The sequence below is a fragment of the Eucyclogobius newberryi genome, unplaced genomic scaffold (assembly GCF_026437365.1).
Source record: "Eucyclogobius newberryi isolate DKJ021-1_F unplaced genomic scaffold, fEucNew1.0.hap1 SCAF_12, whole genome shotgun sequence".
In the NCBI taxonomy this organism is placed as follows: Eukaryota; Metazoa; Chordata; class Actinopteri; order Gobiiformes; family Gobiidae; genus Eucyclogobius; species Eucyclogobius newberryi.
This window is the reverse complement of record NW_027315746.1, coordinates 771,252-842,800: the sequence shown is the minus strand read 5'-3', so window position 1 is coordinate 842,800 and position 71,549 is coordinate 771,252. Positions and strand designations below refer to the sequence as shown.

Below are 71,549 nucleotides of genomic sequence, written 5' to 3'. Positions count from 1 at the left end.
TGTTCTCCTCGTGTTCTCCTTGTGTTCTCCTCATGTTCTCCTCATGTCCTCCTCGTGTCCTCCTCATGTCCTCCTCATGTTCTCCTCATGTCCTCCTCATGTTCTCCTCGTGTTTTCCTCATGTTCTCCTCATGTCCTCCTCGTGTTCTCCTCATGTTCTCCTCATGTTCTCCTCGTGTTCTCCTCGTGTTCTCCTCATGTTCCTCTCATGTCCTCCTCGTGTCCTCCTCATGTCCTCCTCATGTTCTCCTCATGTCCTCCTCCTGTTCTCCTCATGTCCTCCTCATGTTCTCCTCATGTCCTCTTCATGTTCTCCCCATGTCCTCCTCATGTCCTCCTCGTGTTCTCCTCATGTCCTCCTCATCTCCTCATCATGTTCTCCTCATGTCCTCCTCGTGTTCTCCTCGTGTTCTCCTCATGTTCTCCTCATCTCCTCCACATGTTCTCCTCATGTCCTCCTCATGTTCTCCTCATGTCCTCCTCATCTCCTCCTCATGTCCTCCTCGTGTGCTTCTCATGTCCTCCATGTTCTCCTCATGTCCTCCTCGTGTCCTCCTAATGTCCTCCTCATGTTTTCCTCATGTCCTCCTCATGTCCTCCTCATGTTCTCCTAATCTCCTCCTCATGTTCTCCTCATGTCCTCCTCGTGTTCTCCTCGTGTTCTCCTCGTGTTCTCCTCATGTTCTCCTCATGTTTTCCTCATGTCCTCCTCATCTCCTCCTCATGCTCTCCTCATGTTCTCCTTGTGTTCTCCTTGTTGTCTCCTCATGTTCTCCTCGTGTTCTCCTCATGTTCTCCTCATGTTCTCCTCATGTTCTCCTCATGTTCACCTCATCTCCTCCTGGTGTTTTCTCCTCATGTTCTCCTAGTGTTCTCCTCGTGTCCTCCTCATGTTCCCCTCTTGTCCTCCTCATGTCCTCCTCATGTTATCCTGGTGTTTTCTCCTAATGTTCTCCTCATGTTCTCCTCATGTTCTCCTCATGTCCTCCTCGTGTTCTCCTCGTGTTCTCCTCATGTTCTCCTCATCTCCTCCACATGTTCTCCTCATGTCCTCCTCATGTTCTCCTCATGTCCTCCTCATCTCCTCCTCATGTCCTCCTCGTGTGCTTCTCATGTCCTCCATGTTCTCCTCATGTCCTCCTCGTGTCCTCCTAATGTCCTCCTCATGTTTTCCTCATGTCCTCCTCATGTCCTCCTCATGTTCTCCTCATCTCCTCCTCATGTTCTCCTCATGTCCTCCTCGTGTTCTCCTCGTGTTCTCCTCGTGTTCTCCTCATGTTCTCCTCATGTTTTCCTCATGTCCTCCTCATCTCCTCCTCATGCTCTCCTCATGTTCTCCTTGTGTTCTCCTTGTTGTCTCCTCATGTTCTCCTCGTGTTCTCCTCATGTTCTCCTCATGTTCTCCTCATGTTCTCCTCATGTTCACCTCATCTCCTCCTGGTGTTTTCTCCTCATGTTCTCCTAGTGTTCTCCTCGTGTCCTCCTCATGTTCCCCTCTTGTCCTCCTCATGTCCTCCTCATGTTATCCTGGTGTTTTCTCCTAATGTTCTCCTCATGTTCTCCTCATGTTCTCCTCATGTTCTCCTCATGTCCTCCTCGTGTTCTCCTCGTGTTCTCCTCATTTTCTCCTCATGTTTTCCTCATGTCCTCCTCATCTTCTCCTCCTGCTCTCCTCATGTTCTCCTCATGTTCTCCTTGTGCTCTCCTTGTTTTCTCCTCATGTTCTCCTTGTGCTCTCCTTTTTTTCTCCTCATGTTCTCCTCATGTTCTCCTCATGTCCTCCTCATGTTCTCCACATGTCCTCCTCATGTTCTCCTCATGTTCTCCTCATGTCCTCCTCGTGTCCTCCTCATGTCCTCCTCATGTTCTCCTCATGTCCTCTTCATCTTCTCCTCATGTTCTCCTCATGTCCTCCTCGTGTCCTCCTCATGTCCTCCTCATGTTCTCCTCATGTCCTCCTCATGTTCTCCTCGTGTTCTCCTCATGTCCTCCTCATGTTCTCCTCATGTCCTACTCGTGTTCTCCTCATGTCCTCCTCATGTTCTCCTCGTGTCCTCCTCGTGTTCTCCTCATGTTCTCCTCATCTCCTCCACATGTTCTCCTCATGTCCTCCTCGTGTCCTCCTCATGTTCTCCTCATGTTCTCCTCATGTCCTCCTCATGTCCTCCTCGTGTCCTCCTCATGTCCTCCTCGTGTCCTCCTCATGTCCTCCTCATCTCCTCCTCATGTTCTCCTCATGTCCTCCTCATGTCCTCCTCATGTTCTCCTCATGTCCTCCTCATGTCCTCCTCGTGTCCTCCTCATGTTCTCCTCATGTTCTCCGCATGTTTTCCTCATGTCCTCCACATGTTCTCCTCATGTCCTCCTCATGTTCTCCCCATGTCCTCCTCGTGTTCTCCTCATGTCCTCCTCATGTTCTCCTCATGTCCTCCTCATCTCCTCCTCATGTTCTCCTCATGTCCTCCTCGTGTCCTACTCGTGTCCTCCTCATGTCCTCCTCATCTCCTCCTCAAGGTCTCCTCATGTCCTCCTCGTGTCTTCCTCATGTCCTCCTCATGTCCTCCTCATCTCCTCATGTCCTCCTCATCTCCTCATGTCCTCCTCATGTTCTCCTCATGTCCTCCTCGTGTCCTCCTCATGTCCTCCTCATGTTCTCCTCATGTCCTCCTCATGTTCTCCTCATGTCCTCCTCATCTCCTCCTCATGTTCTCCTCATGTCCTCCTCGTGTCCTTCTCATGTCCTCCATGTGCTCCTCATGTCCTCCTCGTGTCCTCCTAATGTCCTCCTCATGTTTTCCTCATGTCCTCCTCATGTCCTCCTCATGTTCTCCTCATCTCCTCCTCATGTTCTCCTCTTGTCCTCCTCGTGTTCTCCTCGTGTTCTCCTCGTGTTCTCCTCATGTTTTCCTCATGTTCTCCTCATCTCCTCATCATGCTCTCCTCATGTTCTCCTTGTGTCCTCCTCATGTCCTCCTCATGTTCTCCTCATGTCCTCCTCATGTCCTCCTCATGTTCTCCTCATGTCCTCCTCATGTTCTCCTCATGTCCTCCTCGTGTTCTCCTCATGTCCTCCTCATGTTCTCCTCATGTCCTCCTCGTGTTCTCCTCATGTTCTCCTCATCTCCTCCACATGTTCTCCTCGTGTTCTCCTCATGTTCTCCTCATGTTTTCCTCATGTCCTCCTCATCTCCTCCTCATGTTCTCCTCATGTTCTCCTCATCTCCTCCCCATCTCCTCCTCATGTTCTCCTCATGTTCTCCTCGTGTTCTCATGTTCTCCTCATGTTCTCCTCATCTCCTCCACATGTTCTCCTCATGTTCTCCTCGTGTTCTCCTCGTGTTCTCCTCATGTTCTCCTCATATCCTCCTCGTGTCCTCTTCATGTCCTCCTCATGTTCTCCTCATGTTCTCCTCATGTCCTCCTCATGTTCTCCTCATGTCCTCCTCGTGTTCTCCTCATGTCCTCCTCATGTTCTCCTCATGTCCTCCTCATGTTCTCCTCATGTCCTCCTCCTGTTCTCCTAATATCCTCCTCGTGTTCTCCTCATGTCCTCCTCATCTCCTCCTCATGTTCTCCTCATGTTCTCCTCGTATTCTCCTCGTGTTCTCCTCATGTTCTCCTCATGTCCTCCTTGTGTCCTCCTCATGTCCTCCTCATGTTCTCCTCATGTCCTCCTCATGTTCTCCTCATGTCCTCCTCGTGTCCTCTTCATGTCCTCCTCATGTTCTCCTCATGTCCTCCTCGTGTTCTCCTCATGTCCTCCTCATCTCCTCATCATGTTCTCCTCATGTCCTCCTCGTGTCCTCCTAATGTCCTCCTCATGTTTTCCTCTTGTCCTCCTCATGTTCTCCTCGTGTTCTCCTCATGTCCTCCTCATGTTCTCCTTGTGTTCTCCTTGTTTTCTCCTCATGTTCTCCTAGTGTTCTCCTCGTGTCCTCCTCATGTTCCCCTCTTGTCCTCCTCATGTCCTCCTCATGTTATCCTGGTGTTTTCTCCTAATGTTCTCCTCATGTTCTCCTCATGTCCTCCTCATGTTCTCCTCATGTCCTCCTCGTGTTCTCCTCGTGTTCTCCTCATGTTCTCCTCATCTCCTCCACATGTTCTCCTCATGTTCTCCTCATGTCATCCTCATGTTCTCCTCGGGTTCTCCTCGGGTTCTCCTCATGTTCTCCTCATGTCCTCCTCGTGTCCTCCTCATGTCCTCCTCATGTTCTCCTCATGTCCTCCTCATGTTCTCCTCATGTCCTCCTCATGTTCTCCTCATGTCCTCTTCATGTTTCCCCATGTCCTCCTCATGTTCTCCTCATGTCCTCCTCGTGTCCTCCTCATGTCCTCCTCATGTTCTCCTCATGTCCTCCTCATGTTCTCCTCATGTCCTCCTCATCTCCTCGTCATGTTCTCCTCATGTCCTCCTCGTGTCCTTCTCATGTCCTCCATGTTCTCCTCATGTCCTCCTCGTGTCCTCCTAATGTCCTCCTCATGTTTTCCTCATGTCCTCCTCATGTCCTCCTCATGTTCTCCTCATCTCCTCCTCATGTTCTCCTCATGTCCTCCTCGTGTTCTCCTCGTGTTCTCCTCGTGTTCTCCTCATGTTCTCCTCATGTTCTCCTCATGTTCTCCTCATGTTCTCCTCATGTTCACCTCATCTCCTCCTGGTGTTTTCTCCTCATGTTCTCCTCGTGTTCTCCTCGTGTCCTCCTCATGTTCCCCTCTTGTCCTCCTCATGTCCTCCTCATGTTATCCTGGTGTTTTCTCACCATGTTCTCCTCATGTTCTCCTCATGTCCTCCTCATCTCCTCCTCGTGTTCTCCTCATGTCCTCCTCATGTTCTCCTCATGTCCTCCTCATCTCCTCCTCATGTTCTCCTCATGTTCTCCTCATGTCCTCCTCATGTTCTCCACATGTCCTCCTCATGTTCTCCTCATGTTCTCCTCATGTCCTCCTCGTGTCCTCCTCATGTCCTCCTCATGTTCTCCTCATGTCCTCTTCATCTTCTCCTCATGTTCTCCTCATGTCCTCCTCGTGTCCTCCTCATGTCCTCCTCATGTTCTCCTCATGTCCTCCTCATGTCCTCCTCGTGTCCTCCTCATGTTCTCCTCATGTCCTCCGCATGTTCTCCTCATGTCCTCCACATGTTCTCCTCATGTCCTCCTCATGTTCTCCCCATGTCCTCCTCATGTTCTCCTCATGTCCTCCTCATCTCCTCCTCATGTTCTCCTCATGTTCTCCTCATGTCCTCCTCATGTTCTCCACATGTCCTCCTCATGTTCTCCTCATGTTCTCCTCATGTCCTCCTCGTGTCCTCCTCATGTCCTCCTCATGTTCTCCTCATGTCCTCTTCATCTTCTCCTCATGTTCTCCTCATGTCCTCCTCGTGTCCTCCTCATGTCCTCCTCATGTTCTCCTCATGTCCTCCTCATGTCCTCCTCATGTCCTCCTCATGTTCTCCTCATGTCCTCTTCATCTTCTCCTCATGTCCTCCTCGTGTCCTACTCGTGTCCTCCTCATGTCCTCCTCATCTCCTCCTCAAGGTCTCCTCATGTCCTCCTCGTGTCCTCCTCATGTCCTCCTCATGTCCTCCTCATCTCCTCATGTCCTCCTCATCTCCTCATGTCCTCCTCATGTTCTCCTCATGTCCTCCTCGTGTCCTCCTCATGTCCTCCTCATGTTCTCCTCATGTCCTCCTCATGTTCTCCTCATGTCCTCCTCATCTCCTCCTCATGTTCTCCTCATGTCCTCCTCGTGTCCTTCTCATGTCCTCCATGTTCTCCTCATGTCCTCCTCGTGTCCTCCTAATGTCCTCCTCATGTTTTCCTCATGTCCTTCTCATGTCCTCCTCATGTTCTCCTCATCTCCTCCTCATGTTCTCCTCTTGTCCTCCTCGTGTTCTCCTCGTGTTCTCCTCGTGTTCTCCTCATGTTTTCCTCATGTTCTCCTCATCTCCTCCTCATGCTCTGAAATGTTCTCCTTGTGTCCTCCTCATGTCCTCCTCATGTTCTCCTCATGTCCTCCTCATGTCCTCCTCATGTTCTCCTCATGTCCTCCTCATGTTCTCCTCATGTCCTCCTCGTGTTCTCCTCATGTCCTCCTCATGTTCTCCTCATGTCCTCCTCGTGTTCTCCTCATGTTCTCCTCATCTCCTCCACATGTTCTCCTCGTGTTCTCCTCATGTTCTCCTCATGTTTTCCTCATGTCCTCCTCATCTCCTCCTCATGTTCTCCTCATGTTCTCCTCATGTTCTCCTCATGTTCTCCTCATCTCCTCCTCATCTCCTCCTCATGTTCTCCTCATGTCCTCCTCGTGTCCTCCTCATGTCCGCCTCATGTTCTCCTCATGTCCTCCTCATGTTCTCCTCATGTCCTCCTCATGTTTTCCTCATGTCCTCCTCATGTTCTCCTAATATCCTCCTCGTGTTCTCCTCATGTTCTCCTCATCTCCTCCACATGTTCTCATGTTCTCCTCGTGTTCTCCTCGTGTTCTCCTCATGTTCTCCTCATATCCTCCTCGTGTCCTCTTCATGTCCTCCTCATGTTCTCCTCATGTCCTCCTCATGTTCTCCTCATGTCCTCCTCATGTTCTCCTCATGTTCTCCTCATGTCCTCCTCGTGTTCTCCTCATGTCCTCCTCATGTTCTCCTCATGTCCTCCTCATGTTCTCCTCATGTCCTCCTCCTGTTCTCCTAATATCCTCCTTGTGTTCTCCTCATGTCCTCCTCATCTCCTCCTCATGTTCTCCTCATGTTCTCCTCGTGTTCTCCTCGTGTTCTCCTCATGTTCTCCTCATGTCCTCCTTGTGTCCTCCTCATGTCCTCCTCATGTTCTCCTCATGTCCTCCTCATGTTCTCCTCATGTCCTCCTCATGTTCTCCTCATGTCCTCCTCATGTTCTCCTCATGTCCTCCTCGTGTCCTCTTCATGTCCTCCTCATGTTCTCCTCATGTCCTCCTCATGTTCTCCTCATGTCCTCCTCATCTCCTCCTCATGTTCTCCTCATGTCCTCCTCGTGTCCTCCTCATGTCCTCCATGTTCTCCTCATGTCCTCCTCGTGTCCTCCTAATGTCCTCCTCATGTTTTCCTCTTGTCCTCCTCATGTCCTCCTCATGTTCTCCTTGTGTTCTCCTTGTTTTCTCCTCATGTTCTCCTCGTGTTCTCCTCATGTTCTCCTCATGTTCTCCTCATGTTCACCTCATCTTCTCCTGGTGTTTTCTCATGTTCTCCTCATGTTTTCCTCATGTCCTCCTCATCTCCTCCTCATGCTCTCCTCATGTTCTCCTTGTGTTCTCCTTGTTTTCTCCTCTTGTTCTCCTCGTGTTCTCCTCATGTTCTCCTCATGTTCTCCTCATGTTCTCCTTATGTTCACCTCATCTTCTCCTGGTGTTTTCTCCTCATGTTCCCCTCTTGTCCTCCTCATGTCCTCCTCATGTTCTCCTCATGTCCTCCTCATGTTCTCCTCATGTCCTCCTCGTGTTCTCCTCATGTTCTCCTCATCTCCTCCACATGTTCTCCTCATGTTCTCCTCGTGTTCTCCTTGTGTTCTCCTCATGTTCTCCTCATGTCCTCCTCGTGTCCTCCTCATGTCCTCCTCATGTTCTCCTCATGTCCTCCTCATGTTCTCCTCGTGTTTTCCTCATGTTCTCCTCATGTCCTCCTCGTGTTCTCCTCATGTTCTCCTCATGTTCTCCTCGTGTTCTCCTCGTGTTCTCCTCATGTTCCTCTCATGTCCTCCTCGTGTCCTCCTCTTGTCCTCCTCATGTTCTCCTCATGTCCTCCTCATGTTCTCCTCATGTCCTCTTCATGTTCTCCCCATGTCCTCCTCATGTCCTCCTCGTGTTTTCCTCATGTCCTCCTCATCTCCTCATCATGTTCTCCTCATGTCCTCCTCGTGTTCTCCTCGTGTTCTCCTCATGTTCTCCTCATCTCCTCCACATGTTCTCCTCATGTCCTCCTCATGTTCTCCTCATGTCCTCCTCATCTCCTCCTCATGTCCTCCTCGTGTGCTTCTCATGTCCTCCATGTTCTCCTCATGTCCTCCTCGTGTCCTCCTAATGTCCTCCTCATGTTTTCCTCATGTCCTCCTCATGTCCTCCTCATGTTCTTCTAATCTCCTCCTCATGTTCTCCTCATGTCCTCCTCGTGTTCTCCTCGTGTTCTCCTCGTGTTCTCCTCATGTTCTCCTCATGTTTTCCTCATGTCCTCCTCATCTCCTCCTCATGCTCTCCTCATGTTCTCCTTGTGTTCTCCTTGTTGTCTCCTCATGTTCTCCTCGTGTTCTCCTCATGTTCTCCTCATGTTCTCCTCATGTTCTCCTCATGTTCACCTCATCTCCTCCTGGTGTTTTCTCCTCATGTTCTCCTAGTGTTCTCCTCGTGTCCTCCTCATGTTCCCCTCTTGTCCTCCTCATGTCCTCCTCATGTTATCCTGGTGTTTTCTCCTAATGTTCTCCTCATGTTCTCCTCATGTTCTCCTCATGTCCTCCTCGTGTTCTCCTCGTGTTCTCCTCATGTTCTCCTCATCTCCTCCACATGTTCTCCTCATGTCCTCCTCATGTTCTCCTCATGTCCTCCTCATCTCCTCCTCATGTCCTCCTCGTGTGCTTCTCATGTCCTCCATGTTCTCCTCATGTCCTCCTCGTGTCCTCCTAATGTCCTCCTCATGTTTTCCTCATGTCCTCCTCATGTCCTCCTCATGTTCTCCTCATCTCCTCCTCATGTTCTCCTCATGTCCTCCTCGTGTTCTCCTCGTGTTCTCCTCGTGTTCTCCTCATGTTCTCCTCATGTTTTCCTCATGTCCTCCTCATCTCCTCCTCATGCTCTCCTCATGTTCTCCTTGTGTTCTCCTTGTTGTCTCCTCATGTTCTCCTCGTGTTCTCCTCATGTTCTCCTCATGTTCTCCTCATGTTCTCCTCATGTTCACCTCATCTCCTCCTGGTGTTTTCTCCTCATGTTCTCCTAGTGTTCTCCTCGTGTCCTCCTCATGTTCCCCTCTTGTCCTCCTCATGTCCTCCTCATGTTATCCTGGTGTTTTCTCCTAATGTTCTCCTCATGTTCTCCTCATGTTCTCCTCATGTTCTCCTCATGTCCTCCTCGTGTTCTCCTCGTGTTCTCCTCATGTTCTCCTCATGTTTTCCTCATGTCCTCCTCATCTTCTCCTCCTGCTCTCCTCATGTTCTCCTCATGTTCTCCTTGTGCTCTCCTTGTTTTCTCCTCATGTTCTCCTTGTGCTCTCCTTTTTTTCTCCTCATGTTCTCCACATGTTCTCCTCATGTCCTCCTCATGTTCTCCACATGTCCTCCTCATGTTCTCCTCATGTTCTCCTCATGTCCTCCTCGTGTCCTCCTCATGTCCTCCTCATGTTCTCCTCATGTCCTCTTCATCTTCTCCTCATGTTCTCCTCATGTCCTCCTCGTGTCCTCCTCATGTCCTCCTCATGTTCTCCTCATGTCCTCCTCATGTTCTCCTCGTGTTCTCCTCATGTCCTCCTCATGTTCTCCTCATGTCCTACTCGTGTTCTCCTCATGTCCTCCTCATGTTCTCCTCGTGTCCTCCTCGTGTTCTCCTCATGTTCTCCTCATCTCCTCCACATGTTCTCCTCATGTCCTCCTCGTGTCCTCCTCATGTTCTCCTCATGTTCTCCTCATGTCCTCCTCATGTCCTCCTCGTGTCCTCCTCATGTCCTCCTCGTGTCCTCCTCATGTCCTCCTCATCTCCTCCTCATGTTCTCCTCATGTCCTCCTCATCTCCTCCTCATGTTCTCCTCATGTCCTCCTCATGTCCTCCTCATGTTCTCCTCATGTCCTCCTCATGTCCTCCTCGTGTCCTCCTCATGTTCTCCTCATGTCCTCCGCATGTTCTCCTCATGTCCTCCACATGTTCTCCTCATGTCCTCCTCATGTTCTCCCCATGTCCTCCTCGTGTTCTCCTCATGTCCTCCTCATGTTCTCCTCATGTCCTCCTCATCTCCTCCTCATGTTCTCCTCATGTCCTCCTCGTGTCCTACTCGTGTCCCCCTCATGTCCTCCTCATCTCCTCCTCAAGGTCTCCTCATGTCCTCCTCGTGTCTTCCTCATGTCCTCCTCATGTCCTCCTCATCTCCTCATGTCCTCCTCATCTCCTCATGTCCTCCTCATGTTCTCCTCATGTCCTCCTCGTGTCCTCCTCATGTCCTCCTCATGTTCTCCTCATGTTCTCCTCATGTCCTCCTCATCTCCTCCTCATGTTCTCCTCATGTCCTCCTCGTGTCCTTCTCATGTCCTCCATGTTCTCCTCATGTCCTCCTCGTGTCCTCCTAATGTCCTCCTCATGTTTTCCTCATGTCCTCCTCATGTCCTCCTCATGTTCTCCTCATCTCCTCCTCATGTTCTCCTCTTGTCCTCCTCGTGTTCTCCTCGTGTTCTCCTCGTGTTCTCCTCATGTTTTCCTCATGTTCTCCTCATCTCCTCATCATGCTCTCCTCATGTTCTCCTTGTGTCCTCCTCATGTCCTCCTCATGTTCTCCTCATGTCCTCCTCATGTCCTCCTCATGTTCTCCTCATGTCCTCCTCATGTTCTCCTCATGTCCTCCTCGTGTTCTCCTCATGTCCTCCTCATGTTCTCCTCATGTCCTCCTCGTGTTCTCCTCATGTCCTCCTCATGTTCTCCTCATCTCCTCCACATGTTCTCCTCATGTCCTCCTCGTGTTCTCCTCATGTTCTCCTCATGTTTTCCTCATGTCCTCCTCATCTCCTCCTCATGTTCTCCTCATGTCCTCCTCACGTCCTCCTCATGTCCTCCTCGTGTCCTCCTCATGTCCTCCTCATGTCCTCTTCGTGTCCTCCTCATGTCCTCCTCATCTCCTCCTCATGTTCTCCTCATATCCTCCTCATCTCCTCCTCATGTTCTCCTCATGTCCTCCTCATGTCCTCCTCATATTCTCCTCATGTTCTCCTCATGTCCTCCTCGTGTCCTCCTCGTGTCCTCCTCATGTTCTCATCATGTCCTCCGCATGTTCTCCTCATGTCCTCCTCATGTTCTCCCCATGTCCTCCTCGTGTTCTCCTCATGTCCTCCTCGTGTCCTCCTCATGTCCTCCTCATGTTCTCCTCATGTCCTCCTCATGTTCTCCTCATGTCCTCCTCGTGTTCTCCTCATGTCCTCCTCATGTTCTCCTCATGTCCTCCTCGTGTTCTCCTCATGTCCTCCTCATGTTCTCCTCATGTTCTCCTCATGTTCTCCTCATGTCCTCCTCGTGTTCTCCTCATGTTCTCCTCATCTCCTCCACATGTTCTCCTCGTGTTCTCCTCATGTTCTCCTCATGTTTTCCTCATGTCCTCCTCATCTCCTCCTCATGTTCTCCTCATGTTCTCCTCATGTTCTCCTCATCTCCTCCTCATCTCCTCCTCATGTTCTCCTCATGTCCTCCTCGTGTCCTCCTCATGTCCGCCTCATGTTCTCCTCATGTCCTCCTCATGTTCTCCTCATGTCCTCCTCATGTTTTCCTCATGTCCTCCTCATGTTCTCCTAATATCCTCCTCGTGTTCTCCTCATGTTCTCCTCATCTCCTCCACATGTTCTCATGTTCTCCTCGTGTTCTCCTCGTGTTCTCCTCATGTTCTCCTCATATCCTCCTCGTGTCCTCTTCATGTCCTCCTCATGTTCTCCTCATGTCCTCCTCATGTTCTCCTCATGTCCTCCTCATGTTCTCCTCATGTTCTCCTCATGTCCTCCTCGTGTTCTCCTCATGTCCTCCTCATGTTCTCCTCATGTCCTCCTCATGTTCTCCTCATGTCCTCCTCCTGTTCTCCTAATATCCTCCTTGTGTTCTCCTCATGTCCTCCTCATCTCCTCCTCATGTTCTCCTCATGTTCTCCTCGTGTTCTCCTCGTGTTCTCCTCATGTTCTCCTCATGTCCTCCTTGTGTCCTCCTCATGTCCTCCTCATGTTCTCCTCATGTCCTCCTCATGTTCTCCTCATGTCCTCCTCATATTCTCCTCATGTCCTCCTCATGTTCTCCTCATGTCCTCCTCGTGTCCTCTTCATGTCCTCCTCATGTTCTCCTCATGTCCTCCTCATGTTCTCCTCATGTCCTCCTCATCTCCTCCTCATGTTCTCCTCATGTCCTCCTCGTGTCCTCCTCATGTCCTCCATGTTCTCCTCATGTCCTCCTCGTGTCCTCCTAATGTCCTCCTCATGTTTTCCTCTTGTCCTCCTCATGTCCTCCTCATGTTCTCCTTGTGTTCTCCTTGTTTTCTCCTCATGTTCTCCTCGTGTTCTCCTCATGTTCTCCTCATGTTCTCCTCATGTTCACCTCATCTTCTCCTGGTGTTTTCTCCTCATGTTCTCCTCGTGTTCTCCTCGTGTCCTCCTCATGTTCCCCTCTTGTCCTCCTCATGTCCTCCTCATGTTATCCTGGTGTTTTCTCCTAATGTTCTCCTCATGTTCTCCTCATATCCTCCTCGTGTTCTCCTCGTGTTCTTCTCATGTTCTCCTCATGTTTTCCTCATGTCCTCCTCATCTCCTCCTCATGCTCTCCTCATGTTCTCCTTGTGTTCTCCTTGTTTTCTCCTCTTGTTCTCCTCGTGTTCTCCTCATGTTCTCCTCATGTTCTCCTCATGTTCTCCTTATATTCACCTCATCTTCTCCTGGTGTTTTCTCCTCATGTTCTCCTTGTGTTCTCCTTGTTTTCTCCTCATGTTCTCCTAGTGTTCTCCTCGTGTCCTCCTCATGTTCCCCTCTTGTCCTCCTCATGTCCTCCTCATGTTATCCTGGCTTTTTCTCCTAATGTTCTCCTCATGTTCTCCTCATGTCCTCCTCATGTTCTCCTCATGTCCTCCTCGTGTTCTCCTCATGTTCTCCTCATCTCCTCCACATGTTCTCCTCATGTTCTCCTCGTGTTCTCCTTGTGTTCTCCTCATGTTCTCCTCATATCCTCCTCGTGTCCTCCTCATGTCCTCCTCATGTTCTCCTCATGTCCTCCTCATGTTCTCCTCGTGTTTTCCTCATGTTCTCCTCATGTCCTCCTCGTGTTCTCCTCATGTTCTCCTCATGTTCTCCTCGTGTTCTCCTCGTGTTCTCCTCATGTTCCTCTCATGTCCTCCTCGTGTCCTCCTCATGTCCTCCTCATGTTCTCCTCATGTCCTCCTCATGTTCTCCTCATGTCCTCTTCATGTTCTCCCCATGTCCTCCTCATGTCCTCCTCGTGTTCTCCTCATGTCCTCCTCATCTCCTCATCATGTTCTCCTCATGTCCTCCTCGTGTTCTCCTCGTGTTCTCCTCATGTTCTCCTCATCTCCTCCACATGTTCTCCTCATGTCCTCCTCATGTTCTCCTCATGTCCTCCTCATCTCCTCCTCATGTCCTCCTCGTGTGCTTCTCATGTCCTCCATGTTCTCCTCATGTCCTCCTCGTGTCCTCCTAATGTCCTCCTCATGTTTTCCTCATGTCCTCCTCATGTCCTCCTCATGTTCTCCTAATCTCCTCCTCATGTTCTCCTCATGTCCTCCTCGTGTTCTCCTCGTGTTCTCCTCGTGTTCTTCTCATGTTCTCCTCATGTTTTCCTCATGTCCTCCTCATCTCCTCCTCATGCTCTCCTCATGTTCTCCTTGTGTTCTCCTTGTTTTCTCCTCTTGTTCTCCTCGTGTTCTCCTCATGTTCTCCTCATGTTCTCCTCATGTTCTCCTTATATTCACCTCATCTTCTCCTGGTGTTTTCTCCTCATGTTCTCCTTGTGTTCTCCTTGTTTTCTCCTCATGTTCTCCTAGTGTTCTCCTCGTGTCCTCCTCATGTTCCCCTCTTGTCCTCCTCATGTCCTCCTCATGTTATCCTGGCTTTTTCTCCTAATGTTCTCCTCATGTTCTCCTCATGTCCTCCTCATGTTCTCCTCATGTCCTCCTCGTGTTCTCCTCATGTTCTCCTCATCTCCTCCACATGTTCTCCTCATGTTCTCCTCGTGTTCTCCTTGTGTTCTCCTCATGTTCTCCTCATATCCTCCTCGTGTCCTCCTCATGTCCTCCTCATGTTCTCCTCATGTCCTCCTCATGTTCTCCTCGTGTTTTCCTCATGTTCTCCTCATGTCCTCCTCGTGTTCTCCTCATGTTCTCCTCATGTTCTCCTCGTGTTCTCCTCGTGTTCTCCTCATGTTCCTCTCATGTCCTCCTCGTGTCCTCCTCATGTCCTCCTCATGTTCTCCTCATGTCCTCCTCATGTTCTCCTCATGTCCTCTTCATGTTCTCCCCATGTCCTCCTCATGTCCTCCTCGTGTTCTCCTCATGTCCTCCTCATCTCCTCATCATGTTCTCCTCATGTCCTCCTCGTGTTCTCCTCGTGTTCTCCTCATGTTCTCCTCATCTCCTCCACATGTTCTCCTCATGTCCTCCTCATGTTCTCCTCATGTCCTCCTCATCTCCTCCTCATGTCCTCCTCGTGTGCTTCTCATGTCCTCCATGTTCTCCTCATGTCCTCCTCGTGTCCTCCTAATGTCCTCCTCATGTTTTCCTCATGTCCTCCTCATGTCCTCCTCATGTTCTCCTAATCTCCTCCTCATGTTCTCCTCATGTCCTCCTCGTGTTCTCCTCGTGTTCTCCTCGTGTTCTCCTCATGTTCTCCTCATGTTTTCCTCATGTCCTCCTCATCTCCTCCTCATGCTCTCCTCATGTTCTCCTTGTGTTCTCCTTGTTGTCTCCTCATGTTCTCCTCGTGTTCTCCTCATGTTCTCCTCATGTTCTCCTCATGTCCTCCTCGTGTTCTCCTCGTGTTCTCCTCATGTTCTCCTCATCTCCTCCACATGTTCTCCTCATGTCCTCCTCATGTTCTCCTCATGTCCTCCTCATCTCCTCCTCATGTCCTCCTCGTGTGCTTCTCATGTCCTCCATGTTCTCCTCATGTCCTCCTCGTGTCCTCCTAATGTCCTCCTCATGTTTTCCTCATGTCCTCCTCATGTCCTCCTCATGTTCTCCTCATCTCCTCCTCATGTTCTCCTCATGTCCTCCTCGTGTTCTCCTCGTGTTCTCCTTGTGTTCTCCTCATGTTCTCCTCATGTTTTCCTCATGTCCTCCTCATCTCCTCCTCATGCTCTCCTCATGTTCTCCTTGTGTTCTCCTTGTTGTCTCCTCATGTTCTCCTCGTGTTCTCCTCATGTTCTCCTCATGTTCTCCTCATGTTCTCCTCATGTTCACCTCATCTCCTCCTGGTGTTTTCTCCTCATGTTCTCCTAGTGTTCTCCTCGTGTCCTCCTCATGTTCCCCTCTTGTCCTCCTCATGTCCTCCTCATGTTATCCTGGTGTTTTCTCCTAATGTTCTCCTCATGTTCTCCTCATGTTCTCCTCATGTTCTCCTCGTGTCCTCCTCGTGTTCTCCTCGTGTTCTCCTCATGTTCTCCTCATGTTTTCCTCATGTCCTCCTCATCTTCTCCTCCTGCTCTCCTCATGTTCTCCTCATGTTCTCCTTGTGCTCTCCTTGTTTTCTCCTCATGTTCTCCTTGTGCTCTCCTTTTTTTCTCCTCATGTTCTCCACATGTTCTCCTCATGTCCTCCTCATGTTCTCCACATGTCCTCCTCATGTTCTCCTCATGTTCTCCTCATGTCCTCCTCGTGTCCTCCTCATGTCCTCCTCATGTTCTCCTCATGTCCTCTTCATCTTCTCCTCATGTTCTCCTCATGTCCTCCTCGTGTCCTCCTCATGTCCTCCTCATGTTCTCCTCATGTCCTCCTCATGTTCTCCTCGTGTTCTCCTCATGTCCTCCTCATGTTCTCCTCATGTCCTACTCGTGTTCTCCTCATGTCCTCCTCATGTTCTCCTCGTGTCCTCCTCGTGTTCTCCTCATGTTCTCCTCATCTCCTCCACATGTTCTCCTCATGTCCTCCTCGTGTCCTCCTCATGTTCTCCTCATGTTCTCCTCATGTCCTCCTCATGTCCTCCTCGTGTCCTCCTCATGTCCTCCTCGTGTCCTCCTCATGTCCTCCTCATCTCCTCCTCATGTTCTCCTCATGTCCTCCTCATCTCCTCCTCATGTTCTCCTCATGTCCTCCTCATGTCCTCCTCATGTTCTCCTCATGTCCTCCTCATGTCCTCCTCGTGTCCTCCTCATGTTCTCCTCATGTCCTCCGCATGTTCTCCTCATGTCCTCCACATGTTCTCCTCATGTCCTCCTCATGTTCTCCCCATGTCCTCCTCGTGTTCTCCTCATGTCCTCCTCATGTTCTCCTCATGTCCTCCTCATCTCCTCCTCATGTTCTCCTCATGTCCTCCTCGTGTCCTACTCGTGTCCTCCTCATGTCCTCCTCATCTCCTCCTCAAGGTCTCCTCATGTCCTCCTCGTGTCTTCCTCATGTCCTCCTCATGTCCTCCTCATCTCCTCATGTCCTCCTCATCTCCTCATGTCCTCCTCATGTTCTCCTCATGTCCTCCTCGTGTCCTCCTCATGTCCTCCTCATGTTCTCCTCATATCCTCCTCATGTTCTCCTCATGTCCTCCTCATCTCCTCCTCATGTTCTCCTCATGTCCTCCTCGTGTCCTTCTCATGTCCTCCATGTTCTCCTCATGTCCTCCTCGTGTCCTCCTAATGTCCTCCTCATGTTTTCCTCATGTCCTCCTCATGTCCTCCTCATGTTCTCCTCATCTCCTCCTCATGTTCTCCTCTTGTCCTCCTCGTGTTCTCCTCGTGTTCTCCTCGTGTTCTCCTCATGTTTTCCTCATGTTCTCCTCATCTCCTCATCATGCTCTCCTCATGTTCTCCTTGTGTCCTCCTCATGTCCTCCTCATGTTCTCCTCATGTCCTCCTCATGTCCTCCTCATGTTCTCCTCATGTCCTCCTCATGTTCTCCTCATGTCCTCCTCGTGTTCTCCTCATGTCCTCCTCATGTTCTCCTCATGTCCTCCTCGTGTTCTCCTCATGTCCTCCTCATGTTCTCCTCATCTCCTCCACATGTTCTCCTCATGTCCTCCTCGTGTTCTCCTCATGTTCTCCTCATGTTTTCCTCATGTCCTCCTCATCTCCTCCTCATGTTCTCCTCATGTCCTCCTCACGTCCTCCTCATGTCCTCCTCGTGTCCTCCTCATGTCCTCCTCATGTCCTCTTCGTGTCCTCCTCATGTCCTCCTCATCTCCTCCTCATGTTCTCCTCATATCCTCCTCATCTCCTCCTCATGTTCTCCTCATGTCCTCCTCATGTCCTCCTCATATTCTCCTCATGTTCTCCTCATGTCCTCCTCGTGTCCTCCTCGTGTCCTCCTCATGTTCTCATCATGTCCTCCGCATGTTCTCCTCATGTCCTCCTCATGTTCTCCCCATGTCCTCCTCGTGTTCTCCTCATGTCCTCCTCGTGTCCTCCTCATGTCCTCCTCATGTTCTCCTCATGTCCTCCTCATGTTCTCCTCATGTCCTCCTCGTGTTCTCCTCATGTCCTCCTCATGTTCTCCTCATGTCCTCCTCGTGTTCTCCTCATGTCCTCCTCATGTTCTCCTCATGTTCTCCTCATGTCCTCCTCATGTCCTCCTCATGTTCTCCTCTTGTTCTCAGAGTTCTCGTGCCTGGAACCCTTGGGGATGGCGTCTGGAGACATCGGTTCTGATCGGATCGTGGCCTCGTCCAAATACAATCAGAACTGGTCTCCAGAAAGATCCAGACTGAACTACAGCGAGAACGGATGGACTCCTTCTGAGGACACTGTCCGAGAGTGGATCCAGGTGAGAGACCAAGACCAGGACCAGGACCAGGACCAGAACCAGAACCAGAACCAGGACCAGGACCAGGGCTAGAGCCAGAACTCTATTAGAACATGTTTTTACTCTATTAGAACATGTTATTACTCTATTAGAACATGTTTTTACTCTATTAGAACATGTTATTACTCTATTAGAACATGTTATTACTCTATTAGAACATGTTTTTACTCTATTAGAACATGTTTTTACTCTATTAGAACATGTTATTACTCTATTAGAACATGTTTTTACTCTATTAGAACATGTTATTACTCTATTAGAACATGTTATTACTCTATTACAACATGTTTTACTCTATTAGAACATGTTATTACTCTATTAGAACATGTTATTACTCTATTAGAACATGTTTTTACTCTATTAGAACATGTTATTACTCTATTAGAACATGTTTTTACTCTATTAGAACATGTTATTACTCTATTAGAACATGTTATTACTCTATTACAACATGTTTTACTCTATTAGAACATGTTTTTACTCTATTAGAACATGTTATTACTCTATTAGAACATGTTATTACTCTATTAGAACATGTTTTTACTCTATTAGAACATGTTATTACTCTATTAGAACATGTTTTTACTCTATTAGAACATGTTATTACTCTATTAGAACATGTTTTTACTCTATTAGAACATGTTATTACTCTATTAGAACATGTTTTTACTCTATTAGAACATGTTATTACTCTATTAGAACATGTTTTTACTCTATTAGAACATGTTATTACTCTATTAGAACATGTTATTACTCTATTAGAACATGTTTTTACTCTATTAGAACATGTCATTACTCTATTAGAACATGTTTTTACTCTATTAGAACATGTTATTACTCTATTAGAACATGTTTTTACTCTATTAGAACATGTTTTTACTCTATTAGAACATGTTTTTACTCTATTAGAACATGTTATTACTCTATTAGAACATGTTTTTACTCTATTAGAACATGTTATTACTCTATTAGAACATGTTTTTACTCTATTAGAACATATTTTTACTCTATTAGAACATGTTTTTACTCTATTAGAACATGTTTTTACTCTATTAGAACATGTTTTTACTCTATTAGAACATGTTATTACTCTATTAGAACATGTTTTTACTCTATTAGAACATGTTTTTACTCTTTGAGAACATGTTTTTACTCTATTAGAACATGTTTTTACTCTATTAGAACATGTTATTACTCTATTAGAACATGTTTTTACTCTATTAGAACATGTTATTACTCTATTAGAACATGTTTTTACTCTATTAGAACATATTTTTACTCTATTAGAACATGTTTTTACTCTATTAGAACATGTTATTACTCTATTAGAACATGTTTTTACTCTATTAGAACATGTTTTTACTCTATTAGAACATGTTTTTACTCTATTAGAACATGTTTTTACTCTATTAGAACATGTTTTTACTCTATTAGAACATGTTATTACTCTATTAGAACATGTTTTTACTCTATTAGAACATGTTATTACTCTATTAGAACATGTTATTTTCAGGGCATCAGGCGTATAAACCTGGCAATTCAAATCAGGGACAAAATGAAGGGAAAAGAACATTCCGGAGTTTTCTTCGGTTTTGCTCGTTTGGTGTTTTTGTCGTGAGCTCCTCCCATTTCATTGTCTCAACACAAACCCTTAAACCGACGCCCACAAAAGACAGGAAGTGGACAGGAAGTGGACAGGAAGTGGCTCTCACGGAGGTCATGTTCTATTGTTGGTCTGTGGAGAGTTTGAAGTGCTGCGACGCCCCCAAGAGACGGGAACAGGAACAACAGGGTCATGTGACGCGTCCAGTTAATAATGCAACAGTATTTTATTCTGTTTTCTCACTTTTGTGTCGTTTCGTCCTGAAGTTTTCTGTGTTATCATAAAACAGATCTTTGTCAGACATTTTGATTCAATTTGACACTTTTCTGTTTAAATCACAGTCCTGGTTTAGTCCTGGTTTAGTCCTGGTTTAGTCCTGGTTTAGTCCTGGTTTAGTCCTGGTTTAGACCTGGTTTAGGCCTGGTTTAGTCCTGGTTTAGTCCTGGTTTAGGCCTGGTTTAGACCTGGTTTAGTCCTGGTTTAGACCTGGTTTAGTCCTGGTTTAGTCCTGGTTTAGTCCTGGTTTAGGCCTGGTTTAGTCCTGGTTTAGACCTGGTTTAGTCCTGGTTTAGACCTGGTTTAGTCCTGCTTTAGTCCTGGTTTAGTCCTGGTTTAGACCTGGTTTAGTCCTGGTTTAGGCCTGGTTTAGTCCTGGTTTAGTCCTGGTTTAGTCCTGGTTTAGTCCTGGTTTAGACCTGGTTTAGTCCTGGTTTAGACCTGGTTTAGTCCTGCTTTAGTCCTGGTTTAGTCCTGGTTTAGACCTGGTTCAGTCCTGGTTTAGGCCTGGTTTAGTCCTGGTTTAGTCCTGGTTTAGACCTGGTTTAGACCTGGTTTAGACCTGGTTTAGTCCTGGTTTAGTCCTGCTTCAGTCCTGGTTTAGTCCTGGTTTAGACCTGGTTTAGTCCTGGTTTAGTCCTGGTTTAGACCTGGTTTAGTCCTGGTTTAGACCTGGTTTAGTCCTGCTTTAGTCCTGGTTTAGTCCTGGTTTAGACCTGGTTTAGTCCTGGTTTAGTCCTGGTTTAGTCCTGGTTTAGTCCTGGTTTAGGCCTGGTTTAGTCCTGGTTTAGACCTGGTTTAGTCCTGGTTTAGACCTGGTTTAGTCCTGGTTTAGACCTGCTTTAGTCCTGCTTTAGTCCTGGTTTAGTCCTGGTTTAGTCCTGGTTTAGTCCTGGTTTAGACCTGGTTTAGACCTGGTTTAGTCCTGGTTTAGTCCTGGTTTAGTCCTGCTTTAGTCCTGGTTTAGTCCTGGTTTAGACCTGGTTTAGTCCTGGTTTAGTCCTGGTTTAGTCCTGGTTTAGTCCTGGTTTAGGCCTGGTTTAGTCCTGGTTTAGTCCTGGTTTAGGCCTGGTTTAGACCTGGTTTAGACCTGGTTTAGGCCTGGTTTAGACCTGGTTTAGACCTGGTTTAGGCCTGGTTTAGTCCAGGTCTAAACCAGGTCTAAAGTGTTTTTTAAGGGTGAAAAGAGACTGATGTTCTGCTGGGACACAGAGGGTCAAAGGTCGCTCTGACCCTCTTCCTGACCCTCAGGTTGACCTGGGCTTCCTGCGCTTCGTCTCGGCCGTCGGGACTCAAGGCGCCGTCTCCAAGGAAACCAAGAAACATTACTACGTCAAATCCTACAAAGTGGACCTCAGCTCCAACGGAGAGGACTGGGTCACGGTGAAGGACGGGCCCAAGCAGAAGGTCAGAGACACTGAGAACGTCCAACGTGTCCTACTGTCCTACACTTTACACCAGACCCCGACAGAGCCACTGCACCAGGGTCTCAACCGAGGAGGTCGATCTGAGAGACGGCGGCAGTGAAAGACCAGTGTGTGTTCGAGTGGACCTCGCCCTTTGTCCAAGACCCTGATGGGACCCTGGTGAGACCCTGGTGGGACCATGGTAAGACCCCGGTGAGACCCTGGTGGGACCCTGCTGAGACCCTGATGGGACCATGGTGAGACCCTGATGGGACCCTGGTGGGACCGTGATGGGACCATGGTGAGACCCTGATGGGACCCTGGTGAGACCCTGATGGGACCCTGGTGGGACCGTGATGGGACCATGGTGAGACCCTGATGGGACCCTGGTGAGACCATGGTGAGACCCTGGTGCTGGTGAGACCCTGGTGGAACCATGGTGAGACCCTGGTGCTGGTGAGACCCTGGTGGAACCATGGTAAGACCCTGATGGGACCCTGATGGGACCATGGTGAGACCCTGGTGGGACCCTGGGACTCTTATACTGAGAGTCATGTGGTGCCTGAGGTTCCTGTACAGTTCTTACTGCAGATGACAGACGCTTGAGTCATGAGGAGGAAGTGAAGAATCCCTGGCTCAAATCGGTGCTCACGACATGGAAGGAGCTGATCAGAACAAGCTAAACACGTCTTAAGTTGATTCTTTTTTGGTCTTTTTCCAGTTGTTTGAAGGAAACTCAAACCCGACGGACGAAGTGCGAGCGTTTCTGCCCAAAGCTGCTCTGACGCGCTTCATCCGGATCCGCCCCATGTCCTGGGAACAAGGAATCTGTCTGCGCTTCGAGCTGTACGGCTGCAGGGCCTCAGGTGAGAGCGCTGTACGGCTGCAGGGCCTCAGGTGAGAGAGCTGTACGGCTGCAGGGCCTCAGGTGAGAGAGCTGTACGGCTGCAGGGCCTCAGGTGAGAGAGCTGTACGGCTGCAGGGCCTCAGGTGAGAGAGCTGTACGGCTGCAGGGCCTCAGGTGAGAGAGCTGTACGGCTGCAGGGCCTCAGGTGAGAGCGCTGTACGGCTGCAGGGCCTCAGGTGAGAGAGCTGTACGGCTGCAGGGCCTCAGGTGAGAGAGCTGTACGGCTGCAGGGCCTCAGGTGAGAGAGCTGTACGGCTGCAGGGCCTCAGGTGAGAGAGCTGTACGGCTGCAGGGCCTTAGATGAGAGAGCTGTACGGCTGCAGGGCCTCAGGTGAGAGAGCTGTACGGCTGCAGGGCCTCAGGTGAGAGAGCTGTACGGCTGCAGGGCCTCAGGTGAGAGAGCTGTACGGCTGCAGGGCCTCAGGTGAGAGCGCTGTACGGCTGCAGGGCCTCAGGTGAGAGAGCTGTACGGCTGCAGGGCCTCAGGTGAGAGAGCTGTACGGCTGCAGGGCCTCAGGTGAGAGAGCTGTACGGCTGCAGGGCCTCAGGTGAGAGAGCTGTACGGCTGCAGGGCCTCAGGTGAGAGAGCTGTACGGCTGCAGGGCCTCAGGTGAGAGCGCTGTACGGCTGCAGGGCCTCAGGTGAGAGAGCTGTACGGCTGCAGGGCCTCAGGTGAGAGAGCTGTACGGCTGCAGGGCCTCAGGTGAGAGAGCTGTACGGCTGCAGGGCCTCAGGTGAGAGAGCTGTACGGCTGCAGGGCCTTAGATGAGAGAGCTGTACGGCTGCAGGGCCTCAGGTGAGAGAGCTGTACGGCTGCAGGGCCTCAGGTGAGAGAGCTGTACGGCTGCAGGGCCTCAGGTGAGAGAGCTGTACGGCTGCAGGGCCTCAGGTGAGAGAGCTGTACGGCTGCAGGGCCTCAGGTGAGAGAGCTGTACGGCTGCAGGGCCTCAGGTGAGAGAGCTGTACGGCTGCAGGGCCTCAGGTGAGAGAGCTGTACGGCTGCAGGGCCTCAGGTGAGAGCGCTGTACGGCTGCAGGGCCTCAGGTGAGAGCGCTGTACGGCTGCAGGGCCTCAGGTGAGAGAGCTGTACGGCTGCAGGGCCTCAGGTGAGAGAGCTGTACGGCTGCAGGGCCTCAGGTGAGAGAGCTGTACGGCTGCAGGGCCTCAGGAGAGAGAGCTGTACGGCTGCAGGGCCTTAGATGAGAGAGCTCTACGGCTGCAGGGCCTTAGATGAGAGAGCTGTACGGCTGCAGGGCCTCAGGTGAGAGAGCTGTACGGCTGCAGGGCCTCAGGTGAGAGAGCTGTAAGGCTGCAGGGCCTCAGGTGAGAGAGCTGTACGGCTGCAGGGCCTCAGGTGAGAGAGCTTTATGGCTGCAGGGCCTCAGGTGAGAGAGCTGTACGACTGCAGGGCCTCAGGTTAGAGCTGTACGGCTGCAGGGCCTCAGGTGAGAGAGTTGTATGGCTGCAGGGCCTCAGGTTAGAGCTGTACGGCTGCAGGGCCTCAGGTGAGAGAGCTGTACGGCTGCAGGGCCTCAGGTGAGAGCGCTGTACGGCTGCAGGGCCTCAGGTGAGAGCGCTGTACGGCTGCAGGGCCTCAGGTGAGAGAGCTGTACGGCTGCAGGGCCTCAGGTGAGAGAGCTGTACGGCTGCAGGGCCTCAGGTGAGAGAGCTGTACGGCTGCAGGGCCTCAGGTGAGAGAGCTGTACGGCTGCAGGGCCTCAGGTGAGAGAGCTGTACGGCTGCAGGGCCTCAGGTGAGAGCGCTGTACGGCTGCAGGGCCTCAGGTGAGAGCGCTGTACGGCTGCAGGGCCTCAGGTGAGAGCGCTGTACGGCTGCAGGGCCTCAGGTGAGAGAGCTGTACGGCTGCAGGGCCTCAGGTGAGAGAGCTGTACGGCTGCAGGGCCTCAGGTGAGAGAGCTGTACGGCTGCAGGGCCTCAGGTGAGAGAGCTGTACGGCTGCAGGGCCTTAGGTGAGAGAGCTGTACGGCTGCAGGGCCTCAGGTGAGAGAGCTGTACGGCTGCAGGGCCTCAGGTGAGAGAGCTGTAAGGCTGCAGGGCCTCAGGTGAGAGAGCTGTACGGCTGCAGGGCCTCAGGTGAGAGAGCTTTATGGCTGCAGGGCCTCAGGTGAGAGAGCTGTACGACTGCAGGGCCTCAGGTTAGAGCTGTACGGCTGCAGGGCCTCAGGTGAGAGAGTTGTATGGCTGCAGGGCCTCAGGTGAGAGAGCTGTACGGCTGCAGGGCCTCAGGTGAGAGAGCTGTACGGCTGCAGGGCCTCAGGTGAGAGCGCTGTACGGCTGCAGGGCCTCAGGTGAGAGCGCTGTACGGCTGCAGGGCCTCAGGTGAGAGAGCTGTACGGCTGCAGGGCCTCAGGTGAGAGAGCTGTACGGCTGCAGGGCCTCAGGTGAGAGAGCTGTATGGCTGCAGGGCCTCAGGTGAGAGAGCTGTTCGGCTGCAGGGCCTCAGGTGAGAGAGCTGTACGGCTGCAGGGCCTCAGGTGAGAGAGCTGTTCGGCTGCAGGGCCTCAGGTGAGAGCGCTGTACGGCTGCAGGGCCTCAGGTGAGAGCGCTGTACGGCTGCAGGGCCTCAGGTGAGAGAGCTGTACGGCTGCGGGGCCTCAGGTGAGAGAGCTGTATGGCTGCAGGGCAAGATTTCCTTGGTTGTGGGTTAGATTCCGCTCTCTGGCTCACAGATTACCCGTGCTCGCTGATGCTGGGGATGGTCTCTGGTCAGATCACAGACGCTCAGATCTCAGCCTCGTCCTTTGCTGATCGTGGTTGGGTGGCGGAGAACGCTCGGCTGCTGACGGGACGCTCAGGATGGACGGGACAGCAGACCAAACAGCCCTTCAGGAACGAGTGGATTCAGGTGAGGCTTCGCGGCGAGCTTCGCGGCGTGCTAGTAGAATTTTAGCAACAGAGCTCCCCCTGCAGCTCACTTGTGGAAAGACACTGTCCCAAAAACTTTAAATTCACTTTGATTTGTCTTTATATTAAATTAAGACAATATAATCACAAAATATTTAACGTTGCCAAATATAAAAAAGAGCGAGGGTTTCTCAGGAGAGTCGTCTTCGCGTCCATGTCGTGATTAAGCCTGGTTTACCGCTCAGAGACAGCAGGGGGCAACAACAGACACCCCGAAAGCACATATGTGACCCTCACAGGGATTAAAGAGTTTTATCATTATTATTAGGCCCGAGCGCCAAAAGCTGGCGAGAGGACTATTAGGCTCGTAAGGCCGTGCGAAGCACGGCTGCGAAAGTGCGCACATAGTGCGCACGAAATCGAGCGCGAAGCGCTCGTCCACTTCCAAACACTCACTAACGCACTCCTCCACTCATGCACGCCCCGTGCATACTAATTAGTTGTAGGAAAATGGAACATTACCGTTGTAAATGGGCGAAGCCCGTGCAAAAGTGCGCACTCGTCATATAAAGCACTCATTTGCGCTAAGTAGCTCACGAATACGTTCGATCTCTTGCATGTTCCGTTCATATAAACATGTGATGCAAAAATGTAACATTATTACTGTATAGAGGGCCAAAAACACAAAGTGGGCGGAGCCCACTCAAAATTAAGGAAAGTACCCGTCAGTGACCAGGGACCCACACCATGAGGTAGGAAAGCGCGAGCGCTTTCCGAAAATGTATAGTTTATGATATTTGGAAAATGGGAAACATTGTTTTCGCATCGGAATATTATTCTTTCTTTCTTCTTCTTCTTCTCGGGACCAACCCCCCTATTTTTCACCCAGTGAACATTGACGAAAAGTCCGCCCAACCAAATGTCGGCCATATTGCTTCAAAAATGGCTAAGCATGACTCGGGAGTTTTTCCAAACGTGGTACTTTTACGAACTCCTCCCAGGGCGTTGGCTCTAAAAAGCTGAAATTTGGTGAAAATGGTTCTGAGGAGTGGGACATCAAAAGTTATTAAATTACATTGACCCTGTCACGGTCTCTGTGCGGCGAAGCCACAAACTTTAGCAAGAATTTCAGAAATCTCCCAAATGTAACATTTCTGCCGTTTGCGCAGATAAAGTCCGAATTGCGTCAAATTAGAATCAGTTGTTAAACTCTTTGCCCTAAACCTACTTGAAGTGAAATAAATTAATTTGGCGCCACAGCGCCCCCTACAGATTTTATATGGAGGTTAAATGTTTAGTTTTGCGAAGTTATATGAAATTTGACACAAAACTCAATTTTAGCCCCATCAAAAAAGTCAATGAGACTCATGTCATAATTGTTATGGCGTTGCCGTAGCGATGACTGAAACCTCCCATGTTATTCCAATGGGGAAATCACCAGAACATGTTTACACTTTAGACTTTCACAAACTCCTCCCCCTCAGGGCGTTGGCCCTATTAACCTGAAATTTGGTGAGACTCATCTTCAGGACCATCAAAAGTTATCCACATTTTTATTCTAAGAGTCACGATGTCTGTGCGGCAAAGCTGCACATTTTGCCAAGAATTCAAAATAAAATGTCTTTTTAATGTAAAACAAAGGGGAGAAGATGTGACAGCGTCACAGATTCAGCAGTAGGCGTAATAAAAGGACCGTTGGGGCGCGTTAGCCACGCCCCCTCCTCTTGCGGCGTGGCGGCGGTGTGGCGAGGGCCGATCATTGCCATAATTATTATTATTATGTCAAATGTAACTTAGTTTTCTCCTTATTTAATATGAAAGCAATAATGTTTGTTTGTTTGTTTGTTTGTGTGTTTGTTTGTTTGTCTGTGTGTGTTTGTTTGTTTCTTTCTTTGTGTGTTTGTGTGTTTGTTTGTTTGTTTATGTGTTTGTGTGTTTTTGTTTATTTATTTGTTTGTGTGTTTGTTTGTTTATATGTTTATTTGTGTGTTTATTTATTTATTTGTGTGTTTGTTTATTTGTGTGTTTGTTTGTTTATTTGTGTCTTTGTTTATTTATTTGTGTGTTTGTTTGTTTATTTGTGTCTTTGTTTATTTATTTGTGTGTTTATTTGTTTATTTATTTGTTTGTTTGTTTGTTTGTTTGTTTGTTTGTTTGTTTGTTTGTTTGTAGGTGGACCTGCAGCAGGAGAAGTTGGTCAGTGGAGTTCTGGTTCAAGGAGGAAAACACAGAGACAGAAACGTTTTCATGAAACGTTTCAGAGTCGGCCACAGTTTGGACGGAAACGTGTGGAGCGTGATCAAAGAGGACAACTCCACCAAGCCAAAGGTACTGCAAATACTCCAAATACTCCAAATACTGCAAATACTACAAATACTACAAATACTGCAAATACTACAAATACTACAAATACTGCAAATACTACAAATACTACAAATACTGCAAATACTACAAATACTACAAATACTACAAATACTACAAATACTCCATATACTGCAAATACTACAAATACTACAAATACTGCAAATACTACAAATACTGCAAAAACTACAAATACTGCAAATACTACAAATACTACAAATACTGCAAATACTACAAATACTAAAAATACTGCGAATACTGCAAATACTCCAAATACTGCAAATACTACAAATACTGAAAATACTGCAAATACTACAAATACTACAAATACTGCAAATACTGCAAATACTACAAATACTACAAATACTGCAAATACTACAAATACTGCAAAAACTACAAATACTAAAATACTGCAAATACTACAAATACTACAAATACTGCAAATACTACAAATACTACAAATACTACAAATACTACAAATACTCCATATACTGCAAATACTACAAATACTACAAATACTGCAAATACTACAAATACTGCAAAAACTACAAATACTACAAATACTGCAAATACTACAAATACTACAAATACTGCAAATACTACAAATACTAAAAATACTGCGAATACTGCAAATACTGCAAATACTCCAAATACTGCAAATACTACAAATACTGAAAATACTGCAAATACTACAAATACTACAAATACTGCAAATACTGCAAATACTACAAATACTACAAATACTGCAAATACTGCAAATACTGCAAATACTACAAATACTGCAAATACTACAAATACTACAAATACTGCAAATACTACAAATACTACAAATACTGCAAATACTGCAAATACTACAAATACTGCAAATACTACAAATACTACAAATACTGCAAATACTGCAAATACTGCAAATACTACAAATACTCCAAATACTGCAAATACTACAAATACTACAAATACGGCAAATACTCCAAATACTACAAATACTGCAAATACTACAAATACTACAAATACTGCAAATACTACAAATACTGCAAATACTACAAATACTCCAAATACTGCAAATACTGCAAATTCTACAAATACTGCAAAAACTACAAATACTACAAATACTGCAAATACTACAAATACTACAAATACTGCAAATACTACAAATACTCCAAATACTACAAATACTACAAATACTGCAAATACTACAAATACTGCAAATACTACAAATACTACAAATACTGCAAATACTACAAATACTACAAATACTGCAAATACTACAAATACTACAAATACTACAAATACTGCAAATACTGCAAATACTGCAAATACTACAAATACTGCAAATACTACAAATACTACAAATACTGCAAATACTACAAATACTACAAATACTGCAAATACTGCAAATACTGCAAATACTACAAATACTGCAAATACTGCAAATACTACAAATACTCCAAATACTGCAAATACTACAAATACTACAAATACTGCGAATACTACAAATACTGCAAATACTCCAAATACTACAAATACTGCAAATACTACAAATACTGCAAATACTGCAAATACTGCAAATACTACAAATACTCCAAATACTGCAAATACTGCAAATACTACAAATACTGCAAAAACTACAAATACTACAAATACTGCAAATACTACAAATACTACAAATACTGCAAATACTACAAATACTACAAATACTACAAATACTCCATATACTGCAAATACTACAAATACTACAAATACTGCAAATACTGCAAATACTACAAATACTCCAAATACTGCAAATACTGCAAATACTACAAATACTGCAAAAACTACAAATACTACAAATACTGCAAATACTACAAATACTACAAATACTGCAAATACTACAAATACTACAAATACTACAAATACTACAAATACTCCATATACTGCAAATACTACAAATACTACAAATACTGCAAATACTACAAATACTGCAAAAACTACAAATACTACAAATACTGCAAATACTCCAAATACTCCAAATACTGCAAATACTACAAATACTACAAATACTGCAAATACTGCAAATACTGCAAATACTACAAATACTGCAAATACTACAAATACTACAAATACTGCAAATACTGCAAATACTGCAAATACTACAAATACTGCAAATACTACAAATACTACAAATACTGCAAATACTGCAAATACTGCAAATACTACAAATACTCCAAATACTACAAATACTGCAAATACTGCAAATACTCCAAATACTACAAATACTGCAAATACTACAAATACTACAAATACTGCAAATACTACAAATACTACAAATACTGCAAATACTACAAATACTCCAAATACTGCAAATACTGCAAATTCTACAAATACTGCAAAAACTACAAATACTACAAATACTGCAAATACTACAAATACTACAAATACTGCAAATACTGCAAATACTACAAATACTACAAATACTGCAAATACTACATATACTGCAAATACTGCAAATACTCCAAATACTCCAAATACTGCAAATACTACAAATACTACAAATACTGCAAATACTACAAATACTACAAATACTGCAAATACTACAAATACTACAAATACTACAAATACTGCAAATACTACAAATACTACAAATACTGCAAATACTGCAAATACTACAAATACTACAAATACTACAAATACTACAAATACTGCAAATACTACAAATACTACAAATACTACAAATACTGCAAATACTGCAAATACTACAAATACTGCAAATACTACAAATACTACAAATACTACAAATACTAAAAATACTCCAAATACTGCAAATACTACAAATACTGCAAATACTGCAAATACTACAAATACTACAAATACTGTAAATACTGCAAATACTGCAAATACTACAAATACTCCAAATACTGCAAATACTACAAATACTGCAAATACTACAAATAATACAAATACTACAAATACTGCAAATACTAAAAATACTGCAAATACTACAAATACTACAAATACTGCAAATACTACAAATACTAAAAATACTCCAAATACTCCAAATACTACAAATACTGCAAATACTACAAATACTACAAATACTGCAAATACTCCAAATACTGCAAATACTACAAATACTACAAATACTACAAATACTGCAAATACTACAAATACTACAAATACTAAAAATACTAAAAATACTGCAAATACTACAAATACTACAAATACTGCAAATACTACAAATACTACAAATACAAATACTACAAATACTCCAAATACTGCAGATACTACAAATACTACAAATACTGCAAATACTACAAATACTACAAATACTACATATACTGCAAATACTACAAATACTACAAATACTGCAAATACTACAAATACTGCAAATACTCCAAATACTCCAAATACTGCAAATACTGCAAATACTACAAATACTACAAATACTGCAAATACTACAAATACTGCAAATACTGCAAATACTACAAATACTACAAATACTGCAAATACTGCAAATACTGCAAATACTACAAATACTGAAAATACTGCAAATACTACAAATACTACAAATACTGCAAATACTGCAAATACTGCAAATACTGCAAATACTACAAATACTGCAAATACTACAAATACTACAAATACTGCAAATACTACAAATACTACAAATACTGCAAATACTGCAAATACTGCAAATACTACAAATACTGCAAATACTACAAATACTACAAATACTACAAATACTGCAAATACTGCAAATACTACAAATACTCCAAATACTGCAAATACTACAAATACTGCAAATACTACAAATACTGCAAATACTCCAAATACTACAAATACTGCAAATACTACAAATACTACAAATACTGCAAATACTACAAATACTACAGATACTGCAAATACTACAAATACTCCAAATACTGCAAATACTGCAAATACTACAAATACTGCAAAAACTACAAATACTACAAATACTGCAAATACTACAAATACTACAAATACTGCAAATACTACAAATACTACTAATACTACAAATACTAAAAATACTGCAAATACTGCAAATACTACAAATACAACAAATACTGCAAATACTACAAATACTACAAATATTACAAATACTGCAAATACTGCAAATACTACAAATACTCCAAATACTGCAAATACTACAAATACTACAAATACTACAAATACTGCAAATACTACAAATACTACAAATACTACAAATACTGCAAATACTAAAAATACTGCAAATACTACAAATACTACAAATACTGCAAATACTACAAATACTACAAATACAAATACTACAAATACTCCAAATACTGCAGATACTACAAATACTACAAATACTACAAATACTGCAAATACTACAAATACTACAAATACTACAAATACTACAAATACTACAAATACTGCAAATACTACAAATACTACAAATACTACAAATACTAAAAATACTAAAAATACTCCAAATACTGCAAATACTACAAATACTGCGAATACTACAAATACTACAAATACTGCAAATACTGCAAATACTACAAATACTCCAAATACTGCAAATACTACAAATACTACAAATACTACAAATACTGCAAATACTACAAATACTACAAATACTGCAAATACTAAAAATACTGCAAATACTACAAATACTACAAATACTGCAAATACTACAAATACTACAAATACTACAAATACTCCAAATACTGCAGATACTACAAATACTACAAATACTGCAAATACTACAAATACTACAAATACTACAAATACTGCAAATACTACAAATACTACAAATACTGCAAATACTACAAATACTCCAAATACTCCAAATACTGCAAATACTACAAATACTACAAATACTGCAAATACTGCAAATACTACAAATACTGCAAATACTGCAAATACTACAAATAATACAAATACTGCAAATACTGCAAATACTGCAAATACTCCAAATACTGCAAATACTACAAATACTACAAATACTGCAAATACTGCAAATACTACAAATACTGCAAATACTGCAAATACTACAAATACTGCAAATACTGCAAATACTCCAAATACTGCAAATACTACAAATACTGAAAATACTGAAAATACTGCAAATACTACAAATACTGCAAATACTACAAATACTGCAAATACTGCAAATACTGCAAATACTCCAAATACTGCAAATACTACAAATACTGAAAATACTGCAAATACTACAAATACTACAAATACTGCAAATACTACAAATACTACAAATACTGCAAATACTGCAAATACTACAAATACTACAAATACTACAATTACTACAAATACTACAAATTCTATAGATACTGAAAATACTACAGATACTACCACAATATACAAATACTGTTCATGGGAAAGAGAAAGACTCAAATGTGTTATTACAGATGTATAAATGTGTTATTACAGGTGTATAAATGTGTTATTACAGCTGTATAAATGATGTATAAATGTGTAATTACAGATGTTTCAATGTGTTATTACAGATGTATAAATGTGTTATTACAGATGTTTAAATGTGTTATTAGATGTATAAATGTGTAATTACAGACGTTTAAATGTGTTATTACAGATGTATAAATGTGTTATTACAGATGTTTAAATGTGTTATTAGATGTATAAATGTGTAATTATAGACGTTTAAATGTGTTATTACAGATGTATAAATGTGTTATTACAGATGTTTAAATGTGTTATTACAGATGTATAAATGTGTAATTACAGACGTTTAAATGTGTTATTACAGATGTATAAATGTGTTATTACAGATGTTTAAATGTGTTATTACAGATCTATAAATGTGTAATTACAGATGTATAAATGTGTAATTACAGATCTTTCTGGGGAACTCCAACCACGACACTCCAGAGCTCCGCCCCCTGGGTCCAGTCCAGACCCGGTTCATCCGGATTTATCCTGAGAAGTCCACGACGGAAGGAGTCGGACTGAGACTGGAGATCATGGGCTGCGAACTCGACGGTAACGTCACATGACCCCAGGTTTAGTCCAGGTTTAGTCCAGGTTTAGTCCTGGTTTAGTCCAGGTTTAGTCCTGGTTTATTCCAGGTTTAGTCCTGGTTTAGTCCTGGTTTAGTCCTGGTTTAGTCCAGGTTTAGTCCTGGTTTAGTCCTGGTTTAGTCCTGGTTTAGTCCAGGTTTAGTCCAGGTTTAGTCCTGGTTTAGTCCAGGTTTAGTCCTGGTTTAGACCTGGTTTAGTCCAGGTTTAGTCCTGGTTTAGTCCAGGTTTAGTCCTGGTTTAGTCCTGGTTTAGTCCAGGTTTAGTCCAGGTTTAGTCCTGGTTTAGTCCAGGTTTAGTCCTGGTTTAGTCCTGGTTTAGTCCAGGTTTAGTCCTGGTTTAGTCCTGGTTTAGTCCTGGTTTAGACCTGGTTTAGTCCTGGTTTAGTCCAGGTTTAGTCCTGGTTTAGTCCTGGTTTAGTCCAGGTTTAGTCCTGGTTTAGTCCAGGTTTAGTCCTGATTTAGTCCAGGTTTAGTCCTGGTTTAGTCCTGGTTTAGTCCAGGTTTAGTCCTGGTTTAGTCCTGGTTTAGCCCTGGTTTAGACCTGGTTTAGTCCTGGTTTAGTCCAGGTTTAGTCCTGGTTTAGTCCTGGTTTAGTCATGGTTTAGTCCAGGTTTAGTCCAGGTTTAGTCCTGGTTTAGTCCAGGTTTAGTCCTGGTTTAGTCCTGGTTTAGTCCAGGTTTAGTCCTGGTTTAGTCCTGGTTTAGTCCTGGTTTAGACCTGGTTTAGTCCAGGTTTAGTCCTGGTTTAGTCCAGGTTTAGTCCTGGTTTATTCCAGGTTTAGTCCTGGTTTAGTCCTGGTTTAGTCCTGGTTTAGTCCAGGTTTAGTCCTGGTTTAGTCCTGGTTTAGTCCTGGTTTAGTCCAGGTTTAGTCCAGGTTTAGTCCTGGTTTAGTCCAGGTTTAGTCCTGGTTTAGACCTGGTTTAGTCCAGGTTTAGTCCTGGTTTAGTCCAGGTTTAGTCCTGGTTTAGTCCTGGTTTAGTCCAGGTTTAGTCCAGGTTTAGTCCTGGTTTAGTCCAGGTTTAGTCCTGGTTTAGTCCTGGTTTAGTCCAGGTTTAGTCCTGGTTTAGTCCTGGTTTAGTCCAGGTTTAGTCCTGGTTTAGTCCTGGTTTAGTCCAGGTTTAGTCCTGGTTTAGTCCAGGTTTAGTCCTGGTTTAGTCCTGGTTTAGTCCAGGTTTAGTCCTGGTTTAGTCCAGGTTTAGTCCTGGTTTAGTCCTGGTTTAGTCCAGGTTTAGTCCTGGTTTAGTCCTGGTTTAGTCCTGGTTTAGACCTGGTTTAGTCCTGGTTTAGTCAAGGTTTAGTCCTGGTTTAGTCCAGGTTTAGTCCTGGTTTAGTCCAGGTTTAGTCCTGGTTTAGTCCTGGTTTAGTCCTGGTTTAGACCTGGTTTAGTCCTGGTTTAGTCCTGGTTTAGTCCTGGTTTAGTCCTGGTTTAGTCCTGGTTTAGACCTGGTTTAGTCCTGGTTTAGTCAAGGTTTAGTCCTGGTTTAGTCCAGGTTTAGTCCTGGTTTAGTCCAGGTTTAGTCCTGGTTTAGTCCTGGTTTAGTCCAGGTTTAGTCCTGGTTTAGTCCTGGTTTAGTCCAGGTTTAGTCCTGGTTTAGTCCAGGTTTAGTCCTGGTTTAGTCCTGGTTTAGTCCAGGTTTAGTCCTGGTTTAGTCCTGGTTTAGTCCTGGTTTAGACCTGGTTTAGTCCTGGTTTAGTCCAGGTTTAGTCCTGGTTTAGTCCTGGTTTAGTCCTGGTTTAGTCCAGGTTTAGTCCTGGTTTAGTCATGGTTTAGTCCAGGTTTAGTCCAGGTTTAGTCCTGGTTTAGTCCAGGTTTAGTCCTGGTTTAGTCCTGGTTTAGTCCAGGTTTAGTCCTGGTTTAGTCCTGGTTTAGTCCTGGTTTAGACCTGGTTTAGTCCAGGTTTAGTCCTGGTTTAGTCCAGGTTTAGTCCTGGTTTAGTCCTGGTTTAGTCCAGGTTTAGTCCAGGTTTAGTCCTGGTTTAGTCCTGGTTTAGTCCTGGTTTAGACCTGGTTTAGTCCTGGTTTAGTCCAGGTTTAGTCCTGGTTTAGTCCAGGTTTAGTCCTGGTTTAGTCCTGGTTTAGTCCAGGTTTAGTCCTGGTTTAGTCCTGGTTTAGTCCTGGTTTAGTCCTGGTTTAGCCCTGGTTTAGCCCTGGTTTAGTCCTGGTTTAGTCCTGGTTTAGACCTGGTTTAGACCTGGTTTAGTCCTGGTTTAGTCCTGGTTTAGACCTGGTTTAGACCTGGTTTAGTCCTGGTTTAGTCCTGGTTTAGACCTGGTTTAGACCTGGTTTAGTCCTGGTTTAGTCCTGGTTTAGACCTGGTTTAGTCCTGGTTTAGTCCTGGTTTAGACCTGGTTTAGTCCTGGTTTAGTCCTGGTTTAGTCCTGGTTTAGACCTGGTTTAGTCCTGGTTTAGTCCTGGTTTAGACCTGGTTTAGTCCTGGTTTAGTCCTGGTTTAGTCCTGGTTTAGTCCTGGTTTAGACCTGGTTTAGTCCTGGTTTAGTCCTGGTTTAGTCCTGGTTTAATCTTGGATTCTTTGTGCTTGTCTTTCTTTTTTTTCAGAAGTGACACCCACAGCGACCTCCCTCTCCCCAGACGTCTCCTCCTTGGCTCTGACCACTCTCGGGGCCACGCCCACATCAGCTCTGATCTCTGTGGGCCCCAGTGAGACCCCGCCCTGCCCGGACTGTGGCCCCGAGACCGAGGCAGGGACCGAGGCCGGGGCCACAGAAGAACCGGACTATGACTCAGGTAAAAACACACTCAGACGTGTTGACCTTTGACCTCTGCTCTGACCTTTGACCTCTGCTCTGACCTTTGACCTCTGTTGCAGACGCAGGGTCCTATCTCCCTGACGTCTTCCTCTCAGGTGAGGATCTCCTCTTCCTCCTCTTCCTCCTCCTCTTCCTCTCCTCTTCCTCTTCTTCCTCTTCCGCCTCCTCCTCATCCTCCTCTTCCTCCTCTTCCTCCCCCTCTTCCTCCCCTTCCTCCTCTTCCTCATCCTCCTCATCCCCCTCTTCCTCCTCTTCCTTTCCTCTTCCTCCTCTTCCTCTCCTCTTCCTCCTCTTCCTCCTCTTCTTCTTCCTCCTCTTCCTCTTCCTCACCTTCCTCCTCCTTTTCCTCCTCTTCTTCTTCCTCCTCTTCCACTTCCTCTCCCTGTTCATCCTCTTCCTTTCCTCTTCCTTTCCTCTTCCTCCTCTTACTCTCCTCTTCCTCCTCTTCCTCCTCTTCTTCTTCCTCCTCTTCCTCTTCCTCCTCTTCTTCCTCCTCTTCCTCCTCCTCCTCCCCCTCTCTCTCCCCCTCCTCTTCCTCCTCTTCCTCTTCTCTTCCTCTTCCTCCTCTTCCTCTGCTCTTCCTCCTCTTCCTCTCCTCTTCCTCTACTTCTCCTCTTCCTCTACTTCTCCTCTTCCTCTCCTCTTCCTCGTCTTCCTCTTCTTCTTCCTCCTCCTCCTCCTCTTCCTCCTCTTCTTCCTCCTCCTCCCCCTCTTCCTCCTCCTCGTCTTCCTCCTCTTCCTCTCCTCCTCCTCCTCTTCCTCCTCCTCCCCCTCTTCCTCCTCCTCCTCTTCCTCCTCTTTCTCTCCCTCCTCTTCCTCTCCTCTTCCTCCTCTTCCTCCTCTTCCTCCTCCTCCCCCTCTTCCTCCTCTTCCTCCTCTTTCTCTCCCTCCTCTTCCTCTCCTCTTCCTCCTCTTCCTCTCCTCTTCATCCTCTTCCTCTCCTCTTCCTCCTCTTCCTCCTCTTCCTCCTCCTCCCCCTCTTCCTCCTCTTCCTCCTCTTTCTCTCCCTCCTCTTCCTCTCCTCTTCCTCCTCTTCCTCTCATCTTCCTCTTCCTCCTCTTCCTCTCACCTTCCTCCTCTTCTTCCTCCTCCTCTTCCTCCTCTTCCTCTGCTCATCCTCCTCTTCCTCTCCTCTTCCTCCTCTTTCTCCTCTTCCTCCTCTTCCTCTCCTCTTCCTCCTCTTCCTCCTCTTTCTCCTCTTCCTCCTCCTCCTCTTCCTCCTCTTCCTCTTCCACCTCTTCCTCCTCTTCCTCTCCTCTTCCTCCTCCTCCTCCTCTTCCTCCTCTTTCTCTCCCTCCTCTTCCTCTCCTCTTCCTCTTCTTCCTCTCATCTTCTTCTTCCTCCTCTTCCACTTCCTCTCCCTGTTCATCCTCTTCCTCTCCTCTTCATCCACTTCCTCTCCTCTTTCTCCTCTTCCTCCTCTTCCTCCTCCTCCCCCTCTTCCTCTTCCTCCTCTTCCTCCTGCTCCTCCTCTTCCTCCACCTCCCCCTCTTCTTCCTCCTCCTCCTCCTCCCTCTCCTCTTCCTCCTCTTCCTCTCCTCTTCATCCTCTTCCTCTCCTCTTCCTCCACCTCCCACTCTTCTTCCTCCTCTTCCTCCTCTTCTTCCTCTTCTTCCCCCTCTTCCTCCTCCTCCTCTTCCTCCTCTCCCTCCTCTTCCTCTGCTCATCCTCCTCTTCCTCTCCTCTTCCTCCTCTTTCTCCTCTTCCTCCTCTTCCTCTCCTCTTCCTCCTCTTTCTCCTCTTCCTCCTCTTCCTCCTCTTCCTCTTCCACCTCTTCCTCCTCTTCCTCTCCTCTTCCTCCTCCTCTTCCTCCTCTTTCTCTCCCTCCTCTTCCTCTCCTCTTCCTCTTCTTCCTCTCATCTTCTTCTTCCTCCTCTTCCACTTCCTCTCCCTGTTCATCCTCTTCCTCTCCTCTTCATCCACTTCCTCTCCTCTTTCTCCTCTTCCTCCTCTTCCTCCTCCCCCTCTTCCTCTCCTCTTCCTCCTCTTCCTCCTGCTCCTCCTCTTCCTCCACCTCCCCCTCTTCTTCCTCCTCCTCCTCCCTCTCCTCTTCCTCCTCTTCCTCTCCTCTTCATCCTCTTCCTCTCCTCTTCCTCCACATCCCACTCTTCTTCCTCCTCCTCTTCTTCCTCTTCTTCCCCCTCTTCCTCCTCCTCCTCTTCCTCCTCTTCCTCCTCTTCCTCCTCTTCCTCTGCTCATCCTCCTCTTCCTCTCCTCTTCCTCCTCTTTCTCCTCTTCCTCCTCTTCCTCTCCTCTTCCTCCTCTTTCTCCTCTTCCTCCTCCTCCTCTTCCTCCTCTTCCTCTTCCACCTCTTCCTCCTCTTCCTCTCCTCTTCCTCCTCCTCTTCCTCCTCTTTCTCTCCCTTCTCTTCCTCTCCTCTTCCTCTTCTTCCTCTCATCTTCTTCTTCCTCCTCTTCCACTTCCTCTCCCTGTTCATCCTCTTCCTCTCCTCTTCATCCACTTCCTCTCCTCTTTCTCCTCTTCCTCCTCTTCCTCCTCCCCCTCTTCCTCTCCTCTTCCTCCTCTTCCTCCTGCTCCTCCTCTTCCTCCACCTCCCCCTCTTCTTCCTCCTCCTCCTCCTCCCTCTCCTCTTCCTCCTCTTCCTCTCCTCTTCATCCTCTTCCTCTCCTCTTCCTCCACCTCCCACTCTTCTTCCTCCTCCTCCTCTTCCTCCTCTTCCTCCTCTCCCTCCTCTTCCTCTGCTCATCCTCCTCTTCCTCTCCTCTTCCTCCTCTTTCTCCTCTTCCTCCTCTTCCTCTCCTCTTCCTCCTCTTTCTCCTCTTCCTCCTCCTCCTCTTCCTCCTCTTCCTCTTCCACCTCTTCCTCCTCTTCCTCTCCTCTTCCTCCTCCTCTTCCTCCTCTTTCTCTCCCTCCTCTTCCTCTCCTCTTCCTCTTCTTCCTCTCATCTTCTTCTTCCTCCTCTTCCACTTCCTCTCCCTGTTCATCCTCTTCCTCTCCTCTTCATCCACTTCCTCTCCTCTTTCTCCTCTTCCTCCTCTTCCTCCTCCCCCTCTTCCTCTCCTCTTCCTCCTCTTCCTCCTGCTCCTCCTCTTCCTCCACCTCCCCCTCTTCTTCCTCCTCCTCCTCCTCCCTCTCCTCTTCCTCCTCTTCCTCTCCTCTTCATCCTCTTCCTCTCCTCTTCCTCCACCTCCCACTCTTCTTCCTCCTCCTCTTCTTCCTCTTCTTCCCCCTCTTCCTCCTCCTCCTCTTCCTCCTCTTCCTCCTCTCCCTCCTCTTCCTCTGCTCATCCTCCTCTTCCTCTCCTCTTCCTCCTCTTTCTCCTCTTCCTCCTCTTCCTCTCCTCTTCCTCCTCTTTCTCCTCTTCCTCCTCTTTCTCCTCTTCCTCCTCTTCCTCCTCTTCCTCTTCTTCCTCTCCTCTTCCTCCTCCTCTTCCTCCTCTTTCTCTCCCTCCTCTTCCTCTCCTCTTCCTCTTCTTCCTCTCATCTTCTTCTTCCTCCTCTTCCACTTCCTCTCCCTGTTCATCCTCTTCCTCTCCTCTTCATCCACTTCCTCTCCTCTTTCTCCTCTTCCTCCTCTTCCTCCTCCCCCTCTTCCTCTCCTCTTCCTCCTCTTCCTCCTGCTCCTCCTCTTCCTCCACCTCCCCCTCTTCTTCCTCCTCCTCCTCCTCCCTCTCCTCTTCCTCCTCTTCCTCTCCTCTTCATCCTCTTCCTCTCCTCTTCCTCCACCTCCCACTCTTCTTCCTCCTCCTCTTCTTCCTCTTCTTCCCCCTCTTCCTCCTCCTCCTCTTCCTCCTCTTCCTCCTCTCCCTCCTCTTCCTCTGCTCATCCTCCTCTTCCTCTCCTCTTCCTCCTCTTTCTCCTCTTCCTCCTCTTCCTCTCCTCTTCCTCCTCTTTCTCCTCTTCCTCCTCCTCCTCTTCCTCCTCTTCCTCTTCCACCTCTTCCTCCTCTTCCTCTCCTCTTCCTCCTCCTCTTCCTCCTCTTTCCCTCCCTCCTCTTCCTCTCCTCTTCCTCTTCTTCCTCTCATCTTCTTCTTCCTCCTCTTCCACTTCCTCTCCCTGTTCATCCTCTTCCTCTCCTCTTCATCCACTTCCTCTCCTCTTTCTCCTCTTCCACCTCTTCCTCCTCCCCCTCTTCCTCTCCTCTTCCTCCTCTTCCTCCTGCTCCTCCTCTTCCTCCACCTCCCCCTCTTCTTCCTCCTCCTCCTCCTCCCTCTCCTCTTCCTCCTCTTCCTCTCCTCTTCATCCTCTTCCTCTCCTCTTCCTCCACCTCCCACTCTTCTTCCTCCTCCTCTTCCTCCTCTTCTTCCTCTTCTTCTCCCTCTTCTTCCTCCTCTTCCTTTTCCTCCTCTTCTTCCTCTTCTTCCTCTCCTCTTCCTCCTCTTCCTCCTCCACTTCCTCTTCCTCTCTGAGGTTTCACAATCGTCTCTTTCCACAGCGTACGTTTGGTTCGCTTGTGACTTTGACTCCTCCCTGTGCGGCTGGAGCAGAGAGGCGGGGCTTGGGGCCGAGTGGATGATCCAGGAACAGGGCGGGGCCACGGTGCCCAGGGGCCCCGCCCTGGACAGCACAGGTGAGGGAGGGCATCTGACACACAGGGACCAAAGCAAATATAAACTTCAACTAAACCAGGTGTAGAACTGAAACGTCTCAGGCTGAAGACTCAGCTGTCCTCTGTTGTCCTCTGTTGTCCTCTGCTGCTCTCTGCTGCTCTCTGCTGTCCTCTGCTGTCCTCTGCTGCTCTCTGTTGTCCTCTGTTGTCCTCTGCTGCGCTCTGTTGTCCTCTGTTGTCCTCTGCTGCTCTCTGCTGTCCTCTGCTGCTCTCTGTTGTCCTCTGCTGTCCTCTGCTGCTCTCTGCTGTCCTCTGTTGTCCTCTGCTGCTCTCTGTTGTCCTCTGCTGTCCTCTGCTGCTCTCTGTTGTCCTCTGTTGTCCTCTGCTGCTCTCTGCTGTCCTCTGCTGTCCTCTGCTGCTCTCTGTTGTCCTCTGCTGTCCTCTGCTGCTCTCTGCTGTCCTCTGCTGCTCTCTGTTGTCCTCTGCTGTCCTCTGCTGCTCTCTGTTGTCCTCTGTTGTCCTCTGCTGCTCTCTGTTGTCCTCTGTTGTCCTCTGCTGCTCTCTGTTGTCCTCTGCTGTCCTCTGCTGCTCTCTGCTGGCTTCTGCTGTCCTCTGCTGCTCTCTGCTGGCTTCTGCCGGTACTGCAGGGTGAAAAGGACCTGTGCAAAGTCTAGATAAGTTCATTTTGACATGTTTCTGTTTATTTTTATGTGTTTCAAAGTGTGTTATTGTCCTGGACCTGGTTTATAGTCATCTCACTAAGAGTGATTAGTTCAAGTAGTTCAAAAAGCAGTAAAAAAGCAGTAAAAGCAGAACTTAGTCAACACAAGTCGAGACTAGAAACTCATTATTGTGATTTTAATCTGTTTTGAAAAACACTTTGCACGACTTTTATTACAGTTTTGATGGATTCTGAACAAAAAGAGGAAGAAACAAACCAGAGACGGCCTCAGGACAGAAAGACCAAGTCCTGGTTTAGTCCTGGTTTAGTCCTGGTTTAGTCCTGGTTTAGACCTGGTTTAGACCTGGTTTGGACCTGGTTTGGACCTGGTTTGGACCTGGTTTAGTCCTGGTTTAGTCCTGGTTTAGACCTGGTTTGGACCTGGTTTAGACCTGGTTTGGACCTGGTTTGGACCTGGTTTAGACCTGGTTTGGACCTGGTTTAGACCTGGTTTGGACCTGGTTTAGTCCTGGTTTAGACCTGGTTTAAAAGGTTCTTGTTCAGGTTCCACTTTCCACCTGTATTAATGCGTCCCTGTCTTCCCCGGTGCGTCCCGGTCTTCCCCGTTGCGTCCCTGTCTTCCCCGGTGCGTCCCTGTCTTCCCCGGTGCGTCCCTGTCTTCCCCGGTGCGTCCCGGTCTTCCCCGGTGCGTCCTGCAGGTGGCGTGGGTAACTTCCTGTTCCTGTCGGTGTCGGAGCCGGTGAAGGACGAGCGAGAGGGGCGGGGTGAGAGAGCGGGCGTGGCACGGTTGGTCAGTTTGCCCGTGACGGCTCCAAACGCCGACCTGTGCCTCTCGTTCTGGTACCACGCCCTGTCCGACCACACGGGGGCGCTACGCATACAGCTGAGGGGCGCGGCCGAGGGGGCGGAGCTCCTGTGGGTCCTGAGGGATGACGGGGGCGGGGTCTGGAGAGAAGGGCGTGTCCTGCTGCCCCAGAAAGCAGCGGCGTATCAGGTAAGAGAGAAACACATGTTTAGAGTCACATGTTTAGAGTCACATGTTTAGAGTCACATGTTCAGAGTCACATGTTTGAGTCACATGTTCAGAGTCACATGTTTGAGTCACATGTTCAGAGTCACATGTTTGAGTCACATGTTCAGAGTCACATGTTTGAGTCACATGTTCAGAGTCACATGTTTGAGTCACATGTTCAGAGTCACATGTTTGAGTCACATGTTTAGAGTCACATGTTCAGAGTCACATGTTTGAGTCACATGTTCAGAGTCACATGTTTGAGTCACATGTTAGAGTCACATGTTCAGAGTCACATGTTTGAGTCACATGTTTAGAGTCACATGTTCAGAGTCACATGTTTGAGTCACATGTTCAGAGTCACATGTTTGAGTCACATGTTTAGAGTCACATGCTCTCCGACGAGTCCATCGCTGAAACACACGAGAGGAGAGAGGGACATTAGGTCTGAGGTCTCACACCGGACACGCCCATGAGCTGGACACGCCCAGAGCTGGACACACCCCGAGCTGGACACGCCTTGAGCTAGACACGCCCTGAGCTAGACACGCCCTGAACTGGACACGCCCTGAAGGGCGTGGCTACAGCTAGTGTGTGTGAGGGGCGTGGCTAAAGCTAGTGTGTGTGAGGGGCGTGTCTACAGCTAGTGTGTCACATGTTCAGAGTCACATGTTCAGAGTCACATGTTTGAGTCACATGTTCAGAGTCACATGTTTGAGTCACATGTTCAGAGTCACATGTTTGAGTCACATGTTTAGAGTCACATGTTTAGAGTCACATGTTCAGAGTCACATGTTCAGAGTCACATGTTTGAGTCACATGTTTAGAGTCACATGTTCAGAGTCACATGTTAGAGTCACATGTTCAGAGTCACATGTTCAGAGTCACATGTTTGAGTCACATGTTCAGAGTCACATGTTTAGAGTCACATATTTGAGTCACATGTTTAGAGTCACATGTTCAGAGTCACATGTTCAGAGTCACATGTTTGAGTCACATGTTTAGAGTCACATGTTCAGAGTCACATGTTCAGAGTCACATGTTCAGAGTCACATGTTTGAGTCACATGTTCAGAGTCACATGTTTAGAGTCACATATTTGAGTCACATGTTTAGAGTCACATGTTCAGAGTCACATGTTCAGAGTCACATATTTGAGTCACATGTTTAGAGTCACATGTTCAGAGTCACATGTTCAGAGTCACATGTTCAGAGTCACATGTTTGAGTCACATGTTCAGAGTCACATGTTTGAGTCACATGTTTAGAGTCACATGTTCAGAGTCACATGTTTGAGTCACATGTTCAGAGTCGCATGTTCAGAGTCACATGTTTGAGTCACATGTTTAGCGTCACATGTTCAGAGTCACATGTTTGAGTCACATGTTCAGAGTCGCATGTTCAGAGTCACATGTTTGAGTCACATGTTCAGAGTCACATGTTAGAGTCACATGTTCAGAGTCACATGTTTGAGTCACATGTTCAGAGTCACATGTTTAGAGTCACATATTTGAGTCACATGTTTAGAGTCACATGTTCAGAGTCACATGTTCAGAGTCACATGTTTGAGTCACATGTTTAGAGTCACATGTTCAGAGTCACATGTTCAGAGTCACATGTTCAGAGTCACATGTTTGAGTCACATGTTCAGAGTCACATGTTTAGAGTCACATATTTGAGTCACATGTTTAGAGTCACATGTTCAGAGTCACATGTTCAGAGTCACATGTTTGAGTCACATGTTTGAGTCACATGTTCAGAGTCACATGTTTGAGTCACATGTTCAGAGTCACATGTTCAGAGTCACATGTTTGAGTCACATGTTCAGAGTCACATGTTAGAGTCACATGTTCAGAGTCACATGTTTGAGTCACATGTTCAGAGTCACATGTTAGAGTCACATGTTCAGAGTCACATGTTTGAGTCACATGTTTAGAGTCACATGTTCAGAGTCACATGTTTGAGTCACATGTTCAGAGTCACATGTTTGAGTCACATGTTTAGAGTCACATGTTTAGAGTCACATGTTAGAGTCACATGTTCAGAGTCACATGTTTGAGTCACATGTTTAGAGTCACATGTTTAGAGTCACATGTTTGAGTCACATGTTTAGAGTCACATGTTTGAGTCACATGTTTGAGTCACATGTTTGAGTCACATGTTTAGAGTCGCATGTTCAGAGTCACATGTTTAGAGTCACATGTTCAGAGTCACATGTTTGAGTCACATGTTCAGAGTCACATGTTTGAGTCACATGTTTAGAGTCACATGTTCAGAGTCACATGTTTGAGTCACATGTTTGAGTCACATGTTTAGAGTCACATGTTTAGAGTCACATGTTAGAGTCACATGTTCAGAGTCACATGTTTGAGTCACATGTTTAGAGTCACATGTTCAGAGTCTCATGTTTGAGTCACATGTTCAGAGTCACATGTTTGAGTCACATGTTTAGAGTCACATGTTTGAGTCACATGTTCAGAGTCGCATGTTCAGAGTCACATGTTTGAGTCACATGTTTAGAGTCACATGTTCAGAGTCACATGTTTGAGTCACATGTTCAGAGTCACATGTTTGAGTCACATGTTCAGAGTCACATGTTTGAGTCACATGTTTAGAGTCACATGTTCAGAGTCACATGTTTGAGTCACATGTTTGAGTCACATGTTTAGAGTCACATGTTTAGAGTCACGTATTTGAGTCACATGTTTAGAGTCGCATGTTCAGAGTCACATGTTTGAGTCACATGTTTAGAGTCACATGTTCAGAGTCACATGTTTGAGTCACATGTTCAGAGTCACATGTTTGAGTCACATGTTTAGAGTCACATGTTTAGAGTCACATGTTTAGAGTCACATGTTTGAGTCACATGTTCAGAGTCACATGTTTGAGTCACATGTTTAGAGTCACATGTTCAGAGTCACATGTTTGAGTCACATGTTCAGAGTCACATGTTTGAGTCACATGTTTAGAGTCACATGTTTAGAGTCACGTATTTGAGTCACATGTTTAGAGTCGCATGTTCAGAGTCACATGTTTGAGTCACATGTTTAGAGTCACATGTTCAGAGTCACATGTTTGAGTCACATGTTCAGAGTCACATGTTTGAGTCACATGTTTAGAGTCACATGTTTAGAGTCACATGTTTAGAGTCACATGTTTGAGTCACATGTTCAGAGTCACATGTTTGAGTCACATGTTTGAGTCACATGTTTAGAGTCACATGTTCAGAGTCACATGTTTGAGTCACATGTTCAGAGTCACATGTTTGAGTCACATGTTTAGAGTCACATGTTTAGAGTCACATGTTTAGAGTCACATGTTTGAGTCACATGTTCAGAGTCACATGTTTGAGTCACATGTTTAGAGTCACATGTTTAGAGTCACATGTTTAGAGTCACATGTTTAGAGTCACATGTTTAGAGTCACATGTTTGAGTCACATGTTCAGAGTCACATGTTTGAGTCACATGTTTAGAGTCACATGTTCAGAGTCACATGTTTGAGTCACATGTTTAGAGTCACATGTTCAGAGTCACATGTTTGAGTCACATGTTTAGAGTCACATGTTTAGAGTCACATGTTTGAGTCACATGTTAGAGTCACATGTTTAGAGTCACATGTTTGAGTCACATGTTTAGAGTCACATGTTTGAGTCACATGTTTGAGTCACATGTTTGAGTCACATGTTTGAGTCACATGTTAGAGTCACATGTTTAGAGTCACATGTTTGAGTCACATGTTTGAGTCACATGTTTGAGTCACATGTTTAGAGTCACATGTTCAGAGTCACATGTTTGAGTCACATGTTTAGAGTCACATGTTCAGAGTCACATGTTTGAGTCACATGTTTAGAGTCACATGTTCAGAGTCACATGTTTGAGTCACATGTTTAGAGTCACATGTTCAGAGTCACATGTTTGAGTCACATGTTTAGAGTCACATGTTCAGAGTCACATGTTTGAGTCACATGTTTAGAGTCACATGTTTAGAGTTACATGTTTGAGTCACATGTTTGAGTCACATGTTTAGAGTCACATGTTTGAGTCACATGTTAGAGTCACATGTTTAGAGTCACATGTTTGAGTCACATGTTTAGAGTCACATGTTAGAGTCACATGTGGGTGTTTTCAGGTGGTGGTGGAGGGCGTGGCTCACAGACACACCTTTGAACACGTTGCCATTGACAACATCCGTATTCTGGACGGACTCGCCCCCGACGACTGCAGAGGTCAGTGTGTTTCTGTCTGTCCTGTCACTCACGTGTCACTCACGTGTCACTCACGTGTCACTCACACGTCACTCACACGTCACTCACACGTCACTCACGTCACTCACGTGTCACTCACACGTCACTCACACGTCACTCACACGTCACTCACGTGTCACTCACGTGTCACTCACACGTCACTCACGTGTCACTCACACGTCACTCACACGTCACTCACGTGTCACTCACGTGTCACTCACGTGTCACTCACGTGTCACTCACACGTCACTCACACGTCACTCACACGTCACTCACACGTCACTCACACGTCACTCACACGTCACTCACACGTCACTCACGTGTCACTCACACGTCACTCACGTGTCACTCACGTGTCACTCACGCGTCACTCACACGTCACTCACGTGTCACTCACGTGTCACTCACACGTCACTCACACGTCACTCACACGTCACTCACGTCACTCACACGTCACTCACACGTCACTCACACGTCACTCACACGTCACTCACACGTCACTCACGTGTCACTCACGTGTCACTCACGTGTCACTCACGCGTCACTCACACGTCACTCACGTGTCACTCACACGTCACTCACGTGTCACTCACGCGTCACTCACACGTCACTCACACGTCACTCACACGTCACTCACGTGTCACTCACGCGTCACTCACGCGTCACTCACGCGTCACTCACGCGTCACTCACGCGTCACTCACGCGTCACTCACGTGTCACTCACGTGTCACTCACACGTCACTCACACGTCACTCACACGTCACTCACGTCACTCACGTGTCACTCACGTGTCACTCACACGTCACTCACACGTCACTCACGTGTCACTCACGTGTCACTCACGTGTCACTCACGTGTCACTCACGCGTCACTCACACGTCACTCACACGTCACTCACGTCACTCACACGTCACTCACACGTCACTCACACGTCACTCACGTGTCACTCACACGTCACTCACACGTCACTCACGCGTCACTCACGCGTCACTCACGTGTCACTCACGCGTCACTCACACGTCACTCACGCGTCACTCACGCGTCACTCACGCGTCACTCACGTGTCACTCACACGTCACTCACACGTCACTCACGCGTCACTCACACGTCACGCACGTGTCACTCACGTCACTCACGTGTCACTCACACGTCACTCACACGTCACTCACGTGTCACTCACGCGTCACTCACACGTCACTCACGCGTCACTCACGTCACTCACGTGTCACTCACGTGTCACTCACACGTCACTCACACGTCACTCACGCGTCACTCACGTGTCACTCACGTGTCACTCACGTGTCACTCACGCGTCACTCACACGTCACTCACACGTCACTCACGTCACTCACACGTCACTCACACGTCACTCACACGTCACTCACGTGTCACTCACGTGTCACTCACACGTCACTCACGTGTCACTCACACGTCACTCACACGTCACTCACGCGTCACTCACGCGTCACTCACGTGTCACTCACGCGTCACTCACACGTCACTCACGCGTCACTCACGCGTCACTCACGCGTCACTCACGTGTCACTCACACGTCACTCACACGTCACTCACGCGTCACTCACACGTCACGCACGTGTCACTCACGTCACTCACGTGTCACTCACACGTCACTCACACGTCACTCACGTGTCACTCACGCGTCACTCACACGTCACTCACGTGTCACTCACGCGTCACTCACACGTCACTCACGCGTCACTCACACGTCACTCACGCGTCACTCACGCGTCACTCACTTTGTGGTTTATGGTTCTTTTATTTGTCGACACACATAAACTAAAGTTACATTATCTAAAAATGAAGGACAAACTTTTGTGGATTTTTATTTTGGTGATTTTCAACAATCGTGAATTTCCCATAAGTTACATACAATCGTGAATTTCCCATAAGTTACATAGGCCCCGCCTCCATCCGAGATCATGACATCATCACATTCTAGTAGAGGTCACGTGTAGAGGTCACGTGTAGAGGTCACGTGTAGAGGTCACGTGTAGAGGTCAAGTGTAGAGGTCACGTGAAGAGGTCACGTGTAGAGGTCACGTGTAGAGGTCACGTGTAGAGGTCACGTGTAGAGGTCACGTGTAGAGGTCACGTGTAGAGGTCACGTGTAGAGGTCACGTGTAGAGGTCTGACTCCTGGTGTCATTGTTTCTGTGCAGATCCTGAGAACCCCAAAGCCTCGACGAACAACATCATCATCCTGCGTAAGTTCTCCTCTGATGTCTCAGTCTGAAGATTCTGGACCCAAAGTGGCCCCTGAGAGGTTCTGGCTCCCAAAGCATGTGGCTCTTGGGCTCCAGGTGGACTTTAGCTCAGGGGGAGGAGCTCCACAGCACAGCCAGATGATTGGACGAGAAAGAACGCAGACTCGGGTCAAAAAAAGAGACAAAAAGCAGAGAAACACAAAAGAATCATTTGTTTCCAAACTCTGACTTGATCTTGTGCTAAAGCTCCGTGTTTCCACTGATGCTAACGACTGTGGAGCCTTAGCAACACAAAGCTAGCAAAGCACGTTAGCAACACAAAGCTAGCAAAGCACGTTAGCAACACAAAGCTAGCAAAGCACGTTAGCAACACAAAGCTAGCCTAGCACGTTAGCAACAGCTGTTTCCTGTTTATGGCACTCATTTTGTCCAGAGTCACAATCTGATATTTCCAGCTCATAAAGCGTCTGACATGAGCCACGCCCCTCACACACACTAGCTTTAGCCACGCCCCTCACATACACTAGCTTTAGCCACGCCCCTCACACACACTAGCTTTAGCCACGCCCCTCACACACACTAGCTTTAGCCACGCCCCTCACACACACTAGCTCTAGCCACGCCCCTCACACACACTAGCTTTAGCCACGCCCCTCACACACACTAGCTTTAGCCACGCCCCTCACACACACTAGCTTTAGCCACGCCCCTCACACACACTAGCTTTAGCCACGCCCCTCACACACACTAGCTTTAGCCACGCCCCTCACACACACTAGCTTTAGCCACGCCCCTCACACACACACTAGCTTTAGCCACGCCCCTCACACACACTAGCTTTAGCCACGCCCCTCACACACACTAGCTTTAGCCACGCCCCTCACACACACTAGCTTTAGCCACGCCCCTCACACACACTAGCTTTAGCCACGCCCCTCACACACACTAGCTTTAGCCACGCCCCTCACACACACACTAGCTTTAGCCACGCCCCTCACACACACTAGCTTTAGCCACGCCCCTCACACACACTAGCTTTAGCCACGCCCCTCACACACACTAGCTTTAGCCACGCCCCTCACACACACTAGCTTTAACCACGCCCCTCACACACGCTAGCTTTAGCCACGCCCCTCACACACACTAGCTTTAGCCACGCCCCTCACACACACTAGCTTTAGCCACGCCCCTCACACACACTAGCTTTAGCCACGCCCCTCACACACACTAGCTTTAACCACGCCCCTCACACACACTAGCTTTAACCACGCCCCTCACACACGCTAGCTTTAGCCACGCCCCTCACACACACTAGCTTTAGCCACGCCCCTCACACACACTAGCTTTAGTCACGCCCCTCACACACACTAGCTTTAGCCACGCCCCTCACACACACACTAGCTTTAGCCACGCCCTTCAGGGCGTGTCCAGTTCAGGGCGTGTCTAGCTCAGGGCGTGTCTAGCTCAAGGCGTGTCCAGCTCGGGGTGTGTCCAGCTCTGGGCGTGTCCAGCTCATGGGCGTGTCCGGTGTGAGACCTCAGACCTAATGTCCCTCTCTCCTCTCGTGTGTTTCAGCGATGGACTCGTCGGAGAGCAGCGAGCTGGGCGCTCCCGGGAACATGCTGAAGACACTGGACCCGATCCTCATCACCATCATCGCCATGTCAGCGCTGGGCGTGTGCGTGGGCGCCATCTGTGGCGTGGTGCTGTACTGCGCCTGCGCTCAGGGCCTCAGCGACAGGAACCTGTCCGCACTCGAGAACTACAACTTCGAACTGGTGGACGGCGTCAAGCTAAAGAAGGACAAACTCAACGGACAGACCAATTACAGCGAGGCGTGAGGGCGGGGCTGCAGCCTCTGTGGACCAATGAGAGAGAGGAGAGCCTTTTCTGACTCTGTGGGCCAATCAGAGTGATGTACAGTGCCGTGGTCAGGACAACAGGGGCCGCAATCACTGAGCCCATTCACTAAACTCAGGAGTGGCACTGCAGGGCCTCCAGGGGCCTCCAGGGGCCTCCAGGGGGCGCTGTGTACAAACGTGTACAGCACAAACCAGACTTTTACTGTTTAACCCTGGAATCGTACGTTTTTTTGGCAGATTTGTACCTTTTGGCGCTGGAGTTGCTGTACTCGGTCCGGTTCCTGATGATGATTGGTTCTTGGAATGTTTCCTTCGAATGGGACGTTTCACTCATGGATTGGACAGAGTTGATGCTGAATGTCTTTCATGTGCTCGTGTCACGTCTCATTTGGTCCTGAAGGTGGCGCCGCCTCAGGACGAGACACTAAAAGAAGAACATTAGATTCAATGTGTTTAAAGTGTCACTTTTTCTCCTTAAATTTAGACCTGATCCTGAATCAACCAATCACAGCAGAATATGTGTCCCTCCAGCCCCGCCCACTTCCCTCCAGCCCCCGTCCCTCCGGCCCCGCCCCCGTCCCTCCGGCCCGTACGCTGCAGCTTCAGTTCTAAACAACAGGGTCAAATCACAAAAGTGTTTTCCTTCAGGTCAGTTTGAATGTCTCGAGGGTCAGGGAGCTGGACCGGTCAGTCTTCTTGTGCTGGACCGGTCAGTCTTCTTGTGTTGGACCGGTCAGTCTTCTTGTGCTGGACCGGTCAGTCTTCTTGTGTTGGACCGGTCAGTCTTCTTGTGCTGGACCGGTCAGTCTTCTTGTGCTGGACCGGTCAGTCTTCTTGTGTTGGACCGGTCAGTCTTCTTGTGCTGGACCGGTCAGTCTTCTTGTGTTGGACCGGTCAGTCTTCTCTTGTGTTGGACCGGCCAGTCTTCTTGTGTTGGACCGGTCAGTCTTCTCTTGTGTTGGACCGGCCAGTCTTCTTGTGTTGGACCGGTCAGTCTTCTTGTGCTGGACCGGTCAGTCTTCTTGTGTTGGACCGGTCAGTCTTCTTGTGCTGGACCGGTCAGTCTTCTTGTGCTGGACCGGCCAGTCTTCTTGTGCTGGACCGGCCAGTCTTCTTGTGTTGGACCGGTCAGTCTTCTTGTGCTGGACCGGTCAGTCTTCTTGTGTTGGACCGGTCAGTCTTCTTGTGTTGGACCGGCCAGTCTTCTTGTGCTGGACCGGTCAGTCTTCTTGTGCTGGACCGGTCAGTCTTCTTGTGTTGGACCGGCCAGTCTTCTCTTGTGCTGGACCGGTCAGTCTTCTTGTGTTGGACCGGCCAGTCTTCTCTTGTGCTGGACCGGTCAGTCTTCTTGTGTTGGACCGGTCAGTCTTCTTGTGTTGGACCGGTCAGTCTTATTGTGCTGGACCGGTCAGTCTTCTTGTGCTGGACCGGTCAGTCTTCTTGTGTTGGACCGGCCAGTCTTCTTGTGCTGGACCGGCCAGTCTTCTTGTGCTGGACCGGTCAGTCTTCTTGTGTTGGACCGGTCAGTCTTCTTGTGCTGGACCGGTCAGTCTTCTTGTGTTGGACCGGTCAGTCTTATTGTGCTGGACCGGCCAGTCTTCTTGTGCTGGACCGGTCAGTCTTCTTGTGTTGGACCGGCCAGTCTTCTTGTGCTGGACCGGTCAGTCTTCTTGTGTTGGACCGGTCAGTCTTCTTGTGCTGGACCGGTCAGTCTTCTTGTGTTGGACCGGTCAGTCTTGTGTTTAGAGCGTTTATACACGTTTCTGTGTCTCCGTGGCGACAGGCCGGACGCTGGCGTTTCCGTGGCAACAGGAGGGGGCGGGGCCCGGAGCGTTTGCACTGATTATATTTAAATGTTTTATAAAAATAATGTTTGATTCTAAATAATGTAAATGTTAATGAGATGTAAAAATGACTTCAGAATGTTCTTTGTTAGTTTAGTAACGCCAGGGTTTATAAACAACAACAACAACAGCCAGGGTTTATAAACAACAACAACAACAGCCAGGGTTTATAAACAACAACAACAACAGCCAGGGTTTATAAACAACAACAACAACAGCCAGGGTTTACAAACAACAACAACAACAGCCAGGGTTTATAAACAACAACAACAACAGCCAGGGTTTACAAACAACAACAACAACAGCCAGGGTTTATAAACAACAACAACAACAGCCAGGGTTTACAAACAACAACAACAACAGCCAGGGTTTACAAACAACAACAACAACAGCCAGGGTTTATAAACAACAACAACAACAACAACAGCCAGGGTTTATAAACAACAACAACAGCCAGGGTTTATAAACAACAACAACAGCCAGTGTTTACAAACAACAACAACAACAGCCAGGGTTTACAAACAACAACAACAACAACAGCCAGGGTTTACAAACAACAACAACAACAGCCAGGGTTTACAAACAACAACAATGAAACAACAACCAGACGACAACAACAACAACAACAACAGACTCATCATGTTTTATTTGCTTGTTTGGCTCTAATATTCCACATTAAGCTGATCCGTCTCCATGGCGACTGTTCAAAAACACAGAAGACTCATAATTCTACTTCCTGATTGTGAACGATGACATCACACTAGGAAATGACAACTGTTGCCGAGCAACAGTGTTTACTCGACACAGACTTATACAAATGTGTTTGTTGTTATTGTGTCACTTTGACCTTTAGTCGTCAAAACTGAAGAATCTTTTATTAGTGTCGAGCGCGAAGCCTTAAAAGAGTTTTAATGTTTTGAATGTTTCATGTTCTTTATCCACCACTTTTACATTCCAAAGAATAAATGTTTCAATCAAATGTTTCACTTCTGCTTCTTCTCACACACAGGGGGCGCTCTTCCTCTCTCACACACAGGGGGCGCTCTTCCTCTCTCACACACAGGGGGCGCTCTTCCTCTCTCACACACAGGGGGCGCTCTTCCTCTCTCTCACACACAGGGGGCGCTCTTCCTCTCACACACACAGGGGGCGCTCTTCCTCTCTCACACACAGGGGGCGCTCTTCCTCTCTCACACACAGGGGGCGCTCTTCCTCTCTCACACACACAGGGGGCGCTCTTCCTCTCACAGACACAGGGGGCGCTCTTCCTCTCTCACACACAGGGGGCGCTCTTCCTCACACACACACAGGGGGCGCTCTTCCTCTCACACACAGGGGGCGCTCTTCCTCTCTCACACACAGGGGGCGCTCTTCCTCTCTCACACACAGGGGGCGCTCTTCCTCTCTCACACACAGGGGGCGCTCTTCCTCACACACACAGGGGGCGCTCTTCCTCTCTCTCACACACAGGGGGCGCTCTTCCTCTCTCACACACACAGGGGGCGCTCTTCCTCTCTCACACACACAGGGGGCGCTCTTCCTCTCACACACAGGGGGCGCTCTTCCTCTCACACACACAGGGGGCGCTCTTCCTCTCACACACACAGGGGGCGCTCTTCCTCTCACAAACACAGGGGGCGCTCTTCCTCTCACACACACACAGGGGGCGCTCTTCCTCTCACACACACACAGGGGGCGCTCTTCCTCTCACACACACACAGGGGGCGCTCTTCCTCTCACACACACAGGGGGCGCTCTTCCTCTCTCACACAGGGGGCGCTCTTCCTCTCTCACACACAGGGGGCGCTCTTCCTCTCACACACACAGGGGGCGCTCTTCCTCTCACACACACACAGGGGGCGCTCTTCCTCTCTCACACACAGGGGGCGCTCTTCCTCTCTCACACACAGGGGGCGCTCTTCCTCTCACAGACACAGGGGGCGCTCTTCCTCTCTCACACACAGGGGGCGCTCTTCCTCTCACAGACACAGGGGGCGCTCTTCCTCTCTCACAGACACAGGGGGCGCTCTTCCTCTCTCACACACAGGGGGCGCTCTTCCTCTCACACACACAGGGGGCGCTCTTCCTCACACACACACAGGGGGCGCTCTTCCTCACACACACAGGGGGCGCTCTTCCTCTCACACACACAGGGGGCGCTCTTCCTCTCTCACACACAGGGGGCGCTCTTCCTCTCACACACACAGGGGGCGCTCTTCCTCTCACACACACAGGGGGCGCTCTTCCTCTCACACACACAGGGGGCGCTCTTCCTCTCACACACACAGGGGGCGCTCTTCCTCTCTCTCACACACAGGGGGCGCTCTTCCTCTCTCACACACAGGGGGCGCTCTTCCTCTCACACACACAGGGGGCGCTCTTCCTCTCACACACACAGGGGGCGCTCTTCCTCTCACACACACAGGGGGCGCTCTTCCTCTCACACACACAGGGGGCGCTCTTCCTCTCACACACACAGGGGGCGCTCTTCCTCTCTCACACACAGGGGGCGCTCTTCCTCTCACACACACAGGGGGCGCTCTTCCTCTCACACACACAGGGGGCGCTCTTCCTCTCACACACACAGGGGGCGCTCTTCCTCTCACACACACAGGGGGCGCTCTTCCTCTCACACACACAGGGGGCGCTCTTCCTCTCTCACACACAGGGGGCGCTCTTCCTCTCACACACACAGGGGGCGCTCTTCCTCTCACACACAGGGGGCGCTCTTCCTCTCACACACACAGGCAGGAGGCTCATGTCGTCATCACCGTGCACCGGATGCCCTGCCGTGGGCGGGGCCTGTCTCCATGTGGGCGGGGTCAGTCTCAAAGTGAGTCACAGTGAGTTTCTCCGGGAAGAAAAGACTTTATTTCACCTCAAACATTCTCTGTGGATCCATCTGTTTAGACTCTAGACCCTTTAGCCCTCCTCTAGACCCTTTAGCCCTCCTCTAGACCCTTTAGCCCTCCTCTAGACCCTTTAGTCCTCCTCTAGACCCTTTAGCCCTCCTCTAGACCCTTTAGCCCTCCTCTAGACCCTTTAGTCCTCCTCTAGACCCTTTAGCCCTCCTCTAGACCCTTTAGACCCACTTTACACTCGTGAAACACTTTGGTGCGTCGCCGTTTCTTCTACAAAAGGACCCTCCTCTGGACCCTCCTCTGGACCTTCCTCTGGACCCTCCTCTGGACCCTCCTCTGGACCCTCTTCTGGACCCTCTTCTGGACCTTTAGGACCTCATGTCGGCCTGAACCAGTGGAACTCTCACGGTAAGAGCTCGTTTCACGGGGAAAGTGGCGGCGCAGGAGGAATGTGTGTCCTCGGGCTAAAGCTGTGGGTGCGGGACAAACGGGACAGAAACGGGACAGAATTGAGACAAACGGGGCGGATGGTGGTGAAAGTGCGTTAGTCTGAGGGTGTAACGTGACTCCCGGTTTGTCTCGGTGTGTGTGAGGACACTACTAGGTTGAGGACACTACTAGGTTGAGGACACTAGGTTGAGGACACTACTAGGTTGAGGACACTACTAGGTTGAGGACACTACTAGGTTGAGGACACTAGGTTGAGGACACTACTAGGTTGAGGACACTAGGCCGAGGACACTAGGCCGAGGACACTACTAGGTTGAGGACACTACTAGGTTGAGGACACTACTAGGTTGAGGACTCTACTAGGTTGAGGACATTAGGCCGAGGACACTAGGCCGAGGACACTAGGTCTAGGTCTTCGTCGTGTTTGGACTCGTTTCATTCCGTTTTGTCGCTTTTGCGTTTGTTTTCACGGTTAAAGTGACTTTTACACCGTCTTTTGTCTCTTTTCGCCGCTTTTATGGCTCTTTTTCCTCCGTTTGTTCCGTTTGTGTCACACTTTTTCTGTCCGTGTCAAACACACTTTTACAACACTTTGATTTACGTCTTTTTATTCACTATTCAACACTTTTAATCAGAATATTCACAAATAAGTTGATTCTATTTCTTCATTTGTTAAACTTTGAGCTGGTTTTAGTCCTTTTATTTCAGTATCAGTTCTTCTACTTCTACTTCTAGAATATTTATGAATAAAGTGTTTTATTGGTGTCGTCTTGTCCATAAAGAGTCACTATTGTCATTATTATGTTATTTTTATTAAGAGTATAAGAGGTTCTTTATTATTTACATACTTTGTGTTGCAACACTAGAATTTCCCCACCGTGGGACAAATAAAGGCTTAACTTATCTTGAATTCCAAGTTGAGTTCAGACCCGGTTCAGACCTTTTTAGAAAGACGTTTTACAGCACGAGCTTTGACCTTTAACCCCGGCTGTTCTTTAATCCTGGTTTAGTTTATTATTTAGACATAAATCTGAGTCGTCCACACTGGTTTTTGACTTTTGAAAATGGAACCAACCATCCAGAAGAAACCCCTGTCCAAGGGCCCCGGTCCAAGCCAGTCCAAGGGCCCCGGTCCAAATGCCCCGGGTCATAGGGGCCCGGTCTAAGCCGGTCCAAGGGGCCCGGTCCAAGCCGGTCCAAGCCCTCAGCGTTTGCTTCTGGAGTCGTCCCAAACAGAGGAGGAGGAGCTGAGACATGTTTGGAGGTGATTCAGGAGCTCAGAGTGAAGAACATGAGCAGCTTTAAACACCTTGATCTCAGTCAGACGATCCCAAAACACATGATAGTGGTCTGTCTCCTGCTGCCACATCCTCTCCAACAGTCTGCCTCCTGCCACATCCTCTCCAACAGTCTGCCTCCTGCTGCCACATCCTCTCCAACAGTCTGTCTCCTGCTGCCACATCCTCTCCAACAGTCTGTCTCCTGCTGCCACATCCTCTCCAACAGTCTGTCTCCTGCTGCCACATCCTCTCCAACAGTCTGTCTCCTGCTGCCACATCCTCTCCAACAGTCTGCCTCCTGCTGCCACATCCTCTCAAACAGTCTGTCTCCTGCTGCCACATCCTCTCCAACAGTCTGTCTCCTGCTGCCACATCCTCTCCAACAGTCTGTCTCCTGCTGCCACATCCTCTCCAACAGTCTGTCTCCTGCCGCCACATCCTCTCCAACAGTCTGTCTCCTGCTGCCACATCCTCTCCAACAGTCTGTCTCCTGCCGCCACATCCTCTCCAACAGTCTGTCTCCTGCTGCCACATCCTCTCCAACAGTCTGTCTCCTGCTGCCACATCCTCTCCAACAGTCTGTCTCCTGCTGCCACGTCCTCTCCAACAGTCTGTCTCCTGCAGCCACATCCTCTCCAACAGTCTGTCTCCTGCTGCCACATCCTCTCCAACAGTCTTGTCTCCTGCTGCCACATCCTCTCCAACAGTCTGTCTCCTGCTGCCACATCCTCTCCAACAGTCTGCCTCCTGCTGCCACATTCTCTCCAACAGTCTGTCTCCTGCTGCCACATCTTCTCCAACAGTCTGTCTCCTGCTGCCACATCCTCTCCAACAGTCTGTCTCCTGCTGCCACATCCTCTCCAACAGTCTGTCGCCTGCTGCCACATCCTCTCCAACAGTCTGTCTCCTGCTGACACATCCTCTCCAACAGTCTGCCTCCTGCTGCCACATCCTCTCCAACAGTCTGTCTCCTGCTGCCACATCCTCTCCAACAGTCTGTCTCCTGCTGCCACATCCTCTCCAACAGTCTGTCTCCTGCTGCCACATCCTCTCCAACAGTCTGTCTCCTGCTGCCACATCCTCTCCAACAGTCTGTCTCCTGCTGCCACATCCTCTCCAACAGTCTGTCTCCTGCTGCCACGTCCTCTCCAACAGTCTGTCTCCTGCTGCCACATCCTCTCCAACAGTCTGCCTCCTGCTGCCACATCCTCTCCAACAGTCTGCCTCCTGCTGCCACATCCTCTCCAACAGTCTGTCTCCTGCTGCCACATCCTCTCCAACAGTCTGTCTCCTGCTGCCACATCCTCTCCAACAGTCTGTCTCCTGCTGCCACATCCTCTCCAACAGTCTGTCTCCTGCTGCCACATCCTCTCCAACAGTCTGCCTCCTGCTGCCACATCCTCTCCAACAGTCTGCCTCCTGCTGCCACATCCTCTCCTACAGTCTGTCTCCTGCTGCCACATCCTCTCCAACAGTCTGTCTCCTGCTGCCACATCCTCTCCAACAGTCTGCCTCCTGCTGCCACATCCTCTCCAACAGTCTGTCTCCTGCTGCCACATCCTCTCCAACAGTCTGCCTCCTGCTGCCACATCCTCTCCAACAGTCTGTCTCCTGCTGCCACATCCTCTCCAACAGTCTGTCTCCTGCTGCCACATCCTCTCCAACAGTCTGTCTCCTGCTGCCACGTCCTCTCCAACAGTCTGTCTCCTGCTGCCACATCCTCTCCAACAGTCTGCCTCCTGCTGCCACATCCTCTCCAACAGTCTGCCTCCTGCTGCCACATCCTCTCCAACAGTCTGTCTCCTGCTGCCACATCCTCTCCAACAGTCTGTCTCCTGCTGCCACATCCTCTCCAACAGTCTGTCTCCTGCTGCCACATCCTCTCCAACAGTCTGTCTCCTGCTGCCACATCCTCTCCAACAGTCTGTCTCCTGCTGCCACATCCTCTCCAACAGTCTGCCTCCTGCTGCCACATCCTCTCCAACAGTCTGCCTCCTGCTGCCACATCCTCTCCTACAGTCTGTCTCCTGCTGCCACATCCTCTCCAACAGTCTGTCTCCTGCTGCCACATCCTCTCCAACAGTCTGCCTCCTGCTGCCACGTCCTCTCCAACAGTCTGTCTCCTGCAGCCACGTCCTCTCCAACAGTCTGTCTCCTGCTGCCACGTCCTCTCCAACAGTCTGTCTCCTGCTGACACATCCTCTCCAACAGTCTGCCTCCTGCTGCCACAGCCTCTCCAACAGTCTGTCTCCTGCTGCCACGTCCTCTCCAACAGTCTGTCTCCTGCTGACACATCCTCTCCAACAGTCTGCCTCCTGCCACATCCTCTCCAACAGTCTGCCTCCTGCTGCCACATCCTCTCCAACAGTCTGTCTCCTGCTGCCACATCCTCTCCAACAGTCTGTCTCCTGCTGCCACATCCTCTCCAACAGTCTGTCTCCTGCTGCCACATCCTCTCCAACAGTCTGTCTCCTGCTGCCACATCCTCTCCAACAGTCTGCCTCCTGCTGCCACATCCTCTCAAACAGTCTGTCTCCTGCTGCCACATCCTCTCCAACAGTCTGTCTCCTGCTGCCACATCCTCTCCAACAGTCTGTCTCCTGCTGCCACATCCTCTCCAACAGTCTGTCTCCTGCCGCCACATCCTCTCCAACAGTCTGTCTCCTGCTGCCACATCCTCTCCAACAGTGTCTCCTGCCGCCACATCCTCTCCAACAGTCTGTCTCCTGCTGCCACATCCTCTCCAACAGTCTGTCTCCTGCTGCCACATCCTCTCCAACAGTCTGTCTCCTGCTGCCACGTCCTCTCCAACAGTCTGTCTCCTGCAGCCACATCCTCTCCAACAGTCTGTCTCCTGCTGCCACATCCTCTCCAACAGTCTTGTCTCCTGCTGCCACATCCTCTCCAACAGTCTGTCTCCTGCTGCCACATCCTCTCCAACAGTCTGCCTCCTGCTGCCACATTCTCTCCAACAGTCTGTCTCCTGCTGCCACATCTTCTCCAACAGTCTGTCTCCTGCTGCCACATCCTCTCCAACAGTCTGTCTCCTGCTGCCACATCCTCTCCAACAGTCTGTCGCCTGCTGCCACATCCTCTCCAACAGTCTGTCTCCTGCTGACACATCCTCTCCAACAGTCTGCCTCCTGCTGCCACATCCTCTCCAACAGTCTGTCTCCTGCTGCCACATCCTCTCCAACAGTCTGTCTCCTGCTGCCACATCCTCTCCAACAGTCTGTCTCCTGCTGCCACATCCTCTCCAACAGTCTGTCTCCTGCTGCCACATCCTCTCCAACAGTCTGTCTCCTGCTGCCACATCCTCTCCAACAGTCTGTCTCCTGCTGCCACGTCCTCTCCAACAGTCTGTCTCCTGCTGCCACATCCTCTCCAACAGTCTGCCTCCTGCTGCCACATCCTCTCCAACAGTCTGCCTCCTGCTGCCACATCCTCTCCAACAGTCTGTCTCCTGCTGCCACATCCTCTCCAACAGTCTGTCTCCTGCTGCCACATCCTCTCCAACAGTCTGTCTCCTGCTGCCACATCCTCTCCAACAGTCTGTCTCCTGCTGCCACATCCTCTCCAACAGTCTGCCTCCTGCTGCCACATCCTCTCCAACAGTCTGCCTCCTGCTGCCACATCCTCTCCTACAGTCTGTCTCCTGCTGCCACATCCTCTCCAACAGTCTGTCTCCTGCTGCCACATCCTCTCCAACAGTCTGCCTCCTGCTGCCACATCCTCTCCAACAGTCTGTCTCCTGCTGCCACATCCTCTCCAACAGTCTGCCTCCTGCTGCCACATCCTCTCCAACAGTCTGTCTCCTGCTGCCACATCCTCTCCAACAGTCTGTCTCCTGCTGCCACATCCTCTCCAACAGTCTGTCTCCTGCTGCCACGTCCTCTCCAACAGTCTGTCTCCTGCTGCCACATCCTCTCCAACAGTCTGCCTCCTGCTGCCACATCCTCTCCAACAGTCTGCCTCCTGCTGCCACATCCTCTCCAACAGTCTGTCTCCTGCTGCCACATCCTCTCCAACAGTCTGTCTCCTGCTGCCACATCCTCTCCAACAGTCTGTCTCCTGCTGCCACATCCTCTCCAACAGTCTGTCTCCTGCTGCCACATCCTCTCCAACAGTCTGTCTCCTGCTGCCACATCCTCTCCAACAGTCTGCCTCCTGCTGCCACATCCTCTCCAACAGTCTGCCTCCTGCTGCCACATCCTCTCCTACAGTCTGTCTCCTGCTGCCACATCCTCTCCAACAGTCTGTCTCCTGCTGCCACATCCTCTCCAACAGTCTGCCTCCTGCTGCCACGTCCTCTCCAACAGTCTGTCTCCTGCAGCCACGTCCTCTCCAACAGTCTGTCTCCTGCTGCCACGTCCTCTCCAACAGTCTGTCTCCTGCTGACACATCCTCTCCAACAGTCTGCCTCCTGCTGCCACAGCCTCTCCAACAGTCTGTCTCCTGCTGCCACGTCCTCTCCAACAGTCTGTCTCCTGCTGACACATCCTCTCCAACAGTCTGCCTCCTGCTGCCACATCCTCTCCAACAGTCTGTCTCCTGCTGCCACATCCTCTCCAACAGTCTGTCTCCTGCTGCCACATCCTCTCCAACAGTCTGTCTCCTGCTGCCACATCCTCTCCAACAGTCTGTCTCCTGCTGCCACGTCCTCTCCAACAGTCTGTCTCCTGCTGCCACGTCCTCTCCAACAGTCTGTCTCCTGCTGCCACGTCCTCTCCAACAGTCTGCCTCCTGCTGCCACGTCCTCTCCAACAGTCTGCCTCCTGCTGCCACATCCTCTCCAACAGTCTGCCTCCTGCTGCCACATCCTCTCCAACAGTCTGTCTCCTGCTGCCACATCCTCTCCAACAGTCTGTCTCCTGCTGCCACATCCTCTCCAACAGTCTGTCTCCTGCTGCCACATCCTCTCCAACAGTCTGTCTCCTGCTGCCACATCCTCTCCAACAGTCTGCCTCCTGCTGCCACATCCTCTCCAACAGTCTGTCTCCTGCTGCCACATCTTCTCCAACAGTCTGTCTCCTGCTGCCACATCCTCTCCAACAGTCTGTCTCCTGCTGCCACATCCTCTCCAACAGTCTGTCTCCTGCTGCCACATCCTCTCCAACAGTCTGTCTCCTGCTGCCACATCCTCTCCAACAGTCTGTCTCCTGCTGCCACATCCTCTCCAACAGTCTGTCTCCTGCTGCCACATCCTCTCCAACAGTCTGTCTCCTGCTGCCACATCCTCTCCAACAGTCTGTCTCCTGCTGCCACATCCTCTCCAACAGTCTGTCTCCTGCTGCCACATCCTCTCCAACAGTCTGCCTCCTGCTGCCACATCCTCTCCAACAGTCTGCCTCCTGCTGCCACATCCTCTCCAACAGTCTGCCTCCTGCTGCCACATCCTCTCCAACAGTCTGTCTCCTGCTGCCACATCCTCTCCAACAGTCTGTCTCCTGCTGCCACATCCTCTCCAACAGTCTGTCTCCTGCTGCCACATCCTCTCCAACAGTCTGTCTCCTGCTGCCACATCCTCTCCAACAGTCTGTCTCCTGCTGCCACATCCTCTCCAACAGTCTGTCTCCTGCTGCCACATCCTCTCTAACAGTCTGTCTCCTGCTGCCACATCCTCTCCAACAGTCTGTCTCCTGCTGCCACATCCTCTCCAACAGTCTGCCTCCTGCTGCCACATCCTCTCCAACAGTCTGCCTCCTGCTGCCACATCCTCTCCAACAGTCTGCCTCCTGCTGCCACGTCCTCTCCAACAGTCTGCCTCCTGCTGCCACGTCCTCTCCAACAGTCTGTCTCCTGCTGCCACGTCCTCTCCAACAGTCTGTCTCCTGCTGCCACATCTTCTCCAACAGTCTGTCTCCTGCTGCCACATCCTCTCCAACAGTCTGTCTCCTGCTGCCACATCCTCTCCAACAGTCTGTCTCCTGCTGCCACATCCTCTCCAACAGTCTGTCTCCTGCTGCCACATCCTCTCCAACAGTCTGTCTCCTGCTGCCACATCCTCTCCAACAGTCTGTCTCCTGCTGCCACATCCTCTCCAACAGTCTGTCTCCTGCTGCCACATCCTCTCCAACAGTCTGCCTCCTGCTGCCACATCCTCTCCAACAGTCTGTCTCCTGCTGCCACATCCTCTCCAACAGTCTGTCTCCTGCTGCCACATCCTCTCCAACAGTCTGTCTCCTGCTGCCACATCCTCTCCAACAGTCTGTCTCCTGCTGCCACATCCTCTCCAACAGTCTGTCTCCTGCTGCCACATCCTCTCCAACAGTCTGCCTCCTGCTGCCACATCCTCTCCAACAGTCTGTCTCCTGCTGCCACATCCTCTCCAACAGTCTGTCTCCTGCTGCCACATCCTCTCCAACAGTCTGTCTCCTGCTGCCACATCCTCTCCAACAGTCTGTCTCCTGCTGCCACATCCTCTCCAACAGTCTGTCTCCTGCTGCCACATCCTCTCCAACAGTCTGTCTCCTGCTGCCACATCCTCTCCAACAGTCTGCCTCCTGCTGCCACATCCTCTCCAACAGTCTGCCTCCTGCTGCCACATCCTCTCCAACAGTCTGTCTCCTGCTGCCACATCCTCTCCAACAGTCTGTCTCCTGCTGCCACATCCTCTCCAACAGTCTGTCTCCTGCTGCCACATCCTCTCCAACAGTCTGTCTCCTGCTGCCACATCCTCTCCAACAGTCTGTCTCCTGCTGCCACATCCTCTCCAACAGTCTGTCTCCTGCTGCCACATCCTCTCCAACAGTCTGTCTCCTGCTGCCACATCCTCTCCAACAGTCTGCCTCCTGCTGCCACATCCTCTCCAACAGTCTGTCTCCTGCTGCCACATCCTCTCCAACAGTCTGTCTCCTGCTGCCACATCCTCTCCAACAGTCTGCCTCCTGCTGCCACATCCTCTCCAACAGTCTGTCTCCTGCTGCCACATCCACGTCCTCTCCAACAGTCTGTCTCCTGCTGCCACGTCCTCTCCAACAGTCTGTCTCCTGCTGCCACGTCCTCTCCAACAGTCTGTCTCCTGCTGCCACGTCCTCTCCAACAGTCTGCCTCCTGCTGCCACATTCTCTCCAACAGTCTGTCTCCTGCTGCCACATCTTCTCCAACAGTCTGTCTCCTGCTGCCACATCCTCTCCAACAGTCTGTCTCCTGCTGCCACATCCTCTCCAACAGTCTGTCTCCTGCTGCCACATCCTCTCCAACAGTCTGTCTCCTGCTGCCACATCCTCTCCAACAGTCTGTCTCCTGCTGCCACATCCTCTCCAACAGTCTGTCTCCTGCTGCCACATCCTCTCCAACAGTCTGTCTCCTGCTGCCACATCCTCTCCAACAGTCTGCCTCCTGCTGCCACATTCTCTCCAACAGTCTGTCTCCTGCTGCCACATCTTCTCCAACAGTCTGTCTCCTGCTGCCACATCCTCTCCAACAGTCTGTCTCCTGCTGCCACATCCTCTCCAACAGTCTGTCTCCTGCTGCCACATCCTCTCCAACAGTCTGTCTCCTGCTGCCACATCCTCTCCAACAGTCTGTCTCCTGCTGCCACATCCTCTCCAACAGTCTGTCTCCTGCTGCCACATCCTCTCCAACAGTCTGTCTCCTGCTGCCACATCCTCTCCAACAGTCTGTCTCCTGCTGCCACATCCTCTCCAACAGTCTGTCTCCTGCTGCCACATCCTCTCCAACAGTCTGCCTCCTGCTGCCACATCCTCTCCAACAGTCTGCCTCCTGCTGCCACATCCTCTCCAACAGTCTGTCTCCTGCTGCCACATCCTCTCCAACAGTCTGTCTCCTGCTGCCACATCCTCTCCAACAGTCTGCCTCCTGCTGCCACGTCCTCTCCAACAGTCTGTCTCCTGCTGCCACGTCCTCTCCAACAGTCTGCCTCCTGCTGCCACGTCCTCTCCAACAGTCTGTCTCCTGCTGCCACGTCCTCTCCAACAGTCTGTCTCCTGCTGCCACGTCCTCTCCAACAGTCTGTCTCCTGCTGCCACGTCCTCTCCAACAGTCTGTCTCCTGCTGCCACATTCTCTCCAACAGTCTGTCTCCTGCTGCCACATCTTCTCCAACAGTCTGTCTCCTGCTGCCACATCCTCTCCAACAGTCTGTCTCCTGCTGCCACATCCTCTCCAACAGTCTGTCTCCTGCTGCCACATCCTCTCCAACAGTCTGTCTCCTGCTGCCACATCCTCTCCAACAGTCTGCCTCCTGCTGCCACATCCTCTCCAACAGTCTGTCTCCTGCTGCCACATCCTCTCCAACAGTCTGTCTCCTGCTGCCACATCCTCTTCATACATTTGTATCATTTAGATTTTAATCCTCTTAAAAGTTCAGATTCATAAACTTGAATGAATGTTTAATTAAGTTATTATTTGTATTAATTTTATCAATCTTTTTTCATTTCTTGGTTATAATAACTCTTTATTTGTAAAAACCTATAAAAGTCCAGTTTCTCTGGGTCAAATGATTCTTTCACCTCCTCAAAGCTCTTCAGGTGATTCTCCGTCTGGTAAAAGACCTTTAGACCTTTTGTCGTCCAGACTTTAAATCTTGAGTTTGTGCTGTAGGTGTGACATTTAGACCATAAGTTTAAGATTGTAACATGTGTGTTTAGTTTGTTCTGATCAGCTCCTTCTATGTCGTGAGCACCGATTTGAGCCAGGGATTCTTCACTTCCTCCGTGAGACTCAAGCGTCTGTCATCTGCAGTAAGAACTGTACAGGAACCTCAGGCACCACATTACTCTCAGTATAAGACCTGTACAGGAACCTCAGGCACCACATGACTCTCAGTATTAGACCTGTACAGGAACCTCAGGCACCACATGACTCTCAGTATAAGACCTGTACAGGAACCTCAGGCACCACATGACTCTCAGTATAAGACCTGTACAGGAACCTCAGGCACCACATGACTCTCAGTATAAGACCTGTACAGGAACCTCAGGCACCACATGACTCTCAGTATAAGACCTGTACAGGAACCCCCGGCACCACATGACTCTCAGTATAAGACCTGTACAGGAACCTCAGGCACCACATGACTCTCAGTATAAGACCTGTACAGGAACCCCCGACACCACATGACTCTCAGTATAAGACCTGTACAGGAACCTCAGGCACCACATTACTCTCAGTATAAGACCTGTACAGGAACCTCAGGCACCACATGACTCTCAGTATAAGACCTGTACAGGAACCTCAGGCACCACATTACTCTCAGTATAAGACCTGTACAGGAACCTCAGGCACCACATGACTCTCAGTATAAGACCTGTACAGGAACCTCAGGCACCACATTACTCTCAGTATAAGACCTGTACAGGAACCCCCGGCACCACATGACTCTCAGTATAAGAACTGTACAGGAACCTCCGGCACCACATGACTCTCAGTATAAGACCTGTACAGGAACCTCAGGCACCACATGACTCTCAGTATAAGACCTGTACAGGAACCCCCGGCACCACATGACTCTCTGTATAAGACATTGAGTGGGAGGAGCCTGTCGTACAGTGGGAGGAGCCTGTCGTACATATTAGTTTGTAGAGTTTTTCTGGACTAAACAGACTGTGACATTATTAAATCTAAATGTGTAAAAAGAATAAACAATGTCATATTTTCACCAATATCTCTCTTTATCTCTTTATTTCTCTTATTACATCTATAGAAGCTTCAGTCTCAGATTTACACCTTTATTTTTAAGGTTAAACTGATGATGATGTCATCGTCTGGAGTTTGTTAAAGAGGAATGTGTTTGTGTCTCTGGGACGGGACCTGGGACGGGACCTGGGACGGGACCTGGGACTGGGACTGGACCTGGGACGGGACCTGGGACTGGGACTGGACCTGGGACGGGACCTGGGACTGGGACTGGACCTGGGACGGGACCTGGGACGGGACCTGGTACGGGACCTGGGACGGGACCTGGTACGGGACCTGGGACGGGACCTGGGACGGGACCTGGGACCTGGGACTGGACCTGGGACTGGACCTGGGACGGGACCTGGGATGGGACCTGGGACGGGACCTGGGACCTGGGACTGGACCTGGGACTGGACCTGGGACGGGACCTGGGACGGGACCTGGGACTGGACCTGGGACGGGACCTGGGACGGGACCTGGGACGGGACCTGGGACCTGGGACGGGACCTGGGACGGGACCTGGGACGGGACCTGGGACGGGACCTGGGACGGGACCTGGGACTGGACCTGGGACCTGGGACTGGACCTGGGACCGGACCTGGGACGGGACCTGGGACCTGGGACTGGGACCTGGGACCTGGGACTGGACCTGGGACTGGACCTGGGACTGGGACCTGGGACTGGGACCTGGGACTGGGACTGGACCTGGGACGGGACCTGGGACCTGGGACTGGACCTGGGACTGGACCTGGGACGGGACCTGGGACTGGACCTGGGACTGGACCTGGGACTGGACCTGGGACTGGACCTGGGACTGGACCTGGGACGGGACCTGGGACTGGACCTGGGACGGGACCTGGGACTGGACCTGGGACTGGACCTGGGACGGGACCTGGGACTGGGACGGGACTGGACCTGGGACTGGACCTGGGACGGGACTGGACCTGGGACTGGACCTGGGACTGGGACTGGACTGGACTGGACGGGACCTGGGACGGGACCTGGGACGGGACTGGACCTGGGACGGGACTGGACCTGGGACTGGACCTGGGACTGGACCTGGGACTGGACCTGGGACTGGACCTGGGACTGGACCTGGGACGGGACCTGGGACTGGACCTGGGACGGGACCTGGGACCTGGGACTGGACCTGGGACGGGACCTGGGACTGGACCTGGGACGGGACCTGGGACCTGGGACTGGACCTGGGACGGGACCTGGGACCTGGGACTGGACCTGGGACGGGACCTGGGACCTGGGACTGGGACCTGGGACTGGACCTGGGACGGGACCTGGGACTGGACCTGGGACTGGACCTGGGACTGGACCTGGGACGGGACCTGGGACTGGACCTGGGACGGGACCTGGGACTGGACCTGGGACGGGACCTGGGACTGGACCTGGGACTGGACCTGGGACGGGACCTGGGACGGGACCTGGGACTGGACCTGGGACTGGACCTGGGACGGGACCTGGGACGGGACCTGGGACGGGACCTGGGACGGGACCTGGGACTGGACCTGGGACGGGACCTGGGACGGGACCTGGGACGGGACCTGGGACTGGACCTGGGACTGGACCTGGGACTGGACTGGACCTGGGACGGGACCTGGGACGGGACTGGACCTGGGACGGGACCTGGGACTGGACCTGGGACGGGACCTGGGACTGGACCTGGGACTGGACCTGGGACGGGACCTGGGACTGGACCTGGGACCTGGGACTGGACCTGGGACTGGACCTGGGACTGGACCTGGGACGGGACCTGGGACCTGGGACCTGGGACGGGACCTGGGACCTGGGACCTGGGACGGGACCTGGGACGGGACCTGGGACGGGACCTGGGACTGGACCTGGGACGGGACCTGGGACTGGACCTGGGACTGGACCTGGGACTGGGACTGGACCTGGGACTGGACCTGGGACTGGGACGGGACCTGGGACTGGACCTGGGACCTGGGACTGGACCTGGGACGAGACCTGGGACCTGGGACCTGGGACGAGACCTGGGACCTGGGACCTGGGACCTGGGACTGGACCTGGGACTGGGACTGGACCTGGGACTGGACCTGGGACTGGACCTGGGACGGGACCTGGGACTGGACCTGGGACTGGACCTGGGACGGGACCTGGGACGGGACCTGGGACGGGACCTGGGACTGGACTTGGGACCTGGGACTGGACCTGGGACCTGGGACCTGGGACTGGGACTGGGACTGGGACTGGGACGGGAATGGGACTGGACCTGGGACGGGACCTGGGACTGGACCTGGGACTGGACCTGGGACTGGACCTGGGACTGGACCTGGGACCTGGGACGGGACCTGGGACGGGACCTGGGACTGGACTTGGGACGGGACCTGGGACGGGGACGGGGACTCGACCTGGGACGGGACCTGGGACGGGGACTGGACCTGGGACGGGACCTGGGACGGGACCTGGGACGGGACCTGGGACTGGACTTGGGACCTGGGACTGGACCTGGGACGGGACCTGGGACGGGACCTGGGACTGGACCTGGGACTGGACCTGGGACTGGACCTGGGACGGGACCTGGGACGGGACCTGGGACTGGACCTGGGACGGGACCTGGGACTGGACCTGGGACTGGACCTGGGACGGGACCTGGGACGGGACCTGGGACTGGACCTGGGACTGGACCTGGGACGGGACCTGGGACTGGACCTGGGACGGGACCTGGGACGGGACCTGGGACTGGACCTGGGACGGGACTGGACCTGGGACGGGACTGGACCTGGGACTGGACCTGGGACGGGACTGGACTGGACTGGACTGGACCTGGGACGGGACCTGGGACGGGACCTGGGACGGGACCTGGGACGGGACCTGGGACGGGACCTGGGACGGGACCTGGGACTGGACCTGGGACGGGACTGGACCTGGGACGGGACTGGACCTGGGACGGGACTGGACCTGGGACTGGACCTGGGACTGGACCTGGGACTGGACCTGGGACGGGACTGGACCTGGGACGGGACTGGACCTGGGACTGGACCTGGGACTGGACTGGACCTGGGACTGGACCTGGGACGGGACTGGACCTGGGACTGGACGGGACCTGGGACTGGACGGGACCTTGGACCTGGGACTGGACCTGGGACCTGGGACTGGACCTGGGACCTGGGACGGGACCTGGGACCTGGGACGGGACCTGGGACCTGGGACGGGACCTGGGACGGGACCTGGGACGGGACCTGGGACGGGACCTGGGACCTGGGACCTGGGACGGGACCTGGGACGGGACCTGGGACGGGACCTGGGACGGGACCTGGGACGGGACCTGGGACTGGACCTGGGACGGGACCTGGGACTGGACCTGGGACGGGACCTGGGACTGGACCTGGGACGGGACCTGGGACTGGACCTGGGACTGGGACGGGACCTGGGACTGGACCTGGGACCTGGGACTGGACCTGGGACGAGACCTGGGACCTGGGACCTGGGACGAGACCTGGGACCTGGGACCTGGGACCTGGGACTGGACCTGGGACTGGGACTGGACCTGGGACTGGGACTGGACCTGGGACTGGACCTGGGACTGGACCTGGGACTGGACCTGGGACGGGACCTGGGACTGGACCTGGGACTGGACCTGGGACTGGACCTGGGACGGGACCTGGGACGGGACCTGGGACTGGACCTGGGACTGGACCTGGGACTGGACCTGGGACGGGACCTGGGACTGGACTTGGGACCTGGGACTGGACCTGGGACTGGACCTGGGACTGGGACTGGACCTGGGACGGGACTGGGACTGGACCTGGGACTGGACCTGGGACTGGACCTGGGACTGGACCTGGGACCTGGGACGGGACCTGGGACGGGACCTGGGACGGGACCTGGGACGGGACCTGGGACTGGACCTGGGACTGGACCTGGGACGGGACTGGACCTGGGACGGGACTGGACCTGGGACTGGACCTGGGACTGGACCTGGGACTGGACCTGGGACGGGACTGGACCTGGGACTGGACCTGGGACTGGACTGGACCTGGGACTGGACCTGGGACGGGACTGGACCTGGGACTGGACGGGACCTGGGACTGGACGGGACCTGGGACCTGGGACTGGACCTGGGACTGGACCTGGGACCTGGGACTGGACCTGGGACCTGGGACGGGACCTGGGACCTGGGACGGGACCTGGGACCTGGGACCTGGGACCTGGGACGGGACCTGGGACCTGGGACGGGACCTGGGACGGGACCTGGGACGGGACCTGGGACGGGACCTGGGACGGGACCTGGGACGGGACCTGGGACGGGACCTGGGACTGGACCTGGGACGGGACCTGGGACTGGACCTGGGACTGGACCTGGGACGGGACCTGGGACTGGACCTGGGACGGGACCTGGGACTGGGACGGGACCTGGGACTGGACCTGGGACCTGGGACTGGACCTGGGACGAGACCTGGGACCTGGGACCTGGGACGAGACCTGGGACCTGGGACCTGGGACTGGACCTGGGACTGGGACTGGACCTGGGACTGGGACTGGACCTGGGACTGGACCTGGGACTGGACCTGGGACGGGACCTGGGACGGGACCTGGGACTGGACCTGGGACTGGGACTGGACCTGGGACTGGACCTGGGACTGGACCTGGGACGGGACCTGGGACGGGACCTGGGACTGGACTTGGGACCTGGGACTGGACCTGGGACTGGACTTGGGACCTGGGACTGGACCTGGGACTGGACCTGGGACTGGACCTGGGACTGGGACTGGACCTGGGACGGGACTGGGACTGGACCTGGGACGGGACCTGGGACTGGACCTGGGACTGGACCTGGGACTGGACCTGGGACTGGACCTGGGACCTGGGACGGGACCTGGGACTGGACCTGGGACTGGACCTGGGACTGGACCTGGGACGGGACCTGGGACGGGACCTGGGACTGGACTTGGGACGGGACCTGGGACGGGGACGGGGACTCGACCTGGGACGGGACCTGGGACGGGGACGGGACCTGGGACGGGACCTGGGACGGGACCTGGGACGGGACCTGGGACGGGACTTGGGACC

General features: G+C 50.2%; 1 protein-coding gene across 1 annotated transcript; it reads left to right on the top strand.

Moving 5' to 3' along the window:
* The first annotated feature begins 17,478 nt into the window (after window positions 1-17,478).
* LOC140355658 (neuropilin-1a-like) lies at window positions 17,479-50,682 on the top strand. Its single transcript, XM_072440314.1, has 13 exons — window positions 17,479-17,653; window positions 20,823-20,978; window positions 21,699-21,843; window positions 24,575-24,750; window positions 26,922-27,077; window positions 32,945-33,089; window positions 35,683-35,871; window positions 35,954-35,989; window positions 40,290-40,424; window positions 41,784-42,079; window positions 46,226-46,322; window positions 48,521-48,565; window positions 50,141-50,682. The coding sequence occupies exons 1-13, from the start codon at window positions 17,513-17,515 to the stop codon at window positions 50,404-50,406; spliced, it is 1,983 nt and encodes a 660-aa protein (XP_072296415.1). The 5' UTR covers window positions 17,479-17,512; the 3' UTR covers window positions 50,407-50,682.
* Window positions 50,683-71,549: the final 20,867 nt, after the last annotated feature.

Excerpts from the sequence above, each read along its gene's own strand:
- LOC140355658 (XM_072440314.1), top strand. The coding sequence starts at position 17,513 with ATGGCGTCTGGAGACATCGGTTCTGATCGGATCGTGGCCTCGTCCAAA. Across the intron at positions 33,090-35,682 it reads CATGGGCTGCGAACTCGACG|AAGTGACACCCACAGCGACC; the intron begins GTAACGTCACAT and ends CTTTTTTTTCAG. Across the intron at positions 40,425-41,783 it reads CCCCGCCCTGGACAGCACAG|GTGGCGTGGGTAACTTCCTG; the intron begins GTGAGGGAGGGC and ends TGCGTCCTGCAG.